Consider the following 63,708-nt stretch of genomic DNA (forward strand, 5'->3'; position numbering starts at 1 on the left):
GATAAGGCAATAACGCTTGATTAAAAACGCTAAAAATCATACACGCAATAATCCTCCAATCAAAAAAAAAGAAAAAAGAAATCTCAGAAAGAGATGCTTTTAACACTATTTGTGAAATATGAGTCCTTATCTTTATAAGTGGACACCACAAAGCAGCCAGGGACTGAGAGCAGAGCTGCAGTTTCCACCATTTAACCCTGCAGCCAGACTTTTCTCAGTGATCCCTGCTGGGGTTCTTTGCTCATGTTTCTAGATAATTGTTGTTGTTTTTGATGTGAGACACACTTGCACCATGAGTGAAGTTATCCACTGAGTTAGAGTCCCTGCCTGTTACTTAAAGTGTTCATAAAGGACGAGGTAAAGTAAGTGTAAGTTACTTCTTGCTGTGACAAAGTACTGAAATTCATTACATCTTTTAGAAAGTAACTATTAATGTGTAATGGATTACTTTTTCCAGTAATTACCTAAACACAGGCCATAGCATGCAGTTTAGCTGCGTTGATTAATCATTGTGCAGTCTGAACACATCAAACTTGATGTTGTGGGACATTCATGTTGCACAGCGTAGCGTGACAGAAACTTAAAGGTAGCTATACTAGTAATCGCACAGTCTGTAGGAGGCTTTAGGTCAGATCTGAGTCAGGGTGATCTAAGGGGAAAAATGATCACCTGAAGTTTAAGTTTAAACATTTGTATAATTGTATTAACAATTATACATTTGTTTGAAGACACCAGCAGTTAGTTTAGTCACTTCTGATAAAAGGACAGCTCATGTAAGGAGGGTTAGACTTTATTCTGCTTTGTGGTCTGCCTTCCCAGCCTGTTTCAGTGATCTTGAGAAAGCTATCTATGCCTTAATAAGTTCCAGGCTGGACTACTGCAATGCACTTTATGTTGGAATCCCTCAATCCTCAATCAGGCGCCTTCAGCTTGTGCAAAATGCAGCTGCACGTCTTTTAACCAACACAACCAGACGAGAACACATTGCTCCCATTCTCTGTTCTTCTTCATTGGCTTCCAGTCCATTTTAGATTTGATTTTAAACTTTTAATCTTTGTCTTTAAAGCTCTGAATGTTCTCGCTCTGTCTTATTTATTAGAGATTTTAACTGTTCGGGAACATGGCAGGGCTTTGAGGTCATCCAACCAACTTCTGTTGGAAATTCCCAGGTCAAAATACAAACACTGGGGTGACCGAACATTTTCTGTTGCTGCACCCAGGCTCTGGAATAATCTCCCCCCCTGATATGCATGTTATCTCTGACTTGAGCCTCTTCAAATCAAAACTAAAGACTTATTTATTCAGGATGGCTTTTCATACCTAGTAGTGCTGTGAGTGTTTTATGCTTTTAATCTGTATTTATAAATACCTTTATTTTTATCTTTTTGGATTTGCCTTGTGCTGTGTTTTTAATGCTATTTGATTTTTTGTAAAGCACTTTGGTCACCTGTGGGGTGTTGTAAAGGGCTATATAAATAAAGTACATTTACATTTAAGATTTTTTTTTCAACTTTCATCACTAGGAGCAGCTTTTGTAGATAGTGAATACATCCCTTGGTCTAATTAAAGACATCAGGTTACTGACAAAGATGGCCACCTGTGAAGGTTTCTACCTCAGCTTCTGGTATTGATTTGGAAATATGAAACAACTCAACAATGACGCTCATTTTTCAAGTGTTTATTATGTGTGCCTTCTGTGCTAAATTAACACAAGTCACTCTATATACATTTACACTGGCTGGACTTAAAAAATACTCAAATAAAATACTACTTTAAAAGTTTTTGAAGATGCTCAGTTCACTCATTATTGTACAACAGCAGATTCAGACTGAGCTCACACATGCGCCAAACTATTCGTTCAGACACAAAAATAAAACAAATCTGACACAACTAAGATTTTCTGAAATGATAAATTGTAAAATTTGTATCCCATTTTTCACTTTCCTGTTGATCACACAGACATTATCGAAGAAATTGGAAACACAGGGCTGTATTCTCACAGCAGCCATGTTCTCATGGTGTTTCGCCCATGATGGGAAGAACAAACATTTATAAAGGAGAAGCAACAACAAACACAATAGATATTAAACATAAAGAAAGAGATGAGACCACATTTCATGTGGAGAAACATGCCTAATACCTGATAATGTTAGCATCGAGCTACCTTTGGCCCTGTCTTCTCTGGCCTTGTCAAACTTCGATGCACATATTGCTGGCATTGCTGGCCAAAACGTCGTATTTCCAAAATCAACGCTTTCCAGGGAGTTAGAAAAAAAGCTGTATCAGGTAACTAACACTGAATAGTGATAGTCAGCATCTTTTGACACTTTTTATTGATTTAAAATGGGTTCAAATCCCCTGACATATGCAAAGGGTGACTTATAGCACTGATTTATGAAAAAAAAAAAAAAAAAAGAAAAATGGTGATCTGAGGTTTTGGTCCCAGGGATATATTCTTTTAAAATCATGATTAGAAACTTAATGTATGCTGCCGTATGAGGGCCACTAAAAAGATTTTAAAAAATAAAGAGGATCCATTAATTCCTGGCTTGTATTTACAAGAAAACAAACTCAGAATTTCAGAGTTTAAAAGCCTTAATTTCTGACTTAAAAAAATCTTAAATATTGATATTAGAGACTTAAAAATGGCAAGTTTTCAAGGAACAAAAATGAAAACAATGGTTTGATTTGTGCCTTTTTGATTTATATGGTCATTTTGTGTGAGTGTGTCTTGATTTTTTTTTGATAATTTCAAGTTCTTGTTTTGAAAATTAACAGATCCTCTATTATACTGGTTTAGGTAGTCGGTGGGCTTTTCTTTGACCAAAATCCCATCAGGCAACCGCAGAGAGAGAGGGTACATGACAGAGGGTGATTCCAGCCAGCATGCCCATGTGGGCTCAAAATGGATTATTTGCAGGCTGCAATGTAAGCCAGGCCATATGGGACCTATGTAGGCCCCATCTTTAGAGATCCTAGGTAGATCCCACTTGAAGTCAACATGGGGGATCACAGGTGGGGCTACAATGGAACTGGTGGACAAGCCCACATGGGACCCATATTTGCTGTCCACATATAACCTACATAGACATGCTGGCTGGATGAAGTGCTGGTAAAAACAAAAGTATGTTATTTTGTGACTGTTACAGCGTCAGGCTCTAAAGAAACACGGCGAGAACTTGACAAATAGGTGCCGGATTTTGTTAGTAGTGTAGTTGCACTGTGAGTGTCCATGCTTCTTTCTGCTTCCCCCACCATAACAACCTCTAACCCTAATGCCTGTTTAGTCACCAGTCAGCAAAACAGGTTTTATGAAGTCCTTTCAAGATCTCTTAAGAAAAGTGACGGTGCAACGATGTCTCATGGTCTCTTAAGGGTTTTTTGTTACAACCCTTTCTGTTCTCCTTGGCAAAATCTATTTTGCATGCTGTTTGGACAGAATTCATGTTATGAAATACACTGACTGGCTCAATATTTGATCCTCCCACCCTGAGAGTGCCATCACAGGAACATGGTCTGCCAAGAAAATATAGTCTATTGATTAAAAATAAACAAAATTAAAAGTTCATCCCTAGTTTACAAGTTCCTCCCATGTTTGCTAGAAGTAAAGACTTTGTCTAACTCAGTGATATGACTCAAGGATGATTTTCTGCAAATAAATCTGTTCAGTTCATCCCAGGACACACAAACTCTGCTGGTCATGCATCAATGGCACTAACCTGTAATACAGCAGTCTTAACTATGATACCATTACACACTAAAAGTAGTGGTTCTATCATCCATCAGGTGCTCAGAGGAGTGCAGTGTGTAAGACCTACAGACAGCTTTCTGTGCTTCAGTGTCGTTCCAGTAGAGAACACTCTCCTCCTTTAAACGCACCGAATTCAGTCAGAGCTGCTGGAGCCTCTCCCGTTCTTCCAAATGAACACGCTCCCCATAAATGGACACGGCACTGTTGTTTTTTGTGCTGTAGAGTGTTTTGAGGAGGGGGGGGTACTTTACTTTAACAGTGCGACACCTGTTTGATGACTTATCCCATAGTCTCCCTCTCTCCGGAGGTCATGCAGTCCAACAATATTTCTGTTCTCCTTTTAATTAGGACCCCATGGGTGCTAGGAGTAAATGGTGATGACCTCCCGTCCTCCTCCACGAACCAACAGGACACGGTCCAGTCCATCCATCAGGACCTCCAGGAACTCCATGTCTGCAGACACAATCTGGTTAAGGTCATTATGTGAATCAGACTAGCTCATCCTGCATCTTTCAGGATAGATTTTGGGTCAACAGCTTACAATTATGTTTTATCTTCACCCTGTGACATATTTTCACAGATGAACTGCATAAATAACCAAAGGACGCATTGACTATCAGCAAATTGGCAGATAAAGGATACAGTTCTCATGTCCTTTCTTGTTCTTCGGAGGACCTGGCATGTTGAGCAGGACCAGCTGTGAATTCTCAGATTTTTTAACCACCACTTCGTTCAGCTTCACGGCTGTGTGCATCCTCCGCACATTGGACTGGTTACTACATTAAACCACAGAACATTTCTCATGTTTTCATTTCTTCCACAGTCAGAAAGAACATTTTTCAACATGCAACTTTTAATCAGGGACCTAGAGGAGGCACAGTTAGCATGACAGGATGTTTTGATATTGCTGTCAGCAAATGCAGGACAAAGATGCATGCAGCTTTGAATATTTGACAGCATGCACTCATGCAGACTTAACATGTGATGTACACAAGCATGCAACACAGATGATTCACACATGCACAGAGGGCGTTCATGCACATGCAAACAAAGAGTGAAGGTGACTTACAGATTCTCCCACTCACTAGAGGAATGGAGCAAAAAAAAAAAAGGACATTAACATAAGCTGAGTTGGTGAATAAAAACAGCACAGTGATCTGCAAATCCTTTTCAACCTATGTTGAGTTGAACACAGTGCAAACACAACTGTTCAGATGTATTAACTGAATTATTTAATTATGAAATCTGTCCGTCCATCCATCCATCCATCCATCCATCTTCCACATATCCAGGGCCAGGTCACCGGTGTAGCAGGCTGAGCAAGTCAACTCAGGCTTCCTTTTGGGGACACTTTCCAACTCTTTCTGGGGGATACCGTGAATTTCCCAAACCAGACATGAGTGTTGAGTGTTGTCTCTGACAGGTATGCCACATTGCTGAAAAAAAAAAAAAATCTAACACTAAAACTAATAAAAACTAAACTAAAATGAAGCATTTTGGCAAAAACTAACTAAAATCTAAACTAATTTTAAAAAACAGCAGTAAAAATTAATTAAAACTAAACTACAATTAAAACAAAAGTCTAAAACTAAATAAAAATGTAAAATAACGAGAAAAACAAAACTATTATAAACCTATTCCTGACACACATGATTTAATACGAGGTTTGACGATGAGCTTGAACGTTACTGTCTGGCTAAAATCTGGCTAAAGTCGAGTATTCGGACCAGGCCTTTCGATGTATATCCAACAGCAATTTGTGCCTTAAGTCCCCAGAGTGTTGCTGAAGAATGTAGTGCAATACTGTGGTAAACATGCTCCTGTCCTGTCCCAATTTTTTTGAGATATTTAGCAGCCGTTCAATTTGGAACATGTGTATATGAAAAAAGTTTATCGATCTGAACATTTGTGCTGTTGAACATGGATTGAAAAGGACTTGCAAATAACTGCATTATGTTATTCACATTCTGCTAAAAATCCCAACTTTTTTGGAATTCAGTTTTTTTTCAGCATTTTAAGAAATTAAGTAAAATATTTTTACTGCTTATCTGGATACTGTAGGATTAAAAAAGGAGCGTGCGAGGAGCTTTTCCTTGCTATCACACAAAACTTGCAAATGGTAGAAAAAATGTTGAAAACTTTGGGAAATTCCTGGTAAAGCTGCTTGTATAATAACTCACATAATAAGGATATGACAGTTGAGTTTCAGTACATTAATCCAAAAGTCTAATATTTTTACTGCATGTACTAGAGGATACACTTAAGACTACAGATACCTACAATGTGAGAAATAATATTTGGCAAATACATAATAATGATAATGGTTATAAAACACTATATACAACTTTAAAAAGAGTTCCTATTATAACTGTGTTTTAAAAAACAATGTTGATGTACATCAGGGTCAGACTTACGGTTTCATACTAAACATGTCTTTGACACCAGTCCCCTCTCTGTGTCGGTTCTTCTCTTGGATCAGTTTGTCTTTGGTCCAGGTCATGTGGACGCGGTCAGGTGGGGCACTGGCAGCTTTTTCATTTGCTGAATGAGACGCTGTGTTTCTGTCGTGGATCAGCTGAGCCTGAAAAGAACAGGAAAAAACAGGGAAGTAATACAAAATTATAATAAAAAAAAGTTGTATTTATTCAGATTTAAAACAAGGGAAGTGTAGACCATGATGCAAAAACACAAACAAGGAAATTCTGATAAATATTTCCATTGAGTCACATGTTAATATGAGGTCAAATGGATGAGATGGAGATGTGGTTATATTTAGGGCAGAACAGGTGAATGTGATACCAGCACAAGCAGAACATGACAACAAACACACACTGCCCTTATCACTGGATTTAGAAAACCTTCTGCACTCTGCAGAAAAAAATAAATCTCTCCAAGCTCTTGCTCTGTCACCTAGTGTTAAATGACCATTTATCTCTGTGAAATGACAGATTAATGGCAAAAATAACCCAAACTTCCACATTATAATCTGTGCAACATATCATACAGACTTTTAGCAACCAAATCAAGTCTTTCAGATTAAAATTTAATACCTTGGGTAACTTACTCTGATTCACATATGTTATTTCACCTGTAAATGGCTCCTGTAAATAAAAACTGAATGCAATCACTTTCAAATTCCATAAACCCATATTTCATTCACAGTAGAACTTAAACAATATTTCAGATGTTGAAACTGAGACCTTAAACCATTTCTTGAAAAACAGTAGCTTATTTGAATTTTAAGGCCATGGTTATCATTATGGAGAACCCACTCTTCTTTTAACAACAGTCTTTAAACGTCTGTAAAGTAAGGAGACCAGTCTTTGGCAAATTGGTGAACCTCCACACATCTTTACTCCTGAGGGACGTTTCCTTTCTAAAATGCTCCTTTTATACCCAGTCATGTCACTAAGCTGTTGCCAATTAACCTAATTCGTTGCAAAATTCCCCTCCAGCTGTTTTTCATTGTATCACTATCTAGCATTTAGTTGCCCTGTCCCTACTTTTTTGAGAATTTGTTGTTGTTTTTGTTGTCATCAAATTCAAAATAAGCTAATATTTTCAATGATAAGTTACAATGTCTCAATTTCAACATCTGGTATGTATGCATGTGATATATGACATGACAGAGCAGCTTTTATTTACTAGTTCTGCCTACAACTTAGATACCATGCAGATGCTACACATCTGTGAACGTTTTTATTTCATAATTTTAAACATGGTGTTAATATATAAATCCTTTATGCTTGGTTTTTAAAGAGTTGATAATTTAACAAGATGCATCCCAAAAACACAAATTGTTCTCAACACAGCCCTTTTGAAACAGAAGTTGACCCATAATAGTTTAATTCTTTCCTGGTTCCACTCTGTTGAAGACCAATCTAGAATTATATTTCCCTGCAGATAATGGCAGGTGGATTTTTCTTTATCAGGTAAAACTGTTGGATGAGGTAGTCAGAGAATCTCTGAGGGAATTACTGTTCCTATTAAAAATCCTCCAGCACTACCACAAGAACTGCTCAGACAGGAATCTGTCTCCCTCTAGTGACTACTTTTACACAGAATCCAGCAGTGAATGGAGGGTTCTGTTTACAACACCGTTGAAGGCAATGCAGTTGTTATGAATGGATGAAGATGCATGACTGATGGCAGGAAAAATTAAGGGGACAAAATGACATCAAAGCTGGCAACTGCAGGCTGGTTGGTTATCATGGCTACCTCTTCCTCTGGTATGCATGAAATGTTGACGGATGGGTAGCCGAGGCTGGATGACTTCTTCCTCTTTATGGAGCTGCGTGATACGTCTGTGATACTCTGAATCTGAGCCAGCCAATCACATACAGGGTCAGAGAGGGAAGAGTTTACAGATTAACAACAGAAGAGACCACAAGGAGTGATGAAGCATTTTCTTCTTGGATGGAGGATAAATGCTCCAATTACAACAGCTGATGACTTATAAGGACAGTTTACGTCATTTTTAATATGCAACAGAACATCTTTAGAATTGGAGGAGTTTTGGGCAGTTTTCTGTAATCTTCCTTTTGGTGCATTTCTTTGACAGCATTACAGCACCACTTACAAACTTGGCATATATACTACAGCATTTTCAGTCGTTTCTGGTAGTTCCATACCTACGCGTTATTTCCCGAAAGGAACCCATGTTTATGGAAAAAACTTTTTCAAAACGAAATGGAAATATATTGTTTTCATCCGTGTGTGGACAAGGCCTTAGTAACTGGAAAATGAGATGTCAGCACTCAAAAAATGCCCTTTAAGCAGTCTTACTGAAGTAAGGCACAACTCGTGGTGTTCTTCAGTGTCGTCTAAGTTTTTTTGTTGTGCACTTTAAAAGTTTATTGTTTGTAAGGTGCTCCTTTTTTTCACTTTCTCAAGGCCTTAGTTACCCCTGCTGACTGGCTACAGAATAGCTCATAAGCCCCTCCTCCTCAATGCTACAGGGTCAAATACAAATCAAACTTACATCTTTCAAGACATTTTTTGTTTTAATCTCAATGATTATGGCCTATTGCTCAAATCGAAAATTATCTCAAAATATTACAATATTTAAAAGCACTACAAAAATGGATGTGCAATACAGAAATGGTAATCTTCTGAGAAAATGTGTTGATTTATGCACTCAGTACTTGGTCAGGGCTCCTTTTGCACAAATTACTCGTGGCATGGAGGTGATCAGTCTGTGGCACAGCTGGGGTGTTATGAAGCCCAGGTTGCTCTGATAGCAGCCTTCAGCTCATCTGTATTATTGAGTCTGGTGTCTCTGATCTTCCTTTTGAAATTTCAGACCAACACCAGCAGATGACATGGCACCCCAAACCATCACTGACTGTGGAAGCTGTAAACACTGGACTTCAAAAACCTTGGACTTTCTGCCTCTCAGATCTTCCTCCAGACTCTAGGGCCTTGATTACCCCAGTGAAATGCTAAATTTACTTTCATCTGAAGAAAGGAACTCTGGACCACTAAGTAATGGTCCGGTTCTTTCCCTCCTTAGCATAGGTGAGATGTTTATGAAGTTGTCTGTTGTTCAGGAGTGGCTCAACACTTGTCGCCTATTTCCTGGACATGTCTGTGTGGTGGCACTTGATCCAGTGACTCCGGCCTCAGCCCGTGTGAAGCTCCTCTAAGTTCTTGAATCTGCTTTCTTTCACAACCCTCTGAAGGCTGAGCTCATCTCTGTTGCTTGTGGACCTTTTTCTGCTACACTTTTCCCTTTCGGTTAACTTTCTATGAATATGCTTTGATACGGCCTCTGAGAACAGCCTGCCCATTCAGCAGTGACCTTCTATGGCTTACCCTCCTTATGGAGGATGTCAGGGATTGTTTTCTGGACAATAGTCAAGTCAGCAGTCTCCCTCATGATTGTGGTTGTTTGTACTAAACCAAAGTGAGAGAATAGAGGCTCAGAAAACCTTTACAAATTACACTTCTACACAATATTGTGATTTTTAAGATAGAAGTTTTTATATTTTTGCTGTAAGCCATAATCATCAAGATTAAAACAAAGTCTTTAGATATTTTACTTTGTATGAGATGAATCTAGAATACATGGAAGTTGAGTGCTATATCCATAATAATGATTGATATATCATAGTGTATTTTTGTTTCTTCTGATTTTGACATGTAACTTCTTATACAAACTTTATGTATAAACCAGAATCAAAAAATGTCAAAAACCCAGTGCACAATTTTCTCATGATGTTTGTGAAATTAGAAACCAGGTTTTTCTTTCCTTTAAATCTATATTTTCTGAGAGAATAAATGATAAAATGTTAGCACCCACAGTACCTCTCTCTCCCTCTCTGTGCGGGACAGCTGCATCTGTTTGAGCATTTGAGTCCTCTGCTCCATCTTTAACGTCTTCTCATATGTGAACGCTGAGATGTCACTGTCGTGCTGCAAGACACAATGACCAATTTAAAAACAAAATAAATGAACAAAACAGCCCTTAAATGTACTTACAGAGCGAATGGTGTCTTTTTATAGTGGTATAAAATAACAGGAAGCTTTTTGCTGTTATACATTGACTGCCTTTTGGTTCATTGGAAATGATATGAAAAGCAAAATAGAGAAAATGAAATTCTCACCATTTCCACCACTTCCACCTGTGCATCCAGGCGTAGATGGTAGAGAAACATCTGGAGGTCTTTCTTCATCTTTATTGAGTTATCGTCCATCTGCGCCACCGTAAAGATTCTCATTTTACATTTTCTCCACACCTACAGGGGAAACATAACCCTATTAGTGTCATACTCACAGGCTTAATTTCTTTCTTTAATTTCTTTTTTCAAACTCAACAGCAGCCCTTTACAAAAAACGCTTAGTGAAAGGTTTATGGAATGATACACAAAATACACTTATATGGCGTTCAGACAGTCAGGCAGGCGATGGTGTCAAGCGTTGCCGAATCAGCTGATCACACGCAAGCCCTCATCAGCTGACTGCCAGCTAATTCATGCTAGGCTTGGCTAAATGCCCTCATGCCACCATAGTTAAGCTGCATACTCTTTGCTGCCCCCTCTGCAAGCTGCTTTTGCAACCCTCCTCAAACCCTAACTCCTCTATTATGCTACATCTGTGTTAATCAGTGCCATTCTCTTGTTGTTGATTCCCGCTCTGCTCTGGGTTTTGTTTCTGCTTCTCTTCCTTCCTCAGGCTTTCCTTGTAGGCACAGGAAGGGCAGGAATTTGTGCTATTCCTGCTTGATGCTTTCTGCGAAGGCTAATGGAAGGGCATGGGGACCCCAGAACAACCATGCTGCCAAATATAAAATTGCAGTAAATCCATAATAATAGCTTCTCATAACATTTAAATGACTAATAACTATTAACTATGAGTGTCTCTTAACTAAGTGGTCCTGAAATGTAGACGAATACCACTTATCTTATCTCTTCTCTACCATCATGAAAAAGAAGGAGTAGGGGGAGATAGAGCAGCAGCATGGTCTTGTGGTAGTTAGTGCTATGTCCAGCTGTGGCTCTGCCTCCCCTGTTCTTAGCTCAGTCCTCTAGATTTCTTCACCTTCCTCTTTCCAGCTCTTTTTAATGCGATATGTTGGAACCAGGAATAGTTCTTTTTTGTGAGAAAACTGGGGGCCATGTGCTGGGGTAGGTAGCATGAACATTGGGTTGCACTTTATATGAAGGTGTATGCATAAACCTGGCATGACACTGTCATACTCAGGACATAACAACTGTTGATCACATGATTGTCATTACGTGTTATTATGTCACCTTCAATTCAATAAATTAAGAGCAAACCCACTTCTACTCACATCAATACACCACCCAAAAATGTAGGCTTGCATTCATTTTTATGCAGCCACCGATGTGTTTTGTAGCCGAGTTGTCAAAAACATAAAATGTTAGAAAAGCAGAAATGAAGGGACAAACATGCACCTTGTGTTGACTGAGTAAAAACGGCAGCAGCATGAGCAGTCCGCCATCGTGTACGATCCACCACACATCAATATTTCCTCCCCCCAGACGATCCTGGTTGCTGGGAAAATGATCGATGTTCTTAGCCACCAGAAGAGCCTGATGAGCTGACGTTGTCTCTCTGACCGTCTCTGTGAAGAGAAAAGATTCAAAACAAGAGAAAAGATTGAACAAAACGTTCAAGGGCTTGTTGAGACTGTTGGTGTCAGACAAAATTTTCAGCAACAGACAACACAAGGTACAGAAAGTCAAATTCTGTCCTGTTCTACTGTTATTCAAACCAACCAACCATTTAAACCAGCCAAACAAACCAGCCGACCAACTGACCAAGCAAACCAACCACCCAAACAAACCAATCAACCATTCAAACCAGCCAGCAAACCAACCAACCAAGGAAACCAACCACCCTAGCAAACCAGCAAACCAACCAACTCAACCCAACCCAACTGACCAACCATCCAACCAACTATTCAAACCAACCAACAACTAACCAGCCAGCCAGCCGGCCAGCCATTCAAACCACCAACCAACATACCAACCGACCAACTAACCACCATTCAAACCAACTAACCAACCATTCAAACCACCAACAAATCAAGCCAACTGACCAAGCCAAGCCAAGCAAGCGAGCAAGCAACCAAACCAACCAACCTTGCCTTCAAATGAGGTCGTCATTACCATATTCATAAGAAGAGACCATCTCAAACCCTCCTTCTTATGGCTTTCATAAGATTAAGCTTTTGTAACCCCCCCTCCCCCCAAAAGCCTCCATCTCACAGGTTGCGGTTCGAGATGCTCTTGTAAAGTTCACCTATGAAGTTCCTTCTTGCAGACGAGTCTCTGGCTTGTCTCCAGCCGGCAGGCCAGGCCATCAGGACAGTGTTGTGCTTCATTCCTCCAAGTCCAGCTGACTGGATGAGCAGGGAGAAACCATCTCGCAGGTTGGACGACACCACCACATGGGAGAAACCCTTTGTCCGCTCTGCTGTCATAGCTGTTTTTAAACTCTGCAGGTACCAAGACAAAAGAAAGGATGAGGATAATTCAACTGTGGCAAAGGAGGAATTTTGTATATATTAAGGCGATTTTATTCACATACTGTGGAACATAGCAGAAGCCTTAACTGTATGTTTATTATTAACATTTATGATGGCAGGCATAAACAGTTTCAAAAAGGTGAAAGATGATGACAGGTGTCAGTGTGTAGACAAACCTGCTCTCCAGTCTTGACGTCCTTCCCCCGGGTCATGTAGTTTCCCTCCAAGACTGAACAGACGATGGTCAGTCCTTTTCCTGCCTTCAGCTGTGTGGTCAAGGAGAGCAGACGAGGGTGTTTCACCGCCAGATCTGAGTCCAGCTTACACATCACCAACAACTGAGGCCTTAAGGAGGACATGCAATATATCAGCATATGGTATAAGGGCAAAAACATGAAAAAATAGAACAAGAGCCTGGTGGTTATACAGTAGGCCTCAAAAAGGCTGTCACAAAGCACTCTCTCAAAAACACTACAAACGTATGGCAAACAGCTCTATGGCTCTTGAGTGTATTTAGTTCTACCTTTTTTGTTGACTATTTTATTTTGAGTTTGTCTTAACCTTTGTTTTCATTTGAAACACAATGAGAAAATCTGTGACATTTACCATCTATGTAAAAATGACAACTTCAGAATCATTTCAGACTTGAGAACACAAAGGTAACAACCCAATGAAATAATCCAGAGTCAATGCTTCATTATGAATCACATCACAACTGTCACATTCATACCTCCAGTTTTTGGTGTGCAGTGGAACTTCCTCCAGCCTGATGAGAGCGTAACGTGCTGCATTTAATGATAAACCTCTGATCCCATCTCCCCATTCCTTTTCAGCCCTGCAGCCAAAAATTACAAACAGAAAAGAATCACATTCAAGAAAAATCAGACATGTAAATGTTTACAATGTGTTTCAAATTATTGTACAAATATGATTCAATTTAAACAAACATTAGATTTTTTGTTTTCAATTAAAGTTTTCAATTGTGCTGCTTCATAAAGAAAGTCACAGGTTTCATGCTTTATGGGTAAAAGAAAAATCTTTCTGCAGATGACAAGCCTGAAATAGTGCTCTGGATATTTCATGAAAAGAGAGATCAATGAACTGTTAAAAAAATTTGTGTATGATTCAGAGTGCAGATGGATTCATTTAGATAAAGGTGTATTAGGGAAAGTTTCTGCAGGAGCTGAGGACTAAACTCTCAAACTTCTAGTTGAGAGATGACCACAGAGTCATATCATCACCTAGTACTGAGATTTAAAATCAGTAGTAGTTAAATCTCTTCACTAACACTTCAGACTCACCCTCTGTACTCAATGTACTTGTAGATACAGCCGGCTATCACCATGGCAACCAGGGCATAGTACCAGGAGGAGATGAACATGAGAGAGAGACACAGACTCATCCCGAGGAAGGACAGCGTCCTACAGGACACAGAAAAAATAAAACAAAGAGGACATGTTTTGGTCAAGTGTCTTCAGATGACATTTAAACATATAAAGACTGATTCAGTAATATCATGACAAGTTTTAGTGCCAACCTTTTTTTCTGTCACTCAAAGTTTTGGACAGTTTGTGTCTGACATTAAGTTTATTTCTATTATTAATTTAGTTTTTAGTTTCAAGCATTGACTGTATAAAATGGACAGATCTTGAAAAGTTAAACCAACACATTTGGAGCTCTCCCTTCTGACTGACAGTAATGGATGTTAAGTCTGCCTCTATGTAAGATGATGGAACATGGATCAAACTTGTACATCAATATAGAACAACATTTTTCTCAAACATGGTTTCTGGTACATGCCATTATGCTGATTTATGCGTAATTGTTCATTTTTGTGAGGTTTGATTAAAATAGGTTACCTAATGCTGTGAAAATGCTCTGTTGAATATTAAAGGTCACATATTTAACCCCTTTAAGACAAGTTAATATTGGTCTCAGAACTTGTCCCCAAAACATGCCTGTGAAGTTTGTTGCTGAAAAAACACTCCAGTATTGGATTATTTTGCATGTCTGACTCCGCCCCTCTCAAGAAATGGATGTGACTTCATGGATGTTACTCTCCTGATCCTCCTCTCAGGTCAGGAGAGGAGGACGGAACTTCCTTCCAAGAAGCCAACCGATCCTGGGGGTGGAGCTAACTCCCCACATGATGTCATAAGGAGAAAATCTGAGAACGGCCTGTTTAAGCACATGTTTTCTGAAAGCTGGAGAAAGGGGGTGGGGATAGATTTTTCTCATTCTTGGGGGGATTGTGGACAAGACAGGACCACATATTTTGCTAGAAAAGCCTGAAAAAGTGTATTTTGCATAATTTGTGACCTTAAAGGCATCTGTGTCCCTGCTTACATTTTGTTTCTAAAATAGAGACAGACCAGGGTGAGGAAATAAAAAACATTAACACAAAAGTCATGCAATTCTCAATAACTGAGTGCATCTCCTTAGAAACATATAGAAGACTCTTATTGGCTGTAGAATTTGCTACTAACAACCAGAAAAACAGAAACTGGTTTGCTGACCATGGTATTACAACAGGACCTGAACGGGCCACAGGTCAAATCAAACAGTTACACCATGGTCAGTAAACCAGTTTCTGGTTGAGTCTGGACTTCATAAAGCACAGTGGACCAAGCGCAGCAGATGACATGGCACCCCAAATCATCACTGAATGTGGAAACTGAAAACACTGGACTTCAAGCATCTCAGATTCTGTTTCTCTGATCTTCCTCCAGACTTTGGGACCTTGATTTCCAAATGAAAGGGAAATTTTACTTTCATCTGAAAACAGGACTTTGGACCAGTTGGGCCAGTTTTGGACCAGAAGTTTGTTGCATGCCAACTCGTTTCCTGTAGTCGTGCTAAGTGTTCCCACAGTCAGCAAATCCGGGATATGGTATCTGTTTGTTACAGTGCCTATTTAAAGTACTCATCCCCTTGGATGTGTTACCCTTTGACTGATTTTATAAACCAATCATGGTGAATGTGCTTTATTTTTAAAAACAAAACTTCTTTTATGTCAAAACAAAAACAGATTTCTACAAAGTAATGCAAATTAATCACAAATATGTAAGGTAAAATAAGTGACTGCATTAATATTCACCCCCTTTAAAGTGACTGAGCTAATGTAAAAGAAGTCCAGCCAATTAGTACAAGTAATCTCACAATTAGTGAAATGGGGATCACCTGACTGCAGTGGATGTGCTTCAAGGGATTGTAGTATAGACACCTGTGTCTGCAAGGTCCAGTCACTGGTTAATTCCTGGCTACCATTACACCATGAAGACAAAAAAACACCCCAAGCAACTCAGAGAAAAGGTCATTAAAATGTATAAGCTAGGGGATGGATACAAAGAAATTTCATCAGCTGAGATGGGAGAGACTCTGCACACGACAACTGTTGGCCTGGTTCTTCACCAGTCAAAGCTTTATGGGAGAGTGGTGAAGAAAAAGAAGGAAACTCTGATTAAATCTCACCAAAAGGCATGTGGGAGACTCCATGACAAGTGGAAGAAAGTTCTGTGGTCTAATGCAACAAAAAAAAAGTGCTCTCAGCCATCAGACAAGACATTATGTTTGGCAGACACCAAACACTGCACATCACCACAAACACACCATTCCCACTGTGATGCATGGTGGTGGCAGCATCATGCTGTCGATCCTGGACGGCTTGTAAAGGTTGAGGGTAAGAAGAATGCAGCAAAATATATGTAATTATCCCAGAGGACTCAGAAATGGTTTCAAGACAACAACACACAAACTCAGTGCTGCGACTGCAGCCAAAGGTGAATCTACTAAATACGGACCTGAAGGTGGTGAATCTTTATGGGGTCACTTTTTTACATTGCATACTTTTATTTAACTGACTTTACTTTGAGGTTGTGTTATTCAAACAAGCCAAACTGTACTGACCATGACTGATTTAGAAAATCTATGAATAAAAGGTAAGACATACAAGGAGGTGAATTGAAATACATGTTCAAATTTATATACAATAATATATGAGTCTATAGAATCATGCCCAGAATCCACAACACCATTTTCATATATATTCAGTGGTGAGAAAATGTTTTTCTTACCAGTGATAGAACTTGAATCGAGGTCTCCAGTTGGGGGTTCGAAGCAAAGTCTGAACAGCACATGCCAGATTCACAAACAGATAGCACATGAGGAAAAACCTGAGCAAAAACAAATGAGGAGAGAAAGCAAAGTCATTACATTTTTACCACCCCTGAAAGAAATGTTACACAGACTGAAAGCAAATTTGATATAGACGGGATTTTCTCCAGGGCTTGAAGGAATCTCAGACTCATGGAGTCAAATGTAACTGTAACTAAAGGCATTAGATAAAGTCCCAACTTAAAAACCACTTACATAAACTAGGGATGCATGGAAGTTGCTTATCCAAGAGAACTTAGGAGGTGGGGATATAGGGATAAGTCAATTTTGGACCTTTGGTGCAGACTTTCCTGTAGGACTCACCCAGCTTTTACTACAAACTTGGTCATGTCAAGAACATGAGGATACTTCTCACAGCTAAATTTGTATAGATTGCTACTTTGACTTCTACTTAAGTACATTTTATCCAAAGTAACTTGCGCATGTGCATCTGCTCCTCATCCTCACTGCTCTGAGTATCATAAACAATAACTAGGTCTGTCTGTAATATATGCTTATCTATTGTTATCACAATCTAAATACAACTGATATTTGACATTACAACAACTCTGAATTGCATTTCAGGACTTTAATCTCAAAAGCCAAATTATTGTAAAATAATTGATTAATAAATAAACAGTAAATGGACGGGGCTCAGAGAGAAGGCTAAGGTAAGGTTGTGCTGGACATTTTGGACTTGATCTACGCTCTCAAAGCACTCATGCTCTGCACGCCTGATGCCTGGTGCCTTGAAGTCCTTGAGAGTTCAGTGCTATGCTTTTAGGCTGGAGATAAGAATCAGGTACAGAGTGGATCAGAGTGGATCAGAGTGGTCGTACGTGGAGAGGATGGGGGCCACAGCATCCAGAGAAGCTATGAGGATTCCTATCTCACAGATCCCGACTGTCAGCAGCAGAGCCCATGTTGGCTCACCATTAGCCTTCCCATGACCAAAGACCTGACAGAGACAGAAACAATGAGAGGTGGTCTGTAAAAAATATTGAACAAAACATAAGCAAACAAGAGTCTGTGAAAAAGAGAGGGCTTTTTACATACACTATGCTCCAAATGATTATGAAAATACGATTCCAGTTAAAAAACATTTGATTTTAAGTTGTCAGTTAAAGGTTTTAATTGTGCTGTTTCTCCTGTCAGTTTCCATCCCTGTCTTGGTGACAGGTTTGGTCATTAGTTCACCAGGTAAGCCTAATTAAAGGGAAAATACTCAAGGAGGTTGTTCAACATTATTAAAAAGTCCCAGGTTTCATGCAATATTGGGGAAAGAAAGATATTCCTGCAGATGAAAAGCATGAAATAGAGCATTATCTTGCAAAAGGTGTAAATACACTGGATATTTCATGAAAAAAACCACACCAGTAATTACTAAAAAGAAAAACACCACTTTGGTGAGACCTGAAGTCACAAATGTAATCAGTTTTTGAAAGTATGACACCATGCACAGACTCAAAAGAACATTTTTTTGCTCCAGGCCACCTAAATCTGTTTTTTTTTTTAATGGAAGAATGAAAGAACGAGAAAACTATGAATAGCGTATTTTTTTGATGACTCCCTCCAATTGAAAAAGTGCATTCTTATCAGTGGATTTTTATGTGGCCAACAAGTTATACGAGAAATATCTATTGGGGTTTTTTTTCTGTCTTTTTAGAATTACTGTAAAGTTATTTAGTAAAAAAACACTGGTATTTTACACAACATCCCTCTGATAGTTACACTGAAACTGAATGACAGTAAAAGATTACATGATGCAGTGCACTAGTTTTTGGTGCACAGATGACTGGAAACTGAGGAGATACATTTTAGCGCTGACCTGTAAGAACGGGATGATGCCGTCTCGAGCGATGGCCTGCAACAGCCGGGGGGCGCCAGTAAGGCTCTGAAGTCCCGCCCCACAGCAGGAGAAAAATGAGCCAATCACAATCACCCAGGGTGATGGCCAGGCGAGAACACCAATGACAGGGGTCTTCTTCACTGAGAACCCAAACCTGGAACACCAACATGAACACATTAAAGTGGAAGTGCTGGGTAATCACAGTATTATAAACTACAAGGAACACAAGGAATACAAGGTACTAATGGTAATTTGTTAATTAATAATTGTTACACTTTTTCATTTATATAGATGCTGTCTGCACATTTCTCTTTTTGTACTTATGCAACAGTCTTTTAATTCCAAATTTCCACTACACACTGTGAAATAAAAACAGTTTAAGCTGCTGGCCTCTTAAACTGAAGCCTGAAGTTAGCATGCATTCATACATTTTGTTTCACTCCGTTTTACAGGGATAAGTACTAAACGATGGATGTAATTAGTACACTTCCAAGGATTAGAAAAGTAAGCACTCACTTGTCCCTCAGCACCACACCTTCAATACAGGCTCCAAATAAAACCACACAGGAGATGTCTGAGCAACAAGTTAAGATGGAAATACTTTAATTCTGAGTTCACCTTGCTGTAAAAGAGTAACTCTTACCAGCACATACAGTCACTAGGACTACCGACTCAAGGTTTTATGCCTCCACAAGGTATACACTTGAAGGACAGTGAAAATACCACTATGGCTGCTTCAGTGTACAGGGGACAAATTGATCTTCAAAATCTGGGCAAGATAGCACTGACATTTTTATTGTACAATGAGTAAGACCAGTAAAAAGGATACAGATGAATGAGGTGGTGAGAATAGCCATGATGGTTCCTATGGGAATGGACCTCTGAGCATCTCTGAGATCTCCTGACCTGTTGGAACCAGCCATTATACCTGTAATAAAGAGAAGACAAGATAAGAACTGGAAGGGCAGGGCAAGGAAAGAAAAGAAAGGAAAGGACTGGAAAGGCAAGGAAGGAAAAGGAAAGGCAAAAAGCAAGGAAAGACAAGACAAGGCTAGGAAAGGAATGGCAAGGGAGGGCAAAGACAGGAAAAGCACAGAAGGCAAGGAAAGGAAAGGAAAAGCTGAGGAAAGAAAAGGAAAGCTAAGGAAAGGTAAGACAAGGCTAGGAAATTAACCCTTAGAGCTCACAGCTATTTTTTCCACCATCATGTCTTGTCTGGACTTTTTTTCTTAAAAAGCTTATAAAACATCAACCCTGTGGTGCACAGTCAAGCTCTAAACATCTTTTTTTCAGGACAACCTGGGCTTTAAGAATTCATCTTCTACAGTAATGTCACTTGAACTTTGAAAAGTTATAGGGCTCTGAAGACAAAAGATTTTTACTGGTAACACACAGTAAACAATAGTGACTGAGCATTTTCTTTGCACAGACTTGTTCATCTCTTGGGGACAAAACAATGAAAAAATAAATATTCTGTGACTAATGGTTTTCAAAATATCTACATATGTACAAAAAGTCCATTTGCTTTTTTGTAGTCAGATTCATTAATGCTATTCCTTTAAGCAGTAGAGAAGCAACATCTTGCTATTGGAGGAGAGCCCCTCCCACAATGCATTGCATGTAAACACTGGCCTCAACAAATATGATGCCTACAACCCAAAAAAATTGAAGTACATGATCGAAAATGGATTAAAAATGGAAAAAAAGACGCTTATTATCAGATGTAACGCCATGGATTTAATCTGTAAAGACCCTGAAAAGTCACTGAAGTTCCAGGCTTGCTAGAACGGCACTCTTAAGAGCTAATAAAAAGTAGCAAACGGACAGCAAAATAGTCTGCTTTCAGAGGAAAAAACAAGTAAGTGTCTATGACGTATGGTTCAAAAGTTATTAACGTTTTCCTAAACTGTGTCACTTCTTGTTGAACATGACAACACTGTCCTCAGAGACCCCGGGAAGTCAGCCAAGTTACGGGCTCACTAGCAAATGTTCTGTAAGAGGTATGAATGCATTTAAAGGCACAACACAGAGCTTTCACAGGAAAAAACAAGTTAGGGTCTACAACTTACGGTTCAAAAGTTACCAAGCAATTTACAATGGGGTGTGCCTGCGGCACAGATCTGTGTCGTGTGACCTCTAAGTGTTAATGGCAAGCGAATGCAATGAAAGGAAAGCAAGGAAAGAAAAGGAACAGAAAAAGCTAAAAGCTACAGTTTACTAATCATCAGCTCAATGATTCCCATAAAAACTTCACCACTGGTTCAGCGTGTACCAATAAAGGCATGAGCTGATCAGACCGACACTGTTAATTTTTAACAAGGCTGTAAAACATTTATTTCTGCTGTCAAAAACGGGTATGGATAAACCTCCAGGCTTTAGCATCCAGCCTAAAGTGGCACTTTTATTGAACCGCTGTACTGGCTACATTTCTTAACACCAGAGGCTGCCACCTAAGGGTGGCTAAATGTAAAATTAATGTTTTGTTTTGCAGCTAGGGGTAAAGTGGTTAAAATTTCCCTTTCATAAAAATAAAAATGATTTCAGGCCGTCTGATGCTGTGCCTTGTAGTGTGACTTTACAGTTTGGAAAAAAAAAAAAAGCAATGGTGCTCTCTAGAGAAATGTTAACGTCAGGTGAAGCGGGTTGAGCCAAGGAGCCTAAACATGTTAATATATGATGATTGATGGATTAGATCCTTTACCTGTGACAGAAGGGAAGTATATCCCCACCAGCAGTGTGAAGTAGGTGGCAATGTCATTGAAGACGAATGGTTTATTTCTGTCTATGGGAGTGTCTGGATCGACGACTGAAACCAGGCTTTTCTTCTCTATGGGCGTTTTGGCCTGGGCATAATCACCCCATAGATTGTCTGATGTAAAGAGAGACAGAGAAAACACTGGGTCAGATCTTGTGGACCTCGTTTTTACTGTACATTCAGTCTCAGAATCCTTTCAATCCTCCTTCTCACCTTTGATGACTCCACTCCGGAGTCCAGGTATGGCTCTGATCTCTGTTAGGTTGTTTGTATCAAAAAATGGGTCACAAGTTGCATTAGGATATTCAGTGTCGCAGAAGAATTTCCAAGGGCCCGTGGTATAAGTGATGTTTTTTACCACCACTGTCTTTGCACAGGTTTCAAACTCATCATTCCTTAGAGATCTGTTTCCCAGCAGACAGACACTGTGGAATAGAGAGGACAATGAAGGTTTAAAAGATTGATGCTGTCTATGTTGTTTCAAGCTCTTATTATGATAGGCTACATGAAGTAAAGAGATACTTTCATCGTGTTTTTTAATTAAAATGGTCTGTTTGTAGGCTACTGATTATGCAGCTTCAGCTGTGGGCCACCCATCTGTGGGGCATACAAACCAGAGGGAGAATGGACAGACATCCCAAAGGTGCTCTATTGCAGTGTTTCACAAACTTTCTACGGTGGCCCACTTTTTAGAAGGTAAAAGCCATTGTGACCTGACAACTTTTTTCCCATACATTATTGCTTATCAAGTCTGCCTTCTGCACTGCCCCCCTGGCTGGTTGGTTGAGCCAAGGCCAGTGCTAGCTTGGATAATGTTGATACTGGACTCAGTCTGGTCCTGATCTGGTGCCCTCCATTTCATGAGCCTGGAAGGAGCCACTTTACCGCTGTCACATGTTTTTTCGCTCGGCTCCTTGGGCCTTCAGTGGCTGGCTGTCCTAAAACAGTATGTCCCTGACAGTGACTTTAGCTTTTCTTGTTTTTATTTTATTATTTTGAAGACTGATGATTGCAAAATTTTTGAATGAATGTTTATGTAATGTTTTTATTTGTGTTGGACCCCAGTAAGACTAGCTTTTGACTTGACAAAAGCTAATGGGGATCCTAATAAACAAACAAACAAACAAACAAGCTCTTTTGCTGTCCAGCGACAGGAAGAGTCTCGTTTTGTGTTGTATTATGGTGCAGATGATTAGTGTGATGGAGCTCTCTTAAAAGCCATTTGGTGAACCCAAAAATCTCCCATGACCCTCCCATGCTTCCCAACACACTCTTGGAATTAGTGCTCTATTGAATTGAGATATGGTGACTGTGGAAGTCATTGGAGTACAGGGAACTCTTTGTCACAATGTTACAATGGGTCCCAAAGTGTGCCAAGAAAACACCTCTCGCACTATTATATGAACACCACCAGCCTGAACTGAATTTCTTGATGAGTCCATGCTTTTGTGCGGTTTACGCCAAATTCTGACCATACCATCTGAATGTCCCAGCTGAAATCGAGACTCATCAGACCAGCCAACGGTTTCCCAGTCTTCTATTGTCCAATTTTGTTGAGCCTATGTGAATTTAAGGATGTTCCTATGTGTCTTTTTCCATATTTGGCTAAACACTCATTTCAATTTCGTTTAACTGACTGCTCTAAAGATGAGAAAATCCTTAGAAAACAGACAAATTCCTCACAGGGTCATAGTGTTTGCGGGTGTGACATTAGCCTGATATACTCTCTACAGCAAGGCTCACACTACAAGCTAGCACCACCAGCCTTCATTCCTCTTTGCAGATTAATATCATGCTTAAATTGGTGGCCTCTTTTCACTTCAGGTGGAAGTTATACGTGAGTTCAACCCTTGACAGCCTACATACCACTTTATTTCCATTTACTACTTTGAAAAACGGTGATACCGTGCTGTTCCTACTACACACTAGCTGCGAAGCCACTGCTGAGCTTCTCATGTTTACATCTGTGAAGTGCCACACAGGAAGTCAGCGGCCATTAACTGAAGCTACAGCGGTCTCTAGTGGCACGAGGTTCATTCTTTTTTCAAAGAGCATTAAAGGTGCAATGTGTAGAAGTTGGCAGCATTTCGCTGAACAGAAACGGTGTAAATGGGATATAATGTTTATATATTTATGTGAAGTATGTTGAAATAAGTGTACAATCATCCCCTTAAAACTTTCGTTTTCTTTTTATAAAATTAGAAAAAAACTTTTAAATTTACATTACCGCGGGTTGCGCTCATGGAGGCTGACATAACGAACCGCCATGTTGTCTACGGCAATGTTTTGGGGACAGAAAGAGCGAAATGCAATTTTTAAATATGAACCTGCCCGCCGGTCCTGAAAGCTACCTGGAAGGCAGGCGGAGAAGAAGACTGACCTATAATCTATAAAAATGATGGTTACAAAAATGAATGAATAAACCCTCACCTCGTCACTGCTGTAAATGATGTCCGGCTCACTATCCTTTTCGGTCTTCACAGGCTCTTGTCGCTTAGTGATGTGATGTTTTGGTAACAGATGGGCTCATGCTAAAATCTGAACACTAGATGTTGCTAAAATTCCAATTTCTACACACTGCAACTTTAAAGACTGCGTTTTCAAGCCTATGTTTACAAAAATGATGGGTAATTCGTAAATCTTGTGCCGGCTAATTTGATAAACTAATTTAACCGTTTTAGCGATTAACCGCATGCATTCCTATGTGAATTGTAGCCTCGGTTTCCTGTTCTTCCCTGGCAGGATTCAGATGCTCGGTTTGAACTCCAGCAAGTCGTCTTCACCATGTCTACATTCTTAAAAGCATTTAGTTGCCATGCGATTAGCTGATTAGCTTTTCTGTGTTAACAAGCAATTGAACAGGTGTGCCTAATAAAGTGGCCGGTGAGTGTATATACAAACATGAACAAGTACATATACGAATCTTTAAAAACTAGTTTTTCTGCCTTACAGTTGTAAGTCTCTAGGAGATATCCAATCCATACTTTCTGTGGTAGTGTGATGCATAGAAATGTTATAAGCAACGCCTGACCGTAAAGCCTCATAACCTTGATCAGTGACCTCCAAAATGTAATAGCACAGCTTCATCTTGTGTCTTTATTAATGTACTGTTACAGCTCAAAACGTTTCTATACATGTATTCGATCAGCTATGGATCTATACTGGCCACGGTTAACATAGTTTAGATGTAGTTACTAAAAACCTGCAGTTTTCACCTGAAATAAAATTGTTTACAGCTCATCCCCTTCGGATTTCTGACACTCATCCTTTCTTCAACTCAGCAGCTCAAACAGCAAATTCGCACTTCCTGTGACATCACATGCATACCCTCTACAGTCCACCCACCAAGACTGAAGACCGAAGTTTATGTACTTGAAAAGTGATTCTAATAAGTGATTCTATACACTCCCTGGTGAGCTAACACTATGAGTGGGTGGCATACAATGTTTCATTGAACCACTATGGGTATAAACCCTCTTGTCTTCAGGAATCCAAAATTAAATTTTTCAGAGCTCTATTAGAAATGTCTTTCTTATGTTAATAACTTACGTAAACTCTGGAGGTTCAATGAGTGTCTTGATGACTCCGGCGTACGTTGCCATGATGGAGAGAAACACACAGGACAGAAACACCAGAGCCAGCTTGTTGACATACCTGCAGGAATAAAGGATATAACTGTAAGTCTGAGTGCTGGTGTGCATGTGTTTTTGTATGTGCTTGTGTATTCTGTGTTACTCACTTCACCCCTACAAACACCACCAGTGCCATGAGGAGAAGACAGCATGTCCCGTAGACTCGCATGTTGTTGAGCCTCGCTGCATCTTCACCTTCTTTAAACAACGTTGCTGTTGGGACGATGTACATCTGGCAAAGAGGAGACAGGAAGAAGAGAGTTGTATTTATCTGCAGATGAGATGAATACTGGCGACCTCTTTTCTGCAAAAAGCAGGAACATACCAGCAGGATCTCGATGGTGCCCAGGATGTACAGAGATCCAGCAAAGGTGGTTCCCAGGTAGAAACAGAGACCCACAGCTCCTCCAAACTCTGGACCCAGAGATCTGGAGATCATGTAGTATGAGCCTCCAGCTTTGGAGAAATTAGATCATGTTTAGACCAATGCATCTCTAGATGTTTGCAGCCCTTCACTTGGAAAGGATTAAAAAAAAAAACCTTCAGTCTGAATGAGCTGGTCTCATGGAATTCTGCTTTGTATTGTTTTACAGTGGTCTACCGAGACATACACAGGCTGTAAGGGGCAGATCCAACAGTGGTAAATATCTGGTGCCCCAAGTCAAGGATTGTAGCCTATAGGCCAGGGAAATGCTACCCTGAATTTTTTCCTGTTTATGAGGACTATGCGCTACTTTCATCTTATTTACAAATGTAGATTAGAAATTCCAACAAATCGACTCATCATATGAATAAATTCTACAATTCAAATATAAAAAAGAAAAAAAAGCCTTCATGATTTTTAATATCTAATAGTTCTCAAAGTGCCCTCATCATTTTAAAATGAAACATGATGAAGATCAACATACACTGTATGGACAAAAGTACTAGAATGCCTGACCATTACCCCAGCAGGGACTGGGATGTACTTTAATGTGGTAGTGGTCTGCCTTTATGGAAGGCTTTCCATAAGATTTAAGTGCTTCTGTAGGAATTTGTGCCCAATCATTCTGTAAAGTATTTATGAGGTCAAGCACTGATGTTGGATGAGAAGGCCTGGCTTACAATCTCTGTTCCCAGGGTTCCTTTTCCTTTTAACTTTATGACTGACAGCACCCACACAGGATTGCAGCCTCTCAAACGTTAGCTAGGAGCGGTTGGTAAAAGCCAATCAAGTAGCCAGACTGCGATCAAGAGGCGGGACTCCTGTGCTGCATCCAGGTGCTCCTTGGATTTCCAAGGAGCTTCTGGAAATCCTAACGTATTACTGTTTGTGTACCAAAATAGCTTTGGTACACACAGGATAATAACTGATGGGGTCGATTTCATGTGAGTTGAATACTAGTTGGGACCTGTCCCCCCTGTCTCCACAACTACACCCCTGAATATACACGAGAGGTACAAATATCCATCCAATAAGGTGAACTTGCCTGATCATGCAGGGTTCCTTTAAAGGCATGCAATTTCAAATCCGCAAGAAGTGCTTGTTCAGGTTGAGGTCAGAGCTCAAGTTCTTTTGTTCTTTGTGAAATATAATTATATATCACATGCCATAATGCATTACAGAAAAAACAAAAAAAACTATTAAAGGTCTCATATCAGTAAGAATCCCTTTTCTGAGCTTGCAAATAAAAACACTACACTGTGTGTTCCCCAAAGTTGCATCTTCAGTTGCTTACCATTGCGATTTAAAAATGCAGTAGGTGCAACATTGCTTAACTTACCTGGGACTACACCATTGGTTGCGATGGCACTCATTGATATGGCTGTGAGCAACGTCTGTATGGAGAGAAATAGGAGGGACAATTTAATCAAAGTAGGCCAAAAAAAAAAGCCCTTTAATATACAAATTAAATGAAAGATGTGCAGAAAAGATCACAGTGCAAGAAGAGATAATACATGTGAAGGGGGGTGAGTGTAGCTTATTCACATCACATCACATGAGTGCTGAGCAATTTGGTCCTAACTTTTCAAACAGTCAGCTCTCTGTCCACATGGTGCTGCTGACGTAAAGCTGTGCTTGTAAACAAATTGAATTTTCTGCCTGATTTGAGGGCTCTCGGCTGAGCTCACACATGTAGATTAATGCTGTCATTAAGCAGCCCCATAAATCCAGAGGACGGTGTTTTAACTGGCTGTAAATCTCACTCTTAATCTCATATGTGCTATTGTTTTGTTCAGGCGTTAAGACAATGATAAAGACCGTCTTGGAGAGACTTTGTTTTTACATAGCATTATTAATGCTACTTTCACATCTTGATAAAAGTGAAATGATGCGTCTAAACTGAAACCATACCAAATACACTTAATTGGAAGCCTAATTTTTTCTTGTGTCTCAGGGAATGAAATGTTTTTTTATGGCTGGATCTTTATAACAACTCACACAAATGCAGCACATAGACACGATGGCAAAGGACCCGAGGATCCCTGCTGTGCCCACGATCCAGGTGAGACGCAGGAAGAGAATTACACCCAGGATGTTCTGCATGCAGGGAAGGTAGACTCCAATGAAGGTTCCCATCTGAGGAACCTGTAAGTGGATAAATGTGACAAATGCACACAGTGAGAATACATTTGTTGGAAATACTAGATGAACAGAACTGCAGGGTTCATAATTAAATACTTCAAATCAACAGTTAAACCTTTGCACATGAAATATTGCCTTAAAAAATACAAAAAATACACTCACTGGATGCCTTATGAAAGGTAAACCTGTAACCACTCCCCAATTCAAATATCTAATCAGTTAATCACATGGAAGCAAACAATGCAATTAGGCATAAAGACATGGTCAAAATGATCTGCTTAAGTTCATAAGTCACACTGAATGCACACGCTGTGTCCCTGGAACGCGCTTGTTGGTGGGGCAGGTGTGTTTTGGGGCCTGTTTCAGAGCAGGACCATTCTGGGTGTGGCTCGGCGTAGACCAGCACAGCCATACTGGCACAGCTTGGTTTGGATTGGTGCAAGTACTACTATCCCAAGCCCATAAAATAATGTGCCAAATTTTGATAGAGGGAACTTTGGAGAACAGATTAGTTTGTCATAAGATTGGCAAGGAGAAGAGATCATAAAGTAGGAAGAATTAAAAGAATCAGAATATTTCATTTTCTAGCCATTTGGTGCCACTCTATTTTTGTCTTTCATTAGAGAAAAAAAATGAGTTTAAATATGACTAGGATTAAATTAAACATAGAAACCACTGGTTAATGTAGACAGACTTGGGAGACTGTAAAAAAGTGGTTGTAGCACTAAAGGAAAAGGTTTTAAATGGGACTAGGGTTAGTCTTGGGCATGCAAATCCATTTGTTAGAGGACTTGTAAAAAATGGCTGCAGTATTAAAGAAAAAAAACTTTCAGACCCATTGGTTAGGGTTAGGGTAGGCTAACAGAGGAGCCTATAAAATGACTGTTGTATACGAAAAATGTTTTAAAAGAGACTAGGGCTATTCTTGGGTATAAAAATGCATTTGAGTTAGGGAAGATGCATGGGAAAACTTGTAAAAAATGGCTGTAGCATCAAAGAAAAAGGGTTGAAATTTGATTACTGTTAGGCTTAGGCCTTAAAAATCCACTGGTTATGGTAGACTTGGTAAACGGACTTGAGATTGTATAGCGCTTTTCCAGTCATCTGACTACTCAAAGCACTTTACGATATACTTGCCAACGCTGTGTTTTGGGGAAAGACTAGAAAAATGGCTGTGGTTAGACTTGCAAAAAACTGTAGCATCAGAGAAAAGCAAAGCTCAAATCATCTCAAACTGGTTTCCTGAACATGATGATGAGTTCACTGTCCTCATTTACCAGATCTCAATCCTATTGAGCACCTTTTGGATGTGGTGGAATGGAAGAGTCACATCACTGGTGTGCAGCTGACACTGAAGTCTCTGTGGAGCGTTTACAGCACATTGTTGAATCTGTGAGCTGATCAACTACAGCAGCTCAGCAGGCAAAGGGAATCCAAATAGGTGTGCCTAATAAATTGGCCTGTGACCACATGACTCCTGTGTGTACAACAGGAAGATATTTTTGTGTTTCTTGACCAAATGTATTAAAACATACATTTTTTTGCATGGTCCTTCTACATTCTTAGATTATAAAATGGATTTTAAGAGCTTTTAAGAGCTACAAACAGAGACTAAAGTTGAAAAAACAAATCTGTCAATTTATGGGAAAAAAGCCAACATTTTAGGGGGGAAAAATCACCATTTTTGAGATTATGATTTTATATAATTGCAAGAAACCAAACTCAGAATTTCAGAGTTTAAAAAGTTGGAAATTCACGAAAAAAGCTTGAATTTTCGAAGTTTAAAAAGTCTTAAACTTTGACATTACAAACTTAATTATGTCAAAGTCTTAAAATCGTGACTGTAGAACAGTGTCATGTTAAAATCATCAAGAAACCCAACTGAAAACAGTGGTTGGTATTTTGACTTTTCAACTTATTAATCTCAAAAATTCTAAGTTTTGGTACATGTTTACTTTGATATTTCCAAGTGTGTAAAGAGGGGGCTTGGCCTTTCTTAGATATGAGTGGGGAAGCCCTAAGGAAAAAAGGTTGAGAAACATTGACCCCCTAGGTAGACAATAAAACGTCTGTGGTATTAAAGAAAACAGTTTAAAAGAACACAAAGCTTATTTCTAAAAATCCACTGATTGGGTTAAGGCAGACTGCCAGGGAGGGATTTTAAGGAAATGGCTGTAGTATTAAAGAAAAAAAGTTTAAAAAAGAAGAGGGTTAGTGTTGGGCATAAAAATCCTCTGGTTAGGGTTTGGGAATGCGGACACTTGTAAAAAATGCTGTAGTATTAGAAAAAGGTTTTAGGGTAGCCCTAACTGACTGTCGTAATAACAGATAGTTTACAAAGAGATATTTTGTCAAGAACAGGTGTATGTAGGCCAGTCATGTTGGGATTTTGTCTATGAAAAAGTTGTGAATCACTAACCTAGTCAACCACCTATACCTGATTAGGGATATAACAGTCAATTGATGTAAATTAATACATTGATTGGTTGATTAATTATCCCATCAGATCAATAAAATTGCAAAACATTGATCTATATAGTCCCCTTCAAGCTATGCTTTTATTTCAAAATCCCCCTGCACACCTGTTGACAGTTTCTGCCCAGCAGTGTCCTACACCAGCTAACAGTAGCTGCAGTTGCTTGAAGTTTGCGGCTGAGGGAAGGAGAATATCTGGCAAGTCTCTAGTCTTAATTCGCTGACCACATCTGCATTTTTATTTGTATACAGCTGCCGTATGTGATCGTTCATGGATTAAAAAAACCCCTCTCTCCTTGTTATGGCTGAAATAGCACCAGTGTCGTCTGATATAGACCCTAAAGATAAACAGAGAAGGAAAAGTCAGCTTTGTGCCTCTTTTGATACACAAATCAAAGCCCTATAGGTCACGTTAGAATATGATGAAAATATAATCTGTCTGAACTCAATGTGAGTTCAGACATAACCATTCTTTCTCTCTTGTTATGAGGCTACTCACCCCAAGAGCATCATTTGAAATACAACTTTGCTCAAAGTCGAACCTCTCCATTTATAAAACTCAAGATTGCCAGTAATAAAAAATAACGTAAATTCATCATGGTTACATCACATGCCACAGATTTAACCTCATTTCAGTCCAATAATTTATTATAAAACTACAACTGAACTACATGCCACATTAATAAGCCGCAGTATAATGTATGAATGGCTGATAAAGAGCAGAAATATCTGATCAAGTCAAATCTAAAATAGGTCAACAGGCCAAAATGTTTGATCACGATTACAAAAGGCTGCAGAAAAAGTTCATATTGATGCTTTAGCGTGATGTGAGGGCTTGAAGAACTAAAAAAATGTTTGGTACTGAAAATGTTTGCCGTTTTAAAATCAGCATGTTTAATACAAATGTCCACATTATGATCTTAATTTAAAGGTAACAGGGGCCCAAAGTTTAAAGGAATTAGACAACATTTACAGCATTTAAAATGTTAGCAGTGAAATGCAGGGCTTTTTTCTTTTGGTAAAACAGACTGTTTCTTTTATTAAATGCAGAAACATTTCAGTAATTAAACTGCAGAAACTTTCTTCTGTAATTGCATGAAATGTGTGCATAAAATCGCCTGATATCAATTGTAGGCTCACATATTGAATTACATTAAAATTGTATCATAGCATTGTGATATCAGAAATTATCATATTATCGTCCAAAATATTGATATTGTATCACATTGTAATGAAACAGGGGATTTACACACCCCTATAATTGATGGTACATTTGTCCTTTTTTGCCACAATCTAATGTTTTGATTAATATGTATATAATTTGACATGTGTGGCTGTAAATAAATTTTTACGTCTGCAGTTATTAATCTTTTTTAAGCTAAATAATGCAGAAAACTTCATATTAGCTGACACTGATGCTTGAATCTTCAAGCTATTTTCTGCTGATACTCATATTATACTGATATATTGTGAATCCTCATGTGCAAGGTGCCAAAATCTAAATATTTCAACAAAAGAAAGTCATGTTACATTAGTGCATTAGAAGTTATGTTAAACCAAAGACAAAGGTAAAATCAAAACTCAATATGTAGCTCCACAGTTAATCTGAAACAAATAAACCTGGGATAAACAACACTACATTCACACATGGGAAGGGACTTTAAAGTTTAAAGCCACAATTGGCTTGACAGTTATAGCTTCACTGTTTACAATAAGAAATATTTACTTTTTTCAACATTTAAGGTGTTTTTTTTAAACAAAGTCGTAAGGAATAAATTTAGAAGATAAGGGAAATAAGTCAGGAAAAAAAATTACAGACGCTGATCCTGCTTATTTCTTCCTTTTTGAAATCACAGCAGAAGTAACACAACTCCTGAATAAATTCAAGCTACAGAATTGTGCCTGCATGCTCAAAATGCTGCAGAATATTCTGGTAAAATTGCAACTGATCCATTAAGTGCAAAGTAAAGTCCCCATCCTTAAGCTCTCATACATGGCTATCTTTTGTTCTTTTTAAGAAATCCATCCAATAATACGTACCATTTTTTGTGCTATGATGGCTTTGCCCTGCCCTTTCTCCACTGATCCCAGTTTGTCTAAAAACTGTGAAGTTCCTGATGGTGGTTTCCAGATCTCCCACATCTTCAGTCCTTTTCCTCAGTCTGTGTTTTTGCTGTCTGTCTCATGTTCTCTCGAGTCTCAAGCTTCACATCTCCTCCAGCTATCAGGGGCGGGTCTCTCTACACCATCATCAAATCCCCTTTACAAATGGACCAAAAAATGGCCCTGACTGTTTCACCCAAGGCCTCTGGATGTTCAGTGTCAGCGAGACGACCGAGGAGGCACGTATTGTTTGAGCTTGAAATATTTAGAATAATTTCCCACAACTGGCGTTATTAAAACATCATGCTGCATTTAAAAATAAGAAATTCAGCATGATGTTTTTGCCCCAATTAATATTTGATGCCTCATTTTCTGTGGCTTGTGATTTCCACAGTTTGGACATGGTGGTAATTTCACTGGCTGATTCTGGTATTTTTGGGATGTAGTTTTTTCCAACCATGATTTTGATCAATGCAGTGTGAAGACTTGGACACAGTTGGCCTGGATGCTACAGCCTGGCTTACTTAGGAGGGTGAAAATGTCAACAAGCAATTCAAACCCATTTATTGTGCAATTTATTGGCAGCACTATTCAGTGCAAAATGCATCTTAAATAACAGCAAAAATGTTATTTTGTCATGCAAATGTATTATCAAAAGTTTCTGTCGTGTTTTTCTCTATAAACAGCAGCGATGCAGGGCCAGTATCAGTAACCCAGTCTGAACTGTACTCATCGCCCCGTTCAAAATCCCCCAGGCTTTAGCGGGTCACTGTATAGCTTTTGTCTTATCAGGCACTTTAAAAACTACAAACTAGGTCATTGTAAAGCTCACAAAATCAAAGACTTTAGAAATGTCTTTGCTTGAATGCAGTCCATTCTTTAGATGTTTGTATCTCCTTGTGATCCCTAAGACCAAAATAAGCTGATTAATCCAACATTTTTGTCAGAAAATAATTTGAAAGTTCTCCATGGCTATTTATCATTTGTCTTTTCTCTTTAAAGGGAAATTTCAGTACTTCTGACTTTGAGTTGTACACACATGGACAAAATTGTTGATACCCTTTTGTTAAAGAAAGAAAAACCCATAATGGTCACTGATTACTTGAAACTGACAAAAGTAATAATAAATAAAAATTTACCAAAAATTAACTCATTAAAATCAGACATTAATTTTGAATTGTGGTTCAACAGAAACATTTTAAAAATCAAACTAAAGAAACTGGCCTGGACAAAAATGACGGTACCCCTATAAAAGAATGTAAAATAATTTGACTATAAGGAGATGTTAAACTAAGGTGTGTCCTGTGATTACGGATGCTACTAATGACTATTCCTATAATCAACTAGTCACCGACGACGGAAACGACTCGATCACTGTTGAGCATTCGCAACTCTGGACAGAGATAGTATGAATGACAGATGGCTCACTCCCAAGCATCTCAGCTTGAGAAAATGTTTTGCAAACACAACAGCAACACGCTGCATGAAAGAAAGGTGTGTGGACGCAATAAATGAATCATCAACAATAAAATTTGTCGCTGATGGAAGTCATCATTGATTTTTTGTTGACAACAGCGATGAATCGTTGCATCCCTACCTGTATTTACCATCACAGGTGTCTTTAAACGTGTAATCAGTCAGTCTGCTTATGTAAAGGCTGAAAAGTAGTCACTGTGCTGTTTGGTAACATGGTGTGTACCACACTGAACATGGACCACAGAAAGCTAAGGAGACAGTTGTCCCAGGAGATTTGAAAGAAAATGATAGATGCACATGTTAAAGGTAAAGACTATAAGAGCATCTCCAAGCAGCTTGATGTTCCTGTGACTACAGTTGACCATATTGTTCAGAAGTTTAAGGTCCACAGGACTGTAGCCAACCTCCCTGGATGTGGCCACAAGAGAAAAATTGAAGAGATGAATAATACAGATGGTAGCCAAAGAGCCTAGAACAACTTCCACAGAGATTAGAAGTGAACTCCAGAGACATCAGTGTCAGAACACACCATCCATCGCTGTTTAAGCCAAAGTGGACTTAATGGAAGACGACAAAGGAAGACTCCACTGTCGAAAGTAAATCATCACAAAGCCAGACTAGCATTTGCCAAAATACATATTGACAAGCCACAAAGCTTCTGGGAGAATGATCTACAGATGAGACAAAACTGGAGCTTCTTGGCAGTTCCTCCTGTGCTTGGATTCTCTCTGGTTCTTCAAACTTCCTCAAAGACATGCTCAATGGGTTACCATGACTCTGAGTTGCCTATAGACATGACTTTGACCTTTGAGACCTTATTCTTCTCTGTAATTTAGCCTTGTGACTGACTGCTGACCAGTCCAGTCCAGGGTTTAACCTCTTGCTGGGATCAGCTCCCCATGATACCACCATAGCAGCATACATAATGGATGGGTGGGTAAACTAAATCTACTTGATCACAAGAGTGCAGGCTCCTGAAAAAGCTAAAACTAACAGTCCACAGACAGAAAACAGTATCCTCAGTCATTTGATGGAAAAGAGGGTTTCTTACCATGACAGCGACCCTCTGGATCCCGTCTTCGTCCGCCTCCTCGTGCTCACGGACGCCCTGCGTCAGGTTAGTGTAGTTGGCCAGCTTGTTGAGAAGAGACGACACCATCGGGGTGCTGTCCATTTCCTCCTGCAAGGAAAATAGTGTGCTCAAACAGAATGCATACTATGTACAGAGTTTTTTTTAACAGTTTAAAACATCTATTTGGTACAACCACAGTGTTTACTTACTCTTAGTATTGCTTGCTCATGGCATTACCTCTAACCTCCAATGCAGACACCTCAGTTTGTGTTTCAGATTCAGAGTTTAAAGAGGAAAGAGGCTTTGCTTCAAGGTATAGGGTTTCACAAACATCCTGCACTGTTTCACAATTTTACATTGTTTTTTACACATTTATGTGAGAGTGATTGTTGTTTTTAATTAAGTATTATTTCTGTTGTATGTTTTTTATATTCTTCTTCTTCTTCATACTGAAATAGTTTAACCCCTTAAAATTCTGTGTGAAATAAGTCAAAAACTCTGGAATGTCCTAATTAAATTGAATGCAGTGTTTAAACCATTTGGAGTAAACGCACAGACAAGGTGGCTTTAGAAAGGTTACACTCTGAAGTTTTTGTCCCATACTGTGAGATTCACTGTAGCTGCTACAGGTTTTGAGTAATGCAACAAAAAACAAATCTCCATTATTGCTAATAATTGCCTGGAAAAAAGATTATTACAGCAAATACAGTGGACTAGAACAATGACGGTAAATTTTAAATCATACAGTTCTGGTCCATGAATCTTCATAGATGTAATCATGAATTGAACTACAATGTTACTGTGTGGCCTCTTACTGATGCAGCAGGACTGCTTGTGATGGGATATTATGATCAGCAGAGCTTCTAATGGTGAGCTTTGTCACTTTTATTATTGTTGACAAATGCATTATGTATGGCTGCTGTGGTGGTTTTATCCTGATGTGGTTTAAATTGTCAGAATCCTGAGAATCAGAGCTCTCTGCTGGTGGATAGCATGTTTTATTTACATTTTGAAAATAACTGAATAGTTGAAAAAAAAACATCTCACTACTCCCACCCCCTCCTGATGAAACTGAACCCATACTGTATATCAGGGGTTCTCAACCTTTCAGGTGCCAGAGACTGGGGACACCCACCGTACCTGAAGGTGGTCAAACACAGCCATGCACATTCAAGAATAGTCATGTGCAGACAAGGCCGTCCATTAAGGGGGGATAAAGAGGAGAGCTTTCTGGGGCCCAGCCAAACTGGGGGCCCATGGAGTCAGAAAATCATGGTCCATTGTAGAGTCAAGCTGTGATATCTGTATTTGATATTTAACCTGAATAATAAGCATTCTTATCAAAGCAAGAAATATCTCTTTTAGTCATTTGAGCCATAGGATATAGCCATCTTAAAAATGTGAATCCAGTTTCTTAAAAACAGAATGAAAATTGGTTTAAAAATGTATTAAAAATACAGTATGTGGTAAAATAGGAGTTTAACAAAAAAAAATCTGATAAAAATGACAAAAGCATAAACAAAAAAATTTCAAAAATATGGTTGGCATGGAGAATTTGGCACAAAAAGTAATAAAGGGGATTAAAAAGTGGTAGAAATAGCTTAGAAGTTTCAAAAATGTGTGAAAAATTTGGTAAAATGGGACTTAAATATGGGAAAAAGTGGTTTAAACAGGCAAAAACTGGTTAACTAAGGCAGGATTGGCAGAAATTGTTTAAACTGGCAAAAATGGGCATAACAAATCATGAGATGTAGGTAAAATGGCCAAAAATTAGCTCAAAAAGTGGTATATAGGGGTTTAGAGTGGCAACAGTGGGTCAACAGAGGCAACAACAAGTGGAAAATGGCAAAATTTGGATTAGAAGTGGCAAAAACAGGCAGAACAAAAGTGATGAAAGGGTCTAATATGAACACAAATGGGTTTAGAGTGGCAAAAATGTGTTAAAAATGGCAAAAAATGTGGGAAAAGGGGATGAAAATGGGTTAGAATTTGGCAAACTGGTGTAAAGTGGTAAAAGTGGGTAAAAAAAATGAGGCAAAAAAAAAAGAGGCGACCCCCTCTAAGTGTCTCGTGACCTCCAAAGGGGTCCCAACTCCTACATTGAGAACCACTGCTGTATATAACCATCAAAAAAGAAATATTAACTAAAAGATGGAAATTTGAAAACTTGACATTATTCTTTGAATATTGATTTTGGCTTAAAAAAACAGCCTCAACCTGAATAAGTGCAGTTAAAAGACAGCGAATAGTTAACAGATGAACATAAAATGATTTAAGACTTGTATGAAAAGAGAAAGCCTCAGGTTTTTTGGTCTTTTATCCCAAAGCTGAGTAGAAACTAAAATCCTCACCGTGGTTGGTCCAAATTGTTTTGAACAGAGACTAGTATAAGTGTAAAACATGATTTCTTACCTCAAACAGGGCCATGTTCTTTCCTTCATAATAATGGTCTCCATCACCGTCTGAAGTGATGAATGGACTGGACTCTCTCTGATCATCATCTCCTGGTGTTTAACAGAGAGTAGAGACATACTGTCAGATCAATAAAATAATAAAGAACATCATCAGGTCCTCAACACTGTGCTGATAAGATCTGTAGCAGTCAGCAGTTAGAAAACGTTTTAATTATTGTGTCAGTCCAACTATTATGTAGAATGTTTGCATTGAAATTTTACTTTTCCCTTCTTTAGCCAGAGAACAAGTTTCCACTGGTTTGACATCAGAAAGTAGACTGCTGTGTGCAGTGGAGGGTTTCTGTTTCATAAACAACACAGGCAGAACAAGGGCCATGAGAAAGTCAAAGCTGCTCACCCACAATAACCGACTGTTTGACCTACAAACGCCGATTCCGAAAAAGTTGAGACGTTTTGTAAATTGTGAATAAAAACAGAAAACACTGATTGCTCTTGCTTTCTAACCCATATTCAGCTGAATCCTACACAAAGACAGGATAGTCCATATATTTATGCCTCTGACACATCCCAAAAAAGTAGAAAGAAGCATGATTACTGCTGTGTTACATTACCTTTTCTTCAAACAACCCTCTCTAAGGGTCCTGGGACTAAAAACACTATTTGTTGATTTTTTTAAAGTCCTATTCTTGACTTTTAGCTTCACATTAATAATACAACATATAACAAACAATGAGAAATGTAATCCTAGTATGAGACTTTCTGCATGGGAAATTTTCACCTCTGCTAAAGCAGATTATTTTTGTTAGAACACATAAATATTTTACCAATGATACTTTGAATGCAGGGCTTTTAGTTTAAGTAAATTATCTTGGTCCTTTTGAGAGATTAAATTTCTTTTTTCAGTGAAAATGGGTATTCAAGGGCTGAAGGGTAGGGCAGAGTGGGGCACAACTTTTTTGGATTTGGCTCAATAATTTAAAAATATTTAATTTACTTTAATCATATTGGTAAAATAGCAACATACACATATCTGCCACGAATTAACACCAGAGTTGCATTTTTATGTTTAACTGCTTTATGGAAAATTGCACAGAAAGTGACTAAAGTGAAATGTTACAACTTATCCCATAGATGAGGTTAACTGTAACATCAGTAGGTTTGGTTGTAACACTTGCAAAAGAAAGTTAATTTGTTCAGTTCAGACAAGTTTATTAATCCCCTACAGCTTACACTGCTGTGTAAAAACAATCTAAACAATAAGGGCAACAAAAACAAACATGCAAAACATTCACAGCAGCATATAGACAACCACATTCACATGTCAGTGCCAACAGGTCAGCAATAAATTCAATAAATACAATGTCAAAGAAGCATTAAGAAGTAGGACACACCTGAGACTCCAAATTCAGCACGAGCCACAAATTAATTCAAGTTTACCTCTCAACAAAAGTGCCAACAAGCAGTTTCAAAAATGGGCTGAAGCAGCAAAAATGTGTTAAAAACGTCCAAATAAAAAGTGACAAACCTGGGCCACATGTGGCAAAATGGGTGAAAAGCAGCAAAAAGTGAATTAAATTGGCAAAAGAGGCTTAAAAGTGGCCAAAAATAACAGAAATTGAGAAAAGGGGTTAAGTTGGCAAAGATGAGCAAAACTTTGCAAAATGTGTCAAAGTGGCAAAAAGAATGTCAAACATCAAGAAAGGGTTCAAACTGGTATAAAGAAGTAGAAAAATGGGCAGAAAACATTTTGAGAAGAGGTTAAAAAGTACAGTTTGACACTTTTCAGCTCCAAAATGAGGAAACTGTTAGCCAGCATGCTAGCACCAGACCCAACACATATGCGTTAAATCATTAATGAATGATCAAATTTAAAGTGAGTGCATCCTTGTCTGGAAAAAATATTGAATTAATCTATTCCTCAAGCACTCTTAGCAATGTTTAAAAAAAGTATTGCCTTAACTCTCAAACCAATGCATCTTTTGCAAATATCAGCCTTGTAATATCAGCTGACAGATTCATCCTTCTGATTTTATTTAGTCAGTGGAGAGTCAATGTTTTTATTGACAGATGAAAGCCCTGTCCACAGTTTTGCATATTTTTACACATAGTTTGAAAAGACAAAGTGCCTTTGAGAAACATGCAGATTTTCCTTACGTGCTGCTCCTCAGCTCTATGTCTCTTGCCTCTGGTTGTCATGCAGCAGTCTCAGTTTATTAGGTTTGGTGTGTTATCGCTCCAGATAACACTGTTGTCTTTATTACCCTAAAGAACCCAAGGCCCATCACTGGCTCAGAGATCACTGAAGAGCAGCTCAGAAGACCAGTGTGCTGTGGGCACACATGACACGGTGAGGACTGTAAACAAACTCAAAGAGAGTGTTTTGGGAAAATCCAACACTGAGCGTGTGGAAGATATGGTCAGGGTTTAATCTGTAATCAGTGTTAGCTTTGTGGGATCTTCCATCTTCTCTGTGTCGGTCGTAAGAATTTGATTTAATTGTTATGGATGTTATGAATGACGCAAGGCAGCGCACAAGACTCAACAAAGGAAACAGGAAAGCAGGACAAGACTTGAACATCCAATTTTTGCACAAGGAGTGGGTAAATATGCACCCAAATAGACTAAGCCAAAAGATCTTTTAGGGGCCCTGCCTGCTTTAATGTTGTGTTCAGTATATACAAACAAAGACAATGCATTAGTCATCAATTATCCAATCAGGGAACCACTTGGATTAGTGATCACCTGGAGCTGGTTAGGTCACCATCCTTCATCTTCACATTTCATAAATAAAAATGCATAAAAAGAGAAGCATGATCTGTAGATAGCAACAATAAAAAATGAAAAAGAAACTTTGTCAAGGGTTCTGAAAAATGTGTTATTTTCCTCTCTAAAATTAATATCCATAAAACAGTCCCCAAATATTGAGACAGGTGCAACAAAAGACTGGGAAAGATGCTGAATAGTCAAAACCACCTGGAACATTCCACAGGTAAACAGGCTAATTGGTTACGAGTGATGTATCATGATTGGCTATAAAAGTAGCACACCTGGGTGACTCAGTATGTCACAATCAATGACGGTGCAAAGTTCTTCACTCTGTGAAAGACTGTGGGAAAATACGTAGTCCAAAAGTTCATGAACAATTGCAAGGAATTTGGCGTTTTTGCCATGTACAGTCCATAAATCATCAAAGATCTGGAAAATCTGGAGGTATCTGTGCATTTAAGAGGCAAGAAGAAAAACTCACCAACATTGACCTTTGATCCCTAAAGTTGTACCGATTCAAATCAGCACCATTATGTGATAGATATTATAATGTGGGCTCAGGAACATTTCAGAAAAGTCAGCTAACACAGCAAAATGTAAACAAAATGCAAAAGTTCCAGCAACTTCCCTGGGCCCCAGCTCATCTGAGATGGACTGGCCTAAGTGGAAACGTACTGTGGTCTGACAAGAGCACATTTTCAATTGTTTTTGGAAATAATGGCTGTCAAGTCCCCTGCATATTTGATGTAGTGCCCATGGAAAGGCTTATCTGCACTTCTGTGAAGATGCCAATAATACTGAGATTTTCAGCAAGGCACAAGGTACAACGGCTTCACAATAAAAGAGCACTGATACTCAACTGGCCTGCATCCAGTTCTGTACCATCTCCCATTGGAAATGCATGATGAATTATGAAGTGCAATTATGATGATGGAAACCCTGCACCTTAAGATGCACATCAAGAGAGAAAGGGCATAGAAATCCACTTTTAATACTTAAACTAGAAAAGCACTCGGAGAGCACAGACCTCTGCCATTAGCCCTATCTCCCAATAGTACAGAATCCTTTAAAAATATCCCTGGATCCAGACGGTGATCCGGATCAGTCCCAAAATCTAATCACTTCTTCCTTATGCCATTTCTGAGATTTCCTGAAAATTTCATCAAAATCCATCCATAACCTTTTGAGTTATATTGCTAACAAACAAAGTAACAAATGAACAAACCCACCAGATCACATAACCTTCTTGGCAGAGGTAATTATTGTCTTCAGTCCCCAGACCCCTACAGTGTATTATAAGGAGAAAGGGTGATGGAATACAGTGGAAAACATGCTCTGCCACTTTATTAGGTACACCTGTTCAATTGCTTGTTAACACAAATAGCTAATCAGCCTATCATATGGCAGCAACTCTTTGCATTTAGTGCATGTAGAGGTGGTCAAGATGCTTTGACATTCAATGTGTTCACTGTACTCCAGTGACCTCCACAGTCACCAGATCTGAAACCAGTAGAGCACCTTTGGGATGTGGTGCAGCCCACTAATCTGTAGCAACTATGTGGTGCTATCATGTCAATATGGACCAAAATCTCTGAGGAATGTTTCCGTCTCCTTGTTAAAACTATGCCATGAAGAATTAAGGCAGTTCTAAAGACAAAAGGGGATCCAACCCAGTACGAAGCAGGTGTACCTAATAAAGTGGCTGGTGAGTCGGTTTTAACGTTGAAAATCTTGTCTTTGTACTGTATTCAATTGAATATAGGTTAGGGACTGAAAATCCTTGCAGTCTGTTGTTATTCACATTTCAAACAGTGTCCCAACATTTTTTGGAATTGTGGTTTGTACATTTTATCTAGAGTCTGACAGAACAGCACAACAGAAGACTAATGTGAGAGTAAATACTATGGGAGGTTATGGATTTGAGTTTGGACTTGTGTTTCTGAATTCATCTTTGGATTGATTCCACTGTTGAAACCAGGATTCAGAGAGGGTGATACTGCTTGATATGAAATGAAAAAACATATCTCAGCTAAATGAACATTTACCACAATAGTTAAAAAAAACACCAGGGGGCAGAGTATGGTGAGAAACCAACAATAATGTGCTCACTGTTCTCTAGCTCATTTACTCCTCATTGATGTTAAAGTGACTCAGAAGAATACAGTCAGGTCTGTTTTATGGCATTACTACTTGATGATTGAGACATTATTTCTCAGTCATCCATGGCTGACAGCAACTGACTTTGCATAATCTGTTTCTGATTATTTTGATTCTTTTATTTCACTCCCTGTGCTCATTTTTGACTACAAGTACAGAAAGTGCAGACACAGCTTAGTTCTTTGTCTTGGAACAATGTCTCAGTATTGCTGTGCTGTCTGTTGGACTCTGGACGTCAGACTTGCACAAATACATTTTTACAGCTTTCCCTCAACACAACCAGATCTTAAAGCTCCTGTGAGGGGATTTAGTCTGATTATGACAAATGTATCACTGCCTTTTAATAACAACCAAACACAATCATGATAGACAAGATCATTACTTAAGAGGGCTTTTGTTTGAAAGGGTCTGCACTTCCCTAATACCGTCTGTGGGGTGTTTTTTAAGATGGGTGTGAAATACAGTACAGTCAAGAAGCATTCAGACCTCTTCACTTTTTCAGTTTTCTTATGTACCTGCCTGATGATACAGTGAAAAAAACAACAACTTTTATTCTCCTGCCCATAGTATTGTCAGGCCTTTGATAAATCCAGAGAATGGTCCTATTCCAGCTGTGACTTACTGATGAAATCAGTACATGTGTGTTGGATCAGTAGCCTTGGTGTTAGCATCCTGGCTATCAGTTCCCTCATTTTGGAGCTGAAAAGTGTGTGAAACTATTTTTGGGGTCTGATGTTGAAATTATGAGCAATTTAACCACTTTCTCCATCCATTAATGCCACTTTTCACCATTTCTTTCCCATTTTTGAAGCTTCTTTGACCTCTTTTTGCCTAAATTTGTCATTTTTTGCCCATTTGTGTCTCTCTTACCTTACCCCTTTTTGCCTCTTTCTGCCACTTTTGCCCATAGTTGCTTTTTTTTCTTTTTCTTGTCCATTTCTGTAACTTTAATGCCCATTTTTGCCTCCTTGTACCCATTAGTTGCCAATTGCTGCCAATTTATACCACTTTTGGGCGTTTTTGTCACTTTTCTGCCACTTCTTTATTTTTTGGCTTTTTTTTTTTTTTTTTTACCTCTTTTTGCCTAAATTTGCAATTTTTGCCACTTTATGCCACTTTTTTGCTACTTTTTCACAATTTTCCCCACCCTCTGCCCATTTATGTCCCTTTTTGGCCATTTTTCTATATTTAGGTCATTTTTGCCACTTGCTACCTGCTTCAACAAACAAAGACATTTACAGTGCATGTGCAGTAGGCTATTGCCATTACATTTGTGGGGAAATTTATTGCGATTATTACTGCAGATTTGTATTGTGTTTTTAAGTTTGTGGGCAGTTTTTACATTTGCAGGTGTTACAAATCTTCACCTGTACACAAAAAAAGGTTGGCCATAAAAGGAATCATCAATCCTATTTTGATTTCAGTAGCAGTACCACCTTTTGCCCCTTTTTGCTGATTAGTGCAAGTAATTTTTAACGATTTTGCACCTTTTTTTTTTTTGCCTATTTTAGCATTGTTTATTGCCACTTTCGCCTATTTCTGCCACTTTAAACCCAATTATGCCATTTATTATTAACCCCTTTTTGTCTCTTTTCACAATTATTCTATTCTTTCCAAAAAAAGCTGTCTCGGGTTCTTCTACCTTAATTTGTGTCTCAACTGAAGCCTGTCTTCAGTGCAAAACAAATGAAGGAGTTTGCAAAAAACTCACTCCCTGTGTGTTTTTCACTGACTTGAGGCTCTCATACTAAGGTTGCTCAGTTTTGCCAAGCAACTCTTGGAAGAGTATTAGACAAAGATAAGTAAATAAAAATATGCAGTTTTAAATGATTATTTCATTTATAGCCATGAATGAATTGTGATTAGCTACATTTCTTGGAAAGCTGAGTTGAATTTCACCAGCAACACTCAGGCTGGATCACTGCTGACCTGATGAATCAAGAAATCCCTTAAATAGAACCTGTCTGACGAAATAAAGTAGGCCAAAGGTAGGTGTGTTTGGCAATACAAATAATAGATAAACTAAAAACAAAAGTCACAGGAAGTTGACTAAAAATACACTTCCTTTTCCATCCCTGCACAAAAGATCTTTTAAACAAGGGCAGCAACCTTTGTAAGCTCACACTGCCATTACAAACAATGAGCAATGGTTAACATCTTTGCTGTTGGTCTGCAGCCAGGATGTGTTTGAGGCTATATGCCCTGCAGAAAGAACAGAAGGATCAAGAATGTTTTACCAAATCCAGCCTAAGCCTCTGTCTATGTGCTAGTGGGTGTGTTATGACTTGTCTGTTCAGACACAAAAAAGATAAATTCATATACAACCCCAATTTCAAAAAAGTTGGGGCACTGCAAATGTAATTAACAGATTGACAAATCTCCTAAACGCATATTTTATTCACAATAGAACATAAACAACATATCATATGTTGAAACTGAAGCATTTTACCATTTATGAAAAGTATTTGCTCATTTTTTATTTCATAGCAACAACACATCTCAAAAAAGGAGAGACAGGGCAACAGAAGGCTGGAAAAGTAAGGTACTTACTTTGCCCCTTTGACTGAGCTGGTGCTAGTGCTAGTTCCAGGCTAGTGCCTGGGTTAGCACCGGTTCTTTCTGTTTCCACCAACAAAGCACTGGTTCCAGGTGCTAAAAACTGGTGCTTAGCAAGCACTAACTCTTTGCTGGGCCAGAGCAAAGCACCAACTTGGTCAGGGGCGGAGGACGGGGTTATCGTGACAATCGTGACGCAGTGGAAAACAGCCATTCTGAACTCAGTCACAGCCACAACAGAGTCCATGCTGGTCGACTCCATCCTGTAGACCACCGTTACTGATCCTACTAAGTTTTATTTAACCATGTTGTTAGCCTACTATGAGTACACTTACTACAATATTCCCTCATCAACGTTACGTCAGCTAACGTGTTGCAGGCCATTGTTTGCTAGCCAGTTAGCCGCTGCTAAGGCAAAAATAACAATGTCTTAAGAACCCTGAGGAAAGCGGCAGCAATATTTCACTGCAAGACCTGTATTCTGAACTTCCCTCATTGTTACACAATTGCCCATTTAATTATATTACTGAACCATATGGTAATCAACAATTAAAAACAGCTGGAGGAGCATTTTACCACTAATTAGATTAACTGGCACCATCAGTGGGTATAAAAGGAGCAGAGAGGCAGTTTCTCCAAGAGGTAAAGACAGGCAGAGGTTCACCAATCTTCAAAAAACTGTCTAAAACTGTGGAATAATTTTAGAATACGAAAAAATGGCAAGACTTTGAATCCTGCCGTCTTCAGTGCATAACATCATCATTAGATTCAGAAAATCTGGAGGAATCTCTGTCTACAAGGGACAAGGCTGAAGATTAAGCATGCTTACGATATTCAGGCCCTCAGGCAGTCCTGCATTATAAATAGGCATGATTCTGTCCTGGAAATCCCTACATGGGCTCAGGAACACATCCAGACATCATTGTCTGTCAACACAGTTCACCATGCCAACCACGAATGAAAGCTGGATGCAAAGACAAAGCCTTATGTGGACACAATCCAGAAAAACTGCCATCTTCTCTGGGCCCATGCTCATTTAAAATGGACTGAGGCAACATGGAAAACCGTTCTGTGGTCAGATAAATCAAAATTTGAATTTTTTATCTGTCAACAGTTCTAAATCCAGCAAGTTCATTTTGTCTTCTTATTCTGAATAATCTACTTGGGTTTCTTTTTTTCAGACAATTTATTGTAGATGTTTTTACCTTGACATGTTTCGACTGTCATCTGCAGTCTTCCTCAACAGCGGCAGCTGACGCTTCTGAGGAAGACTGCAGATGACAGTCGAAACATGTCAAGATAAAAACATCTCCTACAATAAATTGTCTGAAAAAAAGAAACCCAAGTAGAACAGTTCTAAAGCCTGCATCTCTGATGGTATGGGGTTGCATTACTGCCTATGGCATGGGCAGTTTACACATCTGGACACGCACTATCAATGCTGAAAAGTAGAGAGAGGTTTTAGAGCAACATATGCTCCCATCCAGACAACGTCTCTTACAGGGACAATGTTAAACCACATACCACATCCATCACAGTAAAAGAGCCTGCAGTGCAGACATTTCTACACTTAAAAACATTTGGAGAATCATAAAATGAAAGGTCGGGTGAAAAAGACTCAGGACCATTGAGCAGCTAGGATCCTAAATCAAACAAGAATGGGACAGCATTCCTCTCCCAAAACTCCATCAACTGGTCCCTGCCAACCAGACATTTCCAGACTGTTGTTAAAAGAAGAGGTGGATGCTACACAATGGTAAAAATAGCCCCGTCCCTACTTTTTTGAGATGTTTGCTGCCATCAAATTCAAAATGAAGTTTACATATTCTATATGGCAAAGGGAAAGAAACTCTTGATAGACAGCCAAAAACATGCACCTATACGTTTAAGAACAGCAGCTTATGAAGAAATAATGCAAACAAAAGGTCAACATTATGAAACGTGACACTGGTCAAGTGTTGCTTTGGAAAATGTCTTGTTTCCAGATATCGTCTTGTCTAATCAGCATTGTTTGTGTACATGTGGGTCTGTGTTCTTTACAGCACGGCACACTCTGAAACTTTTGTCTTTATAGACCTAATGAGTGGATGTACCTGCTGTATTGTAACAAGTATGGGAGTTATGATGATTTATATGCATGCTTCTCTTGTGCACTGAAGCTGTGGGACTAACTCTATCAAACTGTGCATGACTCTTAAAAGACACGTTCTCAAATATCTATAGCTGATTACCACTCAGTACATTTATGTAGTCACAGAAAGTATCAAAGCATATTCATGGAAAGTTGACTGGAAGGGAAAAGTGTGGTAAAACAAAAAGGAGCATAAGCAACAGGGATGAGCTCAGCCTTCAGAGGATTAACAAACAAGGCAGATTCAAGAACTTAAGGGAGCGTCACGAGGAGAGGACTGAGGCTGGAGTCAGTGGATCAAGAGCCACACAGACAGGTTCAGAAATTAGATGACGTTTGTGCCTTTATGTGCCGTGAAAAAGTATTTGCCTCCTTTCTGATTCCTGAGGTTTTTGCGTATTTATCACACTGAAATGTTTCAGATCATCAAACCAATTTTATATTTCACAAAGACAACCCAAATAAATAGAAAAGGAAATTTCTAAATTATGATTTTATTCATTAAAGGAAAAAAATCCAAACCTATCTGTCCCTTTGTGAAAAAGTAATCGCCCCCCTTGTTAAATCATGAGTTAACTGTGATTAACCACAGTTGTTGGAAAGCTCCGTACAATTTCACTGACCACAACCAGGTCTGATTACTGCCAGATTTGTTGAATCAATAAATCACTTAAATATAAGCTGTCAGACAAAGTGAAGTAGGCTACAAGATCTTACAAAGAAACACATCATGCCACGATCCAAAGAAATTCAAGAACAAATAAGAAACAAAGTGATTGAAATCTATTAGACGGGAAAAGGTTACAAAGCCATTTCCAGGCTTTGGGACTCCAGCGAACCACGGTCACAGCCATTATCCACAAATGGAGAAAACTGGGAACAGTGGTGAACCTTCCCAGGGTTGATCAGCCAACTCAAAATGACTCCAAGAGCACAATGACAACTCATCCAGGAGGTCACAAGAGAACCCAGAACGACACCCAAAGAACTGCAGGCCTCACTGGCCTCAGTAAAGGTAAGAATTCATGACTCAACCATAAGAAGGACTCTGGGCAAAAATGGTATCATGCAAGAGTTCCAAGGCCAAAACCACTGCTGACAAAAAAGAACACAAACATTTGCCAAAAAACACCTTGACAATCCCCAAGACTTTTGGAGAAATAGTCTGATGAGTGACGAGACAAAAGTTGAACTTTTTGGAAGGTGTGTGGCCCGTTACATCTGGTGTAAAAATAACACAGCATCTGATAAAAGAACATCATGCCAACAGTCAAATATGGTGGTGGCAGTGTGATGGTCTGGGGCTGCTTTGCTGCTTCAGGACCTGGACCACATACTGTGATAGATGGAACAATGAATTTGCTGTCTACCAGAAAATCCTGAAGGCGAACGTCCGGCCATCAGTTCATGCCCTCAAGCTCGAGCGCTCTTGGGTTATGCAGCAGGACAACAACCTAAAACATACCAGCAAGTCCACCTCTGAATGGCTCAAAATAAAAAAAAAAATTAAGGTTTGAGAGTGGCCAAGTCAAAGTCCGGACTTGAATCCAATTGAGATACTGTGGTGTGACCTTAAATGGGCCGTTCATGCTGGAAAAACCCTCCATTATGGCTGAGTTAAAACAATCCAGTGAAGAAGAGTGGGCCAAAATTCCTCCACAGGGATGCAAAAGACCCCTCACCAGTTATCACAAATGCTTGATTTCAGTTTTTGCTGCCAGAATGGAACAACCAGTTATTAGGTTCAGGTGGCAATTACTTTTTTTTCACACAGGGCCAGATAGGTTTGGATTTTTTCCCCTTAATAAATAAAATCATCATTAAGAAACTGCGTTTTTTTTAATTACATGGGTTGTCTTTGTGAGATATTATAACTGGTTTGATGATCCCAAACATTTAAGTGTGATAAATATGCAAAAACTCATACTCTCTCTCACTGATCGGAGTGCATAGAAGTCCAAAACTTTAAGCATCAAGCACTTTTAGATTTATTATACCCTTCCCAAAATAACTGAGATGCGCACAGTGCATCATGGTAAATTAAGCTACAAATTTAAATTTGACCCTTTAATTATTGAATAAGAATTAAAAGTAAAAAACCTAACTTTACAGTGAGCAGTGTGCACATCAGGGAGGGGCACGTGATTTTCAGGATGCGTTTCTGAGCACACCTGCTACAAGTCACGCAAATGATAGTGAAATCAAAATGACTACAGCCATTCATATTACATTCTTTGATCCCAGCATAGAAATAAAAATCAAAAGTTAAACAAATGAATGATGTTCAGATTTACTCACACTGACTGTGTGGCCAGGTTTAACCACGCATGTAAAGGTACTAAATACAATTCCAGCTCTGTTTCTGTCAAACAAGATCAAACTGGTATTACATTTTCCCTGTTAAAATATTGTATTTACTGCCCTTTTCAGGTTTTCTTTTATAAAACTAAACAGGCAGAGCCACAGGTTGCTATCAGGCTTACACAGTCTTAAGTAACAACAACTCACACCCCCCTCACACACCAAGCTGCCTGGCAAGTTCCTGCTAGTTCAACAACGTCACACTGAGGGATTGTAAGTGTCTGTGGACAGAACGTGCCTGCCTTAACATGAACCTGTCTGTTTGTGTCAGCACGCTTCCTTTTACACATGTTCACTTACAAAATTTATCAGACTTACACTATTTTACACAGTCCTTACACCAGTGCATGCTGGGACAGACTTCTGCTCCCTCATGACTCCATTAGGAAAGAGGCTACATGTCTGTTTTAAAACAACAGAAGATCTTTCTTTTCCTACCTGAGTGGAGTCCATGGATGTTTTCTTCCTCTTCCTCTTTAAAGATATTTCCCAAACTGACAGGTTTGTTGTCTCCAGCTGCTGCTACACTGCTGCTGCCATCCTCTGCATCCTCCACCGGTACTACAGTGAAGTTTGTAGGCATCTTGGCTCCTCTGTTGTGTAGACAAACTAAACTGACGACAACCAGGAAGTGACTAGCTTCTGAACTCTCACCCCACACCAGGGAGGAGAAAGAAAATTCCAAAGAGGTCAAAAAGAAGACATGAAGGCCGCAGTGAGAGAATTTAAAGACTCACTTTAACCACTGCATGGCACCTACTCCTTTCCATGTTTCTTTCCTCTTTGAGTGATCCAGTGTCCTCTAAACTCAGGGTGAAAGTGCTGCCTCAGGCACATGGGCCAGGCTAAAGTCCTGCATTGTATCTCTCCTTGTTCCTTTCCCTCCCTTTCCCCCCCACTGCTCCAAGACTACTGCCCCATGTGACCCTCTATTTACCATATGAACAGAGGTGGAGTCCATGCACGGAGAGGCCTGCAGCTCCTCCCATCACTCTGACTGTCCCACTTCTCTCACTCACACCTTTGTAAAAACCAAAAGGTGGAGAAACAAACTCTGAGATAGCGACAGAAGTTCCCAAAGAAGCTTTAAAGTCCAGACAGACTTAAAAACAACAGCCTCACGTCTGCAGCACAGTCTGATCACAATCTTGTCTCTTCTTTGAGCTCCAGTTTCTCCTGCTCTCTTCAGGCTGAAATTTTCCCACTCTGACTTCCTCCAGGTAGAAAAAAAATGGGTGTTACCTTTCCCACAGTGCATTATGGGTAGCAGTAGAGTGTTATGTTCAGCACAGCTGCGCTTCACACTCTCATGCGCACACATATTATGAAAGAAAAGGAAACACCTTGGCAGCCTTGGAGAAAAACTTTCCTCTTTATTTTGAGTGGCAGCATGATAAACAATGAAAGCTGAGGGGAAAAGGACACAGCTGTTAACAACAATAGACACAAGTAAACATGCTTTGTTTTCAGGTTGTAGGAATGATCTTTTTATTGCCACTCTCATGTAACTGTTTGGATGATCATCTAAACTGGAAGCTGGTTCATTGTTCAGACAACTCAAACGGGACCCTTTTTAAGACATGAAGGTGTATACACTGTTTCAAATCATTATGAATATACTGTCTTTTTCATTTTTCCTAAATAGTCTATTTAATCGGCATTCAATATGATTTTTCATTCCTCAACAGTTATATTATTGTGTCTGGATTTTATTTTGCAAAATTACCAATGATGACTATGACTTCTTTTTTTGCAAAATAACCTAAAATGCAGTTTTTCCAAAGTATTATACAAAACAGTTTCAAAACACTCAACGGTTTCTCAAGGGTTGAAAACAGAAATCTGTTGTAATTCTAGCAAAATTTCAATCAAAAACATCTTTACAGATTAAGTTCCATATTAACAATTCTCTCATCCATTGAACTTGTACGTCCATGTGTAGTTTCTGCCCTTTATTTCCTCTTGAGGATGCCAGAATTGTCCCCTAGAGCTGCTGTTTTGAGCTAAACATCCATCCACCCTCATACACCGCTTTCCACATTTATTAAGCAAATGACATTTTTGTTTTATTTTCCTAAATATTAATGCAAATGACAGTCAGAATATTATGCAAGTCATCAGTTGTTACAGCATAATTCAAATGTTTTTGAACAAACTTCACAATGATAACCATTATTTTTTTTTTAAATAAAAACCTCAAAATGCACTGTTCCACATTATTATGCACAACAGTTTTAAAAGATTTTATAGGTAGTAAAGAACTGAAAATGGTCATTTGTTGAATTTGCAGCATTAGGAGGTCATATTTACTGAAATCATAGCTATTTCAATCAAAAACATCTTAACAGGCAAAGTTACATGTTAACATAGGAACCCTTCTTTGATATCACCTTCACTATTCTTGCATCCATTGAACTTGTGAGTTTTTGGAGAGTTTCTACTTGAATTTCTTTGCAAGATGTCAGAATATCCTCCCAGAGCTGCTGTTTTAATGTGAACTGCCTCCCACCCTCATAGATCTTTAGCTTGAGGATGCTCCAAAGGTTCTGAACAGAGTTGAGGTCAGGGGAGGATGGGGGCCACACCATGAGTTTCTCTCCTTTTATGCCCATAGCAGCCAATGACACAGAGGGATTCTTTGCAGCATGAGATGGAGCATTGTCATGCATGAAGATAATTTTGCTACAGAAGGAACTGTTCTTCTTTTATTCCATGGCAGAAAGTGGTCAGTCAGAAACTCTATATACTTTGCCGAGGTCATTTTCACACCTTCAGGGAGCCTAAAGGGGCCTACCAGCCTTATCCTCATGAATCCGGCCCAGAACATGACTCAGCCACGTCCTTGCTGACGTCCCGGCCTCATTGGGACTTGGTGGCCATCCACCAACCATCCACTACTCCTCCATCTAGACCATCCAGGGTTGCACAGCACTCATCAGTAAACAAGACTGTTTGAAAATTAGTCTTCATGTATTTCTGTGATCACTGCAACTGTTTCTGCTTGTGAGCACTGGATAGGGGTGGCTGAATAGTAAGTTTATACACGACTGCAAGCCTCTGGAGGATCCTACACCTTGAGGTTGGTGGGACTCCAGAGGCACCAGCAGCTTCAAATACCTGTTTGCTGCTTTGTAATGACATTTTAGCATCTGCTGTTTTAATCTGATGGTGCTGTCCGTCAGAAGCCTTCCTCTTTATGCCTTTATCTGCATGAACCCGTCTGTGCTCTGAATCTGCCACAAATTTCTTCACAGTACGATGATCACAATAAATTTTTCATGAAATATCTAATGTTTTCATTTCTTCTCCAAGGCATTACACTATTTGAGGCTTTTCAGCAGCAGAGAGATCCTTTTTCTTTCCCATATTGCTTGAAACCTGTGGCCTGCTTAATAATGTGGAAAAGTGCATTTTGAGATTTTTATTAAAAAAAAAAAAAGGTTATCATTATGAAGTTTGTTCAAAAACATTTGAATTATGCTGTAACAGCTGATGACTTGAAAAATATTCTGACTGTCATTTGCATTAATATTTAGGAAAATAAGAGAAAAATGTCATTTGCTTAATAATGTGGAAAGCGGTGTAGAGCTTCCTTTGAAGGATGCTCCAAAGGTTCTCAGTAGAGTTGAGGTCAGGTGATGATGGTGGCCACACCATGATTATTCCTCCCTGTATGCCCATAGCAGCCATGGCCTCAGTGGGATTTTTTGCAGCATGCGATGGTGTGTTGTTTTGCATAAAAATGATTTTACTCCAGAAGGCACAGCTCTTCTTTTTATACCATGGCATGAAATGGACATGTTGGAACGCCACATGTTTTGCTGAGGTCATTTTGACACCTTCAGGCACCCTGAAGGAGCCGACTAACTCACTTCCTATGATTCCAGCCCAGAACATCACTCCACCACATCCTTGCTGACGTTGCAGCCTTGTTGGGACATGGTGGTTATCCACCAACCATCCAGAACTTTGCGCCAATCAGTGCCAAGCACTTGATGGAGTGATGTAAAGCACACAGACACTAGACTGTGAAGGGGTGGAAACCTGCTCTGTGAAGTGACAAATCATGCTTCTCTGTTTGGCAGTCAGGTGAGTCTGGATTTGGAGGATAACGAGAAAAAACATGACCTTCTGACTGCATTGTGATGGTGGAGGGATAAAGGGGGCTTTTTTTTTTCAGAGAGGGGTCTGGCTGCAGACTACACATCTCTTTGACAGCCACTTTCACGGACCGTTCATCTGAGACTCTGCATATCTCAGAAAGGACATGCTGTAATTTCCCAGTACAACATATTTCCAGTTTTAGACAGATGTTAGCCTCATTAGCCTTAGCTAAAGCTAACATAGCTACTCCAGCTGCATAATTAACATTACTACATGAGCAAATGTAGCTAAGGTAGCAAAACCAGCTCTAGTAAATGTGGCTACAGCTAACATAGCTATGTAGATAAAATACCTGCTTTTCTTACATAGCTGTGTGAGTTTAGCTTTAGCTCCCTTATCTCTGTTAACAATAGCTAGGTTAGCTTTAGCAACATGAGCTTTAGCAAAAAAGCTAAAGCTAACTTAGCTATGCAGATAACAAAGACATGTAGCTTATGTTGCTGCTTTGTGAGCTTAGCCTTAGCTTTGTTAGCTATGCAGCTTATGCAGCTAACAGCGCTACATCAGCTATGCTGGCTACATCAGAATGTTAACATGGAGGAAAGCTTTTTCCTAAAGACTGTTTATTCGGCTTCATTAAACAGTTTGTATTCAGGTTTTGCAGGTCAGGGTTAACTTTTAACTTTTGGGATTCTAACCCTTATCTTAACCTTTACCCTAATAATTAAGTATTTCTTGTATGTTTGTAAAGAAATGGGTAAAATAAACTATTTGAGAAGTTTTAAAATATACTTTGTTTCTTGATAGGCATCTGGTGACCCCCTCTCTGTGTATCGTGACCCCCAGGGGGTCCCTACCCCACCTAGAGAACCATTACCCTTAACAGGAGTTCAGTCTGATGTTATTTCTAAAGTTGTAGCATGCATTTTTGTTCTGTGAGAGTGGCTGTCAGATATGAACAGACTGACTCAAGGCTGTCTGTTTTTCAGGGTTTGGGAAAACAATGCTTCAGCACACCAAGACATTGTGGACAATGCTATGCCTCCAACTTTTATGGCAACAGTTTGGCTAAGGCCCTTTTCTATTCCAACATGCCCCAGTGTGCCTGATAACAGATTATCTCACTGACACAGACACAACAAGGATACCACAAAATATAACTGCTTATGAAATTTTTTTTAGCTTTGTTAAGGAAGTCATGTAAAGTACAGGAAAACATGTTTTCATTTCTCTTCTTCTTATTCTTACTCCTGCAGGTTTAAATAAAAACAGAGCTTTTTGACTTTTTAAGTTTGACTTCAGTTTTTCTTTGTTTCCACTGTTTTACCAGCTGTAACCGTTCATTTTGTTCTGTTTAAGAGGTTATTATTGTTTGAAGCCTTACTCTATATTTTTAAAGGAAATCATTTTTAGGCATGAAAATATGGTTTTAATCTTCTAACACCCTGCATAGTACATGAGACCTTTACATACTCGTTTCCTACAACATAGCAATAAATTCTGCAGTTTAAATTTTTGAGAAAATTGTCCAGAATGTGTATTAAAGTTTAAAGGTTAAAATGTTGGGAAATTTGTGTTGATATTATGGGGATATAAAACTTGGAAATCTTCAAGTTTTTACATGGAAGGTTCATTTTTTTTTTTGTATATTTTGAAGGGTTTTTCTGGAGGTTTGGGGGGTAATTTGCTTTGAGATTTTTGGCTTTTTTGCAGAAATTAGGAAAATTTGTTTGGGGATTTTTTTTAAAGGAACTTTAGAAATATATTTTCATGGGAAATTTGGGAATTTAATTGGAATGATTTTGAGAATTTACATCATTTTTGAGGGAATTTTTTAGTAGAAAATTGGACAATGTATTTGTAAATTTATGGGAATTTTACTGTGGATTTGGAAGTGGAATACCCATTGAAATATTCAAGGATATTCATAGAAATTTTTATTATTTCTTTATTTTGATATTTGGGGGAATTTTCCATCATTTCCATGGAATTTTGGGTAATGTTTTTGTATTTTTTTTATTTGATTGGAATTTTGAAGGAATTTACTTTAAATTTTTTTGTGGTATTTTTGTGGACATTTCATGTGTTCATTTTCTGTTGAAAAATTTATTTGTAAATTAATGGGAATTTCACTGGGAATTTGGAAGTGTCCATCGAAATATTCAATTACATTCATGGACATTTAATAATAATAACAATAATAATAACATTTTTTTTGGCAACTTTCAAGAACAGCAAAGTCACAAAGTGCTTTACAAAGAGATAAAACATTTCTGTGAATTTGTTTGGATGTTTGGGGAAATTTCCATCATTTCCATAGAATTCTGGGGAATGTGTTTGAAAATTTTTAGGAATTGATTGGAATATTTTGGAAGAATTTACTTTTAGTTTTTTAGTTTTCATGTAAAATTGAGAGAATGATTATTATTATTATTATTATTATTATTATTATTATTTTGATCTGACAGGAATATTTGGAGTTATTTCCTCAAAAGGTTTGTAGGTAGTTTCATTGAAATTTGGTAAATGTTTTTGTAAATTTTTGTAAATTTGATTGCTATTAACTTAACTTTTTTGGTATTTTCATGTCTTTTGGAAATAGATTTTTTTTTGGTATGGGGGGGTTGTTTAGATGTTTAGTGGGATTTTTTTGTCATTTTCATAAATTTTGGGGAATTTTTTTTTGTCATTTTGGGGGATTTTAACAAGAAATCCTAAAGGAATTCGGTTTTGAAATTTCAGGGGATTTTCTTGAAAATGTTAAGGAAATTAATTAGATTTTTTTGAGGACCTTCAGTCCCAGATAAAATACAGAAAAAAAGCAGTAAAGCAGATGCCTTTATCATGCCAGCAGGGGGTGCTGTAGGCTCATGAAGGCTTTACCTATGAGCCTACAATGAATAGAAGAGAGTGAGAGATGTTGCGGTTAATGTCCAACTCACAGAAGAGGATATTTATAGTTTGCAAGCAACTGGTGGGGGATGAGTGTAAATATATGTCAGCAATGGTTCATAGCAGGGGGTAGTTGCGAGTAAAGACTTGCATATTATGAGGTTGAGGACATTTAACAAGTTTCTGCACTTTTGAAATGCACTTCAGAAAGTCCGTCAATCAGTGTTTTGTTCTGGTCCAGGTTTCCCTGTGAATGCATGTATATGTATAAATTAGCATGAATATGCATGCTCGTTAAATAAGGTGTCTGCCAGGATGCAAAACCTGCAACAACTTTCCTTAACTTGAAAAATGCCAAACACGTCTTTGCTGGAACGGCTTTATCGTTGGTGTGCTATCACTTGGACCATGAATAAACTACCACAGCTTCTCCTTCATGGACAAAACTGCCATTTTATACCTCTCAGATGGCTAACGTGTGGATGTTGAAAAAAGGGAGAGTGAGAGAGTAAGGAGTGAAATCAAATCCCTTCAGCAAACAGCAAAAAGGTCAGTGCTGACGCAGACCCGGGAACAGGCCGCCCTCCCTCAAGACTATAATCTTAAGTGGCTGGATTCTATTTGTAGCATTTTTACCTGTTTACTGACTCCCCCTCTCCAAAACCAGGTAGCCGTGCAAACAAACTGGAGGGTTTGGATGACCTCTTGTGTCATCACACGGGGGATAAATCTCAACTGCCTGCAGTGTGCTGTCAGACCACGAAAAGCAATATTTTAGTGAACAGACTTGTGTTTATCTAGTTTAGAGTGAACGTTTAATCGCTTGGTGAATGGGTTTAGATAATTATGATAATTTTATGAATATTAAAAGGCCCTTACATTTTTAAAACCCAACTTAAAGATCAGCCATCAGGTCCATTTGTGCCGGTGTCGGCAACACATGCACTAGAACCTGAACGGATTCAGCGATTAGTCCAGATTAGTCCAATGTTATGCTGATTGATGCACCAATAGAGTAGCATCTTTTGGTGGAGGCAAGAGATATCAAGATGAGATTCTGCAAGCAGTAGCAATCCCATATCTTCACGGTCTGGGACTGAACTCTATCCTCCAAGATGACAACGCTCGCCCCCACAGAGGGGGTTTATCAGAGACTACCTCCAGAATTTGGGAGTGAAGAGGACAGAATGGTGTGTCAGTCGTCCTGAACTCAACCCTATGGTTTCTTCAGACTTAAATCATCCAATCCACCAAACAACACCAAAAAAGAGCAAATGGCAGACAGAGCTATTTGGCATTGGCAGAGAAGATACCTCGCCCGGGATATCTCTCCGCTAGCTGGACTTACTAATCAAGACATTCACAATCCAGATCAGCTGTGTGACAAAGCTGGTTATCAACTCGGTAACTGCATCCAGGGTTTTCCAATCTGGATCAGTGTGCGCTCACATAAAAGTGGTGGCGTTTGCAACGTCTGACCAATTGCAATCATGGAGAAAGCCTGCAGAGCAGTGTATTTCTTGATGGAGGAACAGACAATTATTCTTCTAAAATATGAGGAAGTTGACATCAGACCCTGGTGGAGGTAGCAGCAGTCACAGCACCTCATTTGTTCAGGGTATGTTTCAGTGAGTCCATGTTAAATCACAGGGTTGCTTATAAAACACAATTATCCAATATACCATTTACTGTGGGAGTGAGTAGGCCAGGCTAGTATACATTTTCTCCAGTGTGAGACTTTAAATCTCACACTGCTGCCCCCACCCACACGAACTCTGTCCTGTGTAGAGGTAAACTGTAAAATTAAAGTAAAATCAAGCTGTCATATATTTCAGCTGTGGTTGATGACACATCTTCTGTAGCCTAGTCAGGTGGACACCACTAATGAAGACAGTTTCTGCGTTCTCAGAAAGACCATCCCTGGTACAACTTAGTCCTTATTTTCTAATTTTATGCACTTAACAATTTGCCTGTCTTGACACAGATGAAGTCTGGACAATGCGGTGGATGCTGGTGTGTCTTTACTGTCTCACTAATGGTGGTGGTCTGCACGTTGTACTAATAAGTGTGCTCAAGTGCTCTCTATCATATAAATAATCAATTGCTATGCTTATTTTACAGGAAGAGGGAAACCCTCCTGAGCCCAAGCCCCCTCAAGGCAGTCAAGAGATGTAATGAACTCTGATTTAATGAGGGTAGTCAGTGTGACACTGGCATTAGTTTAAAGCAAGCAATGAAAAATGGCTATAGATATGCTGAAGCAACTGTATGTATTCACTTTGTTTCAGGTCGGAGCAGACTGTGAGAGCGCTACATAAAAGAAAGATGGAGCTCGACATTGAATACAAACAACTGAAAATTAAAATAGCAAGGCTGGAGTTGGAGAAACTTGAACATAAAAAAAAAGGTAATTCAGTGATGTAGGTGTATCCATTTTCAGGCAAGGTGAAACAATTTGTTCATGCACATTTTACAAGGTCAAGTTCAAGCACTTTTCCGACCTTAAACACAAGATTAGAAGTAAAGCATTTAAGGATTTCAAGCAGCTGAATGAAACTAAAATTTGTGCTCTTTTTCAGGAACGAGAGAAAAAAAACTGAAAATGAGAGACAGCCTAATAAAAAAACTTTTTGTTTAACTGAAAAAACTGCTGCATTATGGTGTCTTTTACAAGCATCCCTGCAGGGTAGTCGAGGGTAATGGGGTCCACAACATCAGGGGGAGGGGGGTCAACAGGAGGGCTCCTTTGCTTCCTGATGGCAGCAATGTCGTGGAGCACAACACATGCTGAAATTATTTTGCATGCCCTGTCAGGGGCCACCCTGAGCCCTCTGAGGCAGTTGAATCGGGCTTTCAGGATGCCAAATGTCATTTCTATCCTGACCCTGGTTTTTCCAAGAGCCACATTAAACCTGTTTTTGGCCCTGCACCAGGGTCAGGATGGGGGATCATTTAAAAGGGCTGGCAGGCATAGCCCCGTCACCTACCAACATCCCACTAAATAGGCCTAAAAATAAAAAGGAATGGCCTTGATTAGTACCACAAAATACAGTTTTTGAACATGATTAAAATATTAAATGTACAGTTGTCATACCCTGCCCAAGTTTCTGCGACAGTGGAGACTCCCTGAAGAGCCGGGAGTCATGTAGTCTACCTCATTTTCCCCCAGACTTCCATAGATGGGGATGTGGGTGCAATCTATGGCTCTGATGACTCGAGGGAACCCTGTGAAAGGGACATGCTGCATTACAGCTCAGTTAGCCTTCATCATAAGGTGTACATTATTTGTATTTTACATAGCCTATATTATCTTACCTGCTATCACATAAAACCCCTCTTTGATTGAATGTATGGGCAGCTGGCTGGGGAAAACCACAAACACATTCAGTAGCTCAGTCAGGGCCCTCGCCACTTTGTGTATAGCCTCGCAGCATGTGTTCTTGCTGAGGTTCTCAGCGTCGCCAACAGTGTGCATATAAGTATCTATGAATGAATGCATGAATGAATGAATGAATGAATTTCGTGTCTCCTCTTACGACCCATCCCACACGTGATTGTAAAACACCATAGGCATATTTATAGGAAAAGTCTAAATGAGTATAACCACTAATGTTTTAAAATGTGCTTGATTCATTTACCTACCTGTGGCAAAAAAAACTGGAGACACACATGGAGGCTTAATTTTTCCATGACTGGTTCCAGGGTGAATGGCTGAAAGGTTTCAGGCACAAAAAGACTCAAATGCAGAAAAGACCAGACACAGTTAAGGTTCTAAAGTGCTCTTGGTTGAAGCGACAAAATCCTAAAACTAGAATTAGGCTTGAAAGCACATGGATAACAAAGACAATCAAGCAACTGAGGAGTGAAAACAAAGGAGTATATATAATGGCTGGCTAACGAGCTAATTAGAGGCAGGTGAGTATTGAGAGCAGCTGGTAATCACAGAGCTGAGAGAAGGCACTGAAATGACAGATGTTAAATTTCAAAATAAAACATGAAAAGAAATGCAATTTAACTTGATGTTACAGTGATGGAAAATGCATACAAAACATTTACAAATGTATATAAGGAAAATAATATTGAACTATAACAGCTGTTGTTGCTGATAACACTGCTCAAAAATATTCCCCTCAGCACTTTTATCCAGAAAAAGCTCTCGTGTTAGGGATGCATGAAATGAGGTAAACCTGTTTACACCAAATCACCTAGCAGTGGTGTGTAATGTGTAAAATTACCTGCTGGCTTAACAGAAACAACAGCAATGGGAGAATTTCTCATGATTGACAAATAAGGCTTTATAAAGTGATCTATAAATTCTATGGATGAGTAAAACAATCACAGGATGTCCATCCAGGAGGCAACAGTTAACACCGGCATGATTACTCCCTACAAATACAAGTCTCAATCCCAAAAAAGTTAGGATGTGTAAAATTTCAAATAAAAGAAACCCAGATAATTCTGATTTTGCAAATCTTTGCCAACTTACGGTGTCTATAAAAAGTACTCACCCTCCTACCCTTTTTTGATTTCATAAATCAATTATGGTCAATATAATTTAGGTTTTTTTAAAACCATAACCTCTTCAATATCAAAGTGAAAACAGATTTCTACAAAGTTATGTCAATTAAACAAAAATAAGTGATTGCATAAATATTCACCCTCTTTAAAGTGATTGACCTAATTCAACAGAGGTCCAGCCAATTGGTGCTAGTGGTCTCACTATTAGTGAAATGGTGATCATCTGAGTGCAGTGTATGTGTCTCAAAACACTGTAGTATAGAGGCACCTGTGTCTGGAAGGTCCAGTCTTTGGTTAATCAGTATTCCTGGCTACCATTACACCATGAAGACAAAAGAACACTCCGAGCAACTCAGAGAAAATGTTAATGAAAAGTATAAGCCAGGGAATGGACACAACAACATTTACAAGGCACTGAGCATGCCCCAGACTTCAATCAAATCCATCATCAAGAGATGGAGGGAATAAGTCACTTGAGTAAATCTGCCTAGATCAGGCCGTGAGTGAGTGACCATGCAAGAATATTAGTGAGTGAGAGCACCAAGACACCTGTGACAACTCTGATGGAGTTACAAGCTTCAGCAGCTGAGATGGGAGAGACTCTGAATACAGCAACTGTTGGTCAGGTTCTTCACCAGTCAAAGCTTTATGGGTGAGCTGCAAAGAGAAAGTCACTGCTGTTGAAGAAAACTTATACTTTAGTCTGCTGGGTAGTGACATCATCAGTCTACAGTTGTCCTTTGCCAGTACTATTTCTATGCATTAGTGTCCCATCAGATCTTTATATAATGGACATGACTGACATCATCACGATGCTACTCTGAGTGTTAATCAAAGTAAATGTAGTCACATATGCGTGGATTTTGCATGGATGCATTTCACATTCATCTGGGAAAGCTCCAATAGAGTGACTGGGAAGAGCAGGACATTTCAAAATTTCCCAAAAGGTGACTAAATTAACGTTTTGTCTGTCACATTCATTATGGGCGAATCAGAGTGGCAAGACAAAATGATGTTGTAAGCATGAGCAGCCCTAGGAAGCTGGGTGGGCAAACACTGCTGTATCTAGCAACAGAGAAGTACGATGTGGATCAAATGTGAGTGAAAATATGTTCTGTAATGATTACCTAGACCCATAGTGAGGGTGGGCCCTTGAGAAGCCTGGAAAATATTAAGGAAAAAGGGGCAGTAAGGGGTTAAAGAGACCAGTGTATGATCTTTTAATCATATGATTTTACAGCTTACGCTTTTCTTTAAATATAAAACTGTGAATGTGGGTCCAGTAGTGAGCTGTATAGTAGCATTGAGGATCATAAACAGTGCCTACCTTGTCTCTATTCCTCTTCTTTTTATAGGAACATGGTCCTCTCTACACACTGATAACCAGAACACCCAGCAGTGTTTTCATTTATTCTGTCTCTGGATCATTTTGACACACACAGTCACCAAATTCTTCAAAGTGAAATAAAAACAACACATTAATAAATTTCACAGCGATTAAGATGAAAATAGCGTTGTTGATGGCGTATGTGTACTCAGTCTGCTGTAAGCGACAGCAGGGCACCAGGCGAGCACGGCCAGCACTCAGACAACTATTTATGGTACAGCGGAAAATTTTGACGGGGATTCTTTGGTGGCATGGACCAACAGCGGAGGATCAGGAGGTAAGAAGAAAGTCTGTGAATCTTGATGGACTGTGGGAAACGGTGACCCTCTGCCACACTCTGCTGGCACTGGAGGACTGTATGTGGCCTACCAACAAAACAGGGGGAGAGGGAGAAGAGCCAAGCCCATAATTTGAGTTTGGATCAGTCTGCGTGTTTGTCTGTGTGTATTTAGTGGGTAGGAGGTTTGAAACCTAGGTAGAGCCTTAAATCGCTGTCTTTAAAGTGCAGTCAGCTGCAAAAAATGAGTTTTTCTGTTTTCTGGTTTTGTTTGCAGGTTGATACAATCTGGAAAGCAGTAAAGTTAGGGCAGTTATATTTAGTCAATTCAGCTTCTTGAACAAAAAATCTGAAGAAATGACTGACTACTTCTTTGTATCAAACACCCTCCTGGATTTCACGGAAACCTTCTGTCTCAGTATTTTCCAGGAACTGAGAGAGACCTCAGCCAATCACAGGAGGCCAATGGCATAGCACAAACACCGCTCTAATGGATACTGATAGATTTTCTTCACTGTTAGGTCAACCCACATTAAGATTATACCATACTCCATTATCTATGCTGCGTGTCCCTAAAAGGGACAAGCAGTTTTGACGTACCCCTTGAAGTAGGGATGGAACTCTCAATGAGACTTCTGCACCTGTCTACAGGTATTTTGATCGACTCCTCATGAGAAAACTGCTCCAGTTGTCTCAGGTTTGAAAGGTGCCTTCTCCAGACTGCATGTTCCAGCTCCTTCCACAGATGTTCAAAAGGATTTAGGTCAGGGCTCATAGAAGGCCACTTCAGAATAGTCCAGTTTTTGTTCTTAGCCATTCTTGGCTGTTTTTAGGTCTGTGTGTTTTGGCTCATTGGTCTTGTTGGAGGACCCATGACCTGAGACTGAGATTAAGCTTTCTGACACTGGGCAGCACATTTGGCTCCAGAATGCCTTGATAGTCTTGAGATTTCATTGTACCCTGCTTAGATTCAAGACACCCAGATTCAGCAAAGCAGCCCAAGAACATAACTGAGCCTCCTCCATGTTTACAGTAGGTAGAGTGTTCTTTTCAGTGTATGCTTCATTTTTACCTCTGCCAAGGAGGTTATGTGATCGGCAGGGTTTGTTATTTAGTTTGTTTGTTTGTTAGCAACATAACTCAAAAAGTTATGGATGGATTCTGATGAAATTTTCAGGAAATGTTAGAAATGGCATAAGGAAGACCTGATTAGATTTTCGGAGTGATCCGGATCACCGTCTGGATCCAGGGATTTTTTAAAGGATTCTTTACTATTGGGAGATAGGGCTAATGGCGGAGGTCTGCGCTCTCCAATTGCTTTT

At 39.1% G+C, this 63,708-nt stretch overlaps 1 protein-coding gene across 4 annotated transcripts; it reads right to left on the bottom strand.

The window, feature by feature from the left end:
* Window positions 1-1,670: 1,670 nt before the first annotated feature.
* Window positions 1,671-50,411, bottom strand: LOC121520028 (solute carrier family 12 member 7-like). Of its 4 annotated transcripts, XM_041803238.1 has the most exons (27): window positions 49,647-50,411; window positions 37,236-37,327; window positions 34,803-34,931; window positions 27,554-27,700; window positions 26,895-26,949; window positions 25,457-25,587; window positions 25,239-25,363; window positions 25,049-25,153; window positions 21,713-21,924; window positions 21,446-21,613; window positions 19,574-19,672; window positions 19,261-19,318; window positions 18,724-18,898; window positions 17,735-17,853; window positions 16,817-16,915; window positions 14,045-14,164; window positions 13,474-13,578; window positions 12,920-13,088; window positions 12,518-12,713; window positions 11,668-11,837; window positions 10,357-10,488; window positions 10,058-10,165; window positions 7,970-8,071; window positions 6,166-6,332; window positions 4,821-4,835; window positions 4,394-4,527; window positions 1,671-4,204 (listed from the first exon to the last, which is right to left on the bottom strand). In XM_041803238.1, exons 1-27 carry the CDS (start codon window positions 49,789-49,791, stop codon window positions 4,113-4,115), a joined length of 3,369 nt encoding a protein of 1,122 aa, XP_041659172.1. In that variant the 5' UTR covers window positions 49,792-50,411; the 3' UTR covers window positions 1,671-4,112. The 4 variants fall into 4 exon arrangements, with proteins under 4 accessions (XP_041659172.1, XP_041659174.1, XP_041659173.1 ...); XM_041803240.1 differs by lacking the exon at window positions 7,970-8,071; XM_041803239.1 differs by lacking the exon at window positions 4,821-4,835.
* Between the last annotated feature and the right edge of the window lie 13,297 nt (window positions 50,412-63,708).

This window comes from Cheilinus undulatus, linkage group 13, assembly GCF_018320785.1.
Source record: "Cheilinus undulatus linkage group 13, ASM1832078v1, whole genome shotgun sequence".
Lineage (NCBI taxonomy): Eukaryota > Metazoa > Chordata > Actinopteri > Labriformes > Labridae > Cheilinus > Cheilinus undulatus.

What these genes read in the sequence shown, in the direction of transcription:
- LOC121520028 (XM_041803238.1), bottom strand. Translation starts at nt 49,791, where the DNA reads ATGCCTACAAACTTCACTGTAGTACCGGTGGAGGATGCAGAGGATGGC. An exon ending in CCGGAGTGGAGTCATCAAAG is followed by an intron (nt 21,614 to 21,712) that starts GTGAGAAGGAGG and finishes TCTTTACATCAG; the next exon opens with ACAATCTATGGGGTGATTAT. An exon ending in GGTGTGGTGCTGAGGGACAA is followed by an intron (nt 18,899 to 19,260) that starts GTGAGTGCTTAC and finishes TTGGTGTTCCAG; the next exon opens with GTTTGGGTTCTCAGTGAAGA.